Source organism: Citrus clementina, unplaced genomic scaffold (genome assembly GCF_000493195.1).
Source record: "Citrus clementina cultivar Clemenules unplaced genomic scaffold, Citrus_clementina_v1.0 scaffold_1, whole genome shotgun sequence".
NCBI lineage: Eukaryota > Viridiplantae > Streptophyta > Magnoliopsida > Sapindales > Rutaceae > Citrus > Citrus x clementina.
In genome coordinates, this window is record NW_006263303.1 from 23,116,684 (window position 1) to 23,178,354 (window position 61,671).

Below are 61,671 nucleotides of genomic sequence, written 5' to 3' on the forward strand. Positions count from 1 at the left end.
AAACAAAATCATAAAAGGTAATCATGTAATAAAATAAATTACATATTTAAAATCATTTATAATATTTTGTTAAAAATAAAAATAAAAATAACATAATTTTTCAGATTTGAAAACATTTACATAAACTAATTTTGTTATGAAAATCAATTAATCTTTTAAGTAGTATAAAACCCTTATAATAATATCAAAAGAATCATATATATATAGTATATTAGGAATGCAGTTTCTTACCTCAATAAAAGAATTTGATCTAACACACCTCTAAGAGGCTCAAACACCTCCAACACCTTAAACAAATACAAGATATAATTATTAAGAACTTATTGTAAGAACCTGATTTTCTAATTCATACTTGTATAAGTCTGATTCTCATAATTTTAACTCTTAATTTAAAAATTAAAATAGCACAATATTTTGTAAAACTATTATGGACATCCATGGGCATCTCATGTAGAATTTCCAAGAAGATCTTATGCCAAAAACATTTTCAAATGTTTTAAAATTGAGAATAGCTTACCAAATTTTTATAAAATTATATATTAATCAGAAAATTATGAAATTAAAATTGAGAATACTAGACGCATATATTAATCTCTATGTAAAATTTCAGAATTTTTTGAATTTGTTTGGTACTACAAATAATTTTGTGAAATATGTCATTCTGTTGAAGTTTCAGTTTTATAGTGCAACAATGTATGTTTCGAAAATACATACAGTAGAACCTCCAAATAGAAATACTCTATATAGGAATAACTTGTTCGTGGTAATAAAAAATTGTAGTCCCAACTTGGGACCAGTTATAATTAGAAATAAACTTCACATTGTAATAAGTTATATTTTTTGTAGGTTCCGTCTTAATAAACTTACCGCCACATAGTAATAATATTTCAAAAATATATGCAATGTTACATTAAATAATTAAGATGGAACAAAATATATTTTTAAAGTTGCATGTGACAATGATTTGTTCTTTAAATTTGCAACCACATTTTTCAACTTGCGAGTATGTATTAATTGGTTAGTATAGACACTTAATAATTGGTCAACAAAATAATTAATTTATTAATGTCTATACATTGAATTTGACTCACTTATTAATTTATTAACACATGACATAATTTACCTCTATATCACTTGCATTAGGGATAATTAAGCAAAGACAATAATTTTTATACTATACCTCTATTGAGTTATAATATTTTTATAAAAATAAATTTCTCCAATCCCAACAATATGACTATACAAAGGTTTTACTGTATAAAATTGAAAACGAAGTCAAATCTCATGAAACAAAATTTAAAAAATAAACACTACATGTCTAGTTTTTAGAAAGATGAGGTTGTTAAGAAGAATCATTCAGAAATATATATATATACATATATATATATTCGAGATACTTATGCTGTCAATAATTGTCTAGTGTACTTAATGTATCAATGATTGATTGACAAGACTCAACAATAAATCAAGCCCTAAATAAAGTTAAAAACATCCTAGATCATGCATTATGATATGTAACAATCTAAAATTATGCCAATTAAAACCCTAAATAGAGTAATAGGAAAACTTGTGGAGAATAAAGAGAGTAAACTTATCGACCGTTATGATTTTTCCCTAAACAAAGGTTTGAATCCTAAGGTATGAATAAAGGCATAATGAGCAATAGAGATAAAAAGAAAATGTCGTGGACTTAGGGTCATGGAAAGAAAAAAAAAGAATTTATAAGGAGTTTAAAAAAAATCTTATTAAATTTTAAAAAAAAAAAGCTTTTTTCAAAATTACTTCATGAATAACTCTTTTTATAATTTTAATATTGTTTGAGAGAAAAATAGGAAAGGCAATAGAGCGCCACGAATAGAGGTCAGCCAATGGAATGATTTCAGCACAATCGGAGGTACCCTGCATAATCCGAGGTGCCCGGCATGACTTGAGGTACCCCGTATAAATAGAAGTACCCTGTACAATTTGAGGTATCCCACACAAATAGAGATACCCCATATAATATGAGGTACCCCATACAAATAGGGGTACCCCACGTAACTCGAGGTACCCGGCAAAGCGGATGTAAGAGAATCCACCGAAAATATCCGCCATGAAAAACGTCTTCGCCTCCTAAAAGATATTATTTGATTTTGTCAGAATTAGGAATCAAGAACGTCGTATCAAAAGGGGGGGACAGCCGCCTGCTACCTCTGCCAAAAGTGAAGGACACTGTCCCAAGGACAGTGGTCCCCAGCCGCCTACCCGACAGCTACTGCAGAGGTACCCCGGACCACTCTCCAGTACGCGCCACGTTTCCAAAAGATGAGATACACCGCGAACATGCAGATAACGGCCCAAAAAATTATAAAGAGGTAAAAGGACGTTAGCCAAAAAGGGGTACGCCACGTGGCAGCTAAGGTACTCCATATATAAAGGCGCCTAGGTTTCACTCTCCACCATGCTCTGATTGACCTAAAAATACTCACACTCCAAAAAAAAGGTTTTCTTCAACCTTAAACCCTAATTTACAGAGGGCTAGCCAGCTCTCTTTGCCATAAAAGCTTGAGTTTGCTAACTTGAGCATCGGAGTGTGAACGCCGGGGTACCCCGACTTCACCTTTAACCTCTATTTCATTGTTTTGCAGGCGTGGAGCCCATTTCGAATGACACCTCTCTTAGTTCTAAACCTTTCACCATTGTTACCACTCTCTCTCCTTTTCTCACCTCCCCCAAATCTTAGATACACCGCACCGCACACAATAAACTAGTGAGGTATCCCATCTCCCCCAAAAATATAAATTTATTGTTCTAGACTGGTTTGACTTTTCCTACCCCAAAATCAGTTGAAAACAATTGGCGCCGTCTGTAGGGAGACGCACAAAAAGTCTCCTCCACGGTTACCAAACTAGTTATTGTGTGTACTCCATTACATGGCACCCGACGTACCTCCCGAAGGTTTAATGGGGGATCCTACAAGGATGAGAGATGACAGCAGCAGTGAAGGTAGTGATCCCGCGAGAAGGGTAGCCCGCATCAGTAAGGGCAAGGGTGTCAAGCAATCGACGGGTGTTCGCCAAGAAGAAGAACCTATTTCGCACAAGCGTTTTGAGGATCTTGCCCACGCAATATTTAGGGCGGTCGGATCTTGGGCACCCGAAAGTTCACTTCCACCAGTGACGCCAGAAGCTCCACCACCTCAAACGGACGACCAATCTATGGCCAGAAGAGGGTACCCGAGGCCAGTAAGCCAAAGCCTAGGCCATCGGGTACCCGTTCTAAGTTTCAAACCGTGGGCTCCCACGACGAGCGTTCCACCGCCTCTTGCAATTCCCGCAGCAGCCAGGGTACGAGGCGTGCAAAGCGTACCCACGAGGATCTCCGTGAGAAGTTAAACGCCAAGAGGGCTTCTCAAATGGCGACGACATCATCGGGTACACCGAGGGTACCCCTCGAACTTGTGGAAAAGATGGAGAACCTGGAAGCCCAAGTGAAGCTCCTCTCCGAGAAGCAAAACATCACAGCTGCACCAACGCCAATGACCTACCAATCGCCATTCACTATGGAGATTAGGACAGCAGCTCTCCCCGAGGCGTTCGCCATGCCTCATATATCCCAATACTCGGGTACCACTGATCCCTCGGAGCATGCTGAGCTATACCGTGACCAAATACTTATTAAGGGTGCAGATGAGAGCGTCATGTGTAGGATGTTTACACACACACTCACGGGCCCCACGAAGTCATGGTTTCGCTATTTGAAAGCGGGTAGCATATCTTCCTTACACCAATTGTTATCCGAATTTACTAAAGAGTTTTCCTATGCTTCCACTCAAGATAGGGTAGCCTCCAAACTTGCCTTTATCAAGCAAGGGGAAGCCGAGCCTTTGGCGGAGTATGTAAGTCGTTTACACCAAGAGGTGCTGCGAACCGAAGCATTTGAAAACCAATACACATTGACCCATTTTGAGAAAAATTTACGGTTGGACAAGTTATGGCGTTCTTTTCAAAAGAAGCGTCCACTTTCATATGGGGAAGCCCGCTCTTGGGCGTTGCAACAAGTGGAGATGGATGAAAAATACCAACTGAAGCGCCAAGAAGATAAGGCCGATGTTACAAAGAACAAGGAGAAGCCTAAGAGGGTGGAGGCCCCAATACCACGGGTACCCCGAGCACGGAGCCCTCCACGGGCTGCCCTGCGGGGACGAGGGTATAACCCTCAGGGTACCTCAAGGGTACCCCAACCTCCAATATCGCCACCACCGGATCAGCAAGAGCCACCACCGAGGCCTCGGTACGAATCTTACAACCCACTGAATCGATCCCCAGAGCAGATCTTCTACCATATTCGGGATAGTGGCCTCCTCCGTCCACCTAAGCCAATGAAGAAGTACCCCAACATGAAGCGTAGTCTGAAGTATTGCGAGTTCCATGAGGACTTTGGTCATAGCACAGCCGAGTGCTTTACCTTGCGAGAGGAAATTGAATCTTTGATTCTCAGCGGGTACCTCAAAGAATTTATTGCTGGCATGGGAGAAGCTCGAAAATCTGCGGAACAGGATAAAGGCAAGCGGGTAGCTGATGGTAGTCCCGAACGAGAGGTACCCCCTGGACACAAGAAAGGCGTGTGTGTCCGAATGATCATGGGCGGACCGACTTTAGTGGGCCAATCTAGGAGGGCTATCAAAGGCTATGGTAGATCGTTGTCGATAACCACCAATATGGGCAAAGAAGTCAACCTTAATGAATGGGATACACCGAAGGTACCCCGCCATCCCCCGCCTATCCTTTTTACAGAAAAAGATGCGGAGGGCATTTCGTACCCCCACAACGATGCCTTTGTAATTACGTTGAAGGTTGTCACTGGTAAGGTAGCAAGAACTCTCGTAGATACCGGCAGCTCCGTTGACATCATTTTCAAAAGCGCTTTGGATCAACTATTGATTGAGTCGCCAAAGATCACCCCATATGCTACGCCTCTTATTGGGTTTGCCGGAGATATGGTTATACCAAAAGGCATCATTACGCTCCCCGTTACACTTGGTAAGGTACCTCACCGTGTTGTTTATATGATTGATTTTCTTATTGTAGATTGCCTGGGTGCCTACAATATTATATTGGGCAGGCCGTTTTTAGTAGCAACTAAAGCGGTGGTATCCATGCACTACCTCGCCATGAAAGTCCCGGCCGCCCAAGAAGTGATCACCATTAAAGGGGACCAGCAATCGGCTCGTGGATGTTACTCCGTGGCCTCCAAAGTCACTTACCAAATAACTTCTGATTCGCCAACGAATGGGTACCCCAGTGGCAGCCAGCCTACACCTTATCCCTCAAGGAGAGCGCTCGCTAGACGACGGAGAGCGGTACTAAAAAAATCTCCCCAGGTAGCCCACCCACGAGAGCAGTTGGAATCCTCACCAATGGGTGTAGAAGCAGTTACGGGGGATAACTCGAGGGTACCCCATGGGGACCAAGTGAAGCCCAGGTGTGAAGTCGAGGCACCATTGGATCCCCGAATATTGAAGGATGAAAAAAGGGGTACCCCAGTTGAAGATCTTATTTCAGTCTCGATTTGCACCACCGACCCAACAAAGACAGTGAAAGTAGGTTCCAACCTCTCGGAGGAACAAAGAGAGAAGCTCATCACCTTCCTACGTGCGCACCACGATGTATTCGCTTGGTCCCACTCGGATATGTTGGGTATCCCACCATCTCTCTCTTGTCACAAACTCAATGTCAGCTCGCATAATAAACCGGTCAAACAGAAGCGTCGCGCCTTCAACCAAGAGAGGTACGATGCAATTGAACAAGAGGTAGACCTCCTATTAGCAGCAAAGTTTATTCGGGAAGCAGTGTACCCCGATTGGGTGTCCAACGTTGTTCTTGTCAAGAAATCAAATGGAAAGTGGCGCATGTGCGTGGACTTCACCGACTTGAACAAGTCTTGCCCCAAGGATAGCTTCCCGCTTCCCCGGGTGGACCAGCTGGTTGATGCAACGGCGGGGCATGAGATGCTTAGTTTTATGGACGCCTTCTCCGGTTACAACCAAATTCCGATGTATGAACCCGATCAAGAGAAAACGGCGTTCATCACCAACCGTGGGTTGTACTGTTATAAGGTTATGTCGTTCGGTTTGAAGAATGCCGGGGCTACCTATCAGCGGCTGGTGAATAAAATTTTCAAGGAACAAATCGGGCGCACCATGGAGGTGTACATAGACGATATGATCACCAAATCGGTGCATGCGGGGGAACACTTGGGGCACCTCAGAGATACCTTTACCGTTCTGAGAAAACACCATATGCGGCTTAACCCTGAAAAATGTGTGTTCGGGGTCACCTTGGGAAAATTTCTTGGGTTCATGGTACAACAGCGGGGGATTGAAGCCAACCCCGATAAAATTCGTGCGGTTCTTGACATGAAATCGCCAAGCACCATCAAGGAGGTTCAAAGCTTGGCGGGCCGGGTAGCTGTTCTAAGCCGCTTTATCTCCAAGGCTACTGACCGGTGTAAGTCTTTTTTTCAAAGCTTTGAAGACCGGCAAGAAGCTCCAATGGACACCCGATTGCGAAGAGGCTTTCCAAGAGCTGAAGGGGTACCTTGTGAACGCTCCACTACTTGCCAAACCTGAGCCGAGAGAGGTGCTTTTGTTGTATTTCGCTGTATCTGAGCATGCCACCAGCTCTGTGTTACTCCGAGAGGATGATAATGGGGTACAACGACCTATTTACTACACTAGTAAGGCTATGGTTGATGCCGAAAAGAGGTACCCCACCTCTGAGAAGATCATTTTGGCATTGGTGGTCTCCGCACGGAAGCTCAGACCATATTTTCAGGCTCACACCATTGCGGTCGTCATCAACTTTCCCCTCTGACAAATCCTCCAAAAGTTAGACATGTCCGGAAGGCTTCTCCGATGGTCCCTCGAATTAAGTGAGTTCGACATCATCTTCAAGCCTCGTTTGGCGATTAAAGCACAGGCCATCGCTGATTTTATTGCGGAATTCGCCAATGACTCAAGTGGTGAAGGTGATTTGAGATACCTGTTAGATACCCCACCCACCGATGAAGGGGGCAGGTCTGGGAAATATATGTAGACGGTTCCTCTAACTCACACGGAAGTGGCGCGGGAGTTATTATAATCGACCCGAACAAGGTAAAAATATGCTACGCCCTGCAATTCAGATTCAAGGCTTCAAACAACGAAGCCGAGTACGAGGCAATTATAGCGGGGTTGAGGATGTCGAAGGCTTTGGGAGCAAAAATAATACACGTCAAGAGTGACTCACAGTTGGTGGTAAGCCAGATTACCGCACAATATCAAGCGAAAGAGGAAAACATGAAGGGGTACCTCGGAAAAACCAGAGAGTTGATGTCCCAATTTTGTGAGGTTAAGGTGGAAAGGGTACCCCGACTGGAGAACAGCGAAGCCGACACCCTGGCAAAAATGGCATCCCTTGGGGTAGTCCAATCATCTAGCCCCATCACAACAGAACACATACCCGCACCCAGTGTTGATCTCCCAGAGCCATTGGAAGTAGAATCGTTGTCCAACGAGATGCTTTGGATGGAGCCTATCATAAGGTACCTCAAGGACAGAGACCTCCCCTCAGATAAAAGTGAAGCAAGGAGATTAAAGTATAAAGCCACCCGGTACTGCCTGATCCAGGATACCCTATACAGAAGAGGGTTCAGTCTTCCTTATCATAGATGCTTAGGAAGCGACAAGGCCGAGTATGTCATGAGGGAAATACATGAAGGGATTTGTGGCAATCACTATGGAGCACAATCATTGGCACAAAATGTTAACATATATGTTTCCATAATATTGATTTTGATGATAACAAACAAGTTTAAGAATGATTAATCTTTTAAGCTCAAATTATTTAATATTCTTTTTAAATAAATCATTATTTTCACATTATAAATGTTTTATATTTAATGGAAAAATGATTTTATGAAATTGATTGTTTTTATTCTTTTTAAATAAATCATTATTTTCACATTATAAATGTTTTATATTTAATGGAAAAATGATTTTATGAAATTGATAGTTTTTATTCTTTTTAAACAAATCATTATTTTCACATTATAAATGTTTCATATTTAATGGAAAAATGATTTTATGAAATTGGTTGTTTTTCAAAGTTTATGGTTTAATTGAAAGAATTTTGAAAACTTTGAAATAAACAAGTATTGCTTGAAATCTTGGTAAAGGACTTATTTGAAAAGTGTAATAGCATTTTGGGGTATACCATAATTTCAGAAAGTTTTGGGATTAACAAAGCATTACTTAGAAATTCTGAAATTGGACCTATGTGCAAAGTTTCATAACGTTTTGGGCCGTAATACAGTTTTATAAAGTTTTGTGGTCAAACTGTAAATTTGGAAAATATTTTCACTGTAGCAATCACTGTAGCAAACGGCTAACCGTTTATTTAAAACGGCTAACCGATAATTTCCAGAAAGCATGTTCTGCAAAGTATTGTTAAAATGATGATTCTGGAAACTAACGGTGAACCGTTTACTGAAAACGGTTAACCGATTATTTCCAGATTGCTAACCTTGAACCGTTTAGTAAGAACGGTTAAACCAAATTTGTTTTGCAGGTCCCTGGAAATTAACGGCGAAAGGGTAAGCCTAAACGGCTAACCGTTTATTTGAAAATTGGCCCAACGGTAACTTTGACCGGCCTAAACGGTTAACCGTTAATGGTTAACGGCGAACCGTTTTCGAGCAGACAGTCTGTAACGGCTAGTTTTTCAGCTCCAACTATAAATAAGCTCAATCTAATTCAAACAAGTAGTATTCCAACGATCATCATTGAGCAAAATATTGAGAATACAACTTTCATTGAGCTTTAAATCTTTGTATTCATCTCATTCATTCACACATTGAGCTTTCACTTGTGATCAAATACATTGTGTGAGAGAGATTCATTTGTAATCCTTTTTGTAAAATCAAGTTAAAAGATTGTAAGTGTTGGGATACACTTGGGTTAAGAGATTGGGGATAATCTCTTGTTGTAAAGGTCCATTGACACCTTGGAAGTCAATTGTAAGCGTTTGAAGCCTTGGGAGGCTAGCTTAGTGAAATCCTCAAGCCCGGTGTGCTTGGAGGCGTGGACGTAGGCGGGGATTGCCGAACCACGTAAAAATCCTTGAGTTTGCTTTCTCTTCCCTTACTCATTTATTATTGTGCTTTTATTGAATTTATTGTTTTCAATTTGATTAAGGCAATAGATTAAATTGTTGAGCGAATTGCTTAGCTTAAATTTTAAAATTCCAATTCACCCCCCCTCTTGGGTTGCCTAGTTAGTATTTGACAAAAAGCTCTCCGTCAGGGGTACTACTGGCCAAGCATGCGGCAAGATGCCAAGAATATGGTACGAAATTATGACAAATGCCAAAGGTTTGCTGGGGTACCCCACCTATCCCCAGAGAAGCTAACAGTTATATCTTCCCCTTGGCCCTTCGCTATGTGGGGCGTGGACCTCATCGGCCCGTTACCTACTAGAATGGGGCAAGCAAAACATGCAATCGTGGCGGTAGATTATTTTACAAAATAGGCGGAAGCGGAGCCACTAACAAGCATCACAGAAAGGAAAACCACCGAATTCATTTGGAAGAACCTCATTTGCGGATTTGGAATCCCCTATGTAATTGTCAGTGATAACGGCAAGCAATTCGATAATGAAAAATTTCGAAGCTTTTGTTCAGAGTTGGGGATAGCCAACCGATTTGCTACACCTGCCCACCCTCAATCTAATGGGCAAGTCGAAGCCGTTAACAAGATTATCAAAGCTATCCTGAAGAAGAAGCTAGAAGAAAGAAATGGAGCATGGGTAGACGAGCTACCTGGGGTATTGTGGGCGTACCAGACTACTCAAAACACCTCCACCAAGGAGACCCCATTTTCCCTCGCATTCGGTGTTGATGCAGTGATTCCAGCAGAAATTGGGGTACCCTTTCACAGGGTTGAATACTTTGATGAGGCCAAGAACACCTCCTTGGTTGCTTCAAACCTTGATTTAGTGGCTGAAAAAAGAGCTAGAGCAGAACTGAGGACAGCCATATATCAGCATCGCATTTTGGGTCTATACGAAAAAAGGGTACGCCCTCGATCCTTCAAGAAAGGAGACTTGGTCTTGAGAAGGGTAACTCAAAACACTAGGGTACCCTGCGAATGCACTTTCGGGGCAAATTGGGAAGGACCTTACCGCATCAACAAACCCATTGGGACAGGTGCATACAGGCTATTCCACATGGATGGCACAATTGTGAGGCACCCCTAGAACGCTGCAATGCTACGGAAGTATTACTAAAGGACAGTGTCTTAACCTTTAGCCTTTTGCTTTCTTTAATGTTTTTATGTGGTAGGCCAAATGAGGTACCCTAAATGCCCTATGTTGGTCAGTTGCAACTTTAGAGTTTCTTTAATTTTCAAATGAAAAGGATGTGAGGTCTTACGGTCTCTCATTCTCCTCAGGGTAACAAAGCTAAGTCATGTATTGATCAACGCTTTCATTATCTATAAATGCATTTTCTTTCTCAACAAATATGATGTGGGTTCTTTCTTTATTATTCGCTACTTCGATCTTAGATTGTAAATTATATTCATTTATCGCCATTAATATACCCTTGCATCTGTTTATATGCAATTCTCGTCATATGCTTGTCAATTATGACTAACCAAACACATGACCAGTCAGGGTACCTGATATGCCAAGATTGTGATGATCTATGTAAAGCCAAGATGGGCAACAGAGGGAACAGCCCAGGGGTAGCCTTTCTGCGGAAGCATGACCGAGCTACCTAGACAAAGAGAAGGAGGGTCAGAGAGGACCCGAGGGTGAAGGAAAACCGTCATACCCTAGCGGCACGAGGTTCGGCTTAGGTATGAGAACACCCACACCTCCATCCTCGTACTTGAGCAAAGTAGGGGGTAAGCTATTCAAAAAAAGTCGGAGAGAACTTCGAAAGAATAAGAAAGTGATTAGTTGGACCAATTACGCTTTCAACTTTTGATCGAGATGTCGCGATGATATTTTGATTACCTATTTGTGGGGAATTCGCCATAGTTTCCGAAGAAGAACATGCACCAAATTTGTGGGGAATCCGCCTGATGTTGGATATTTGTTAAGGTACCAGGGGTACCCCATTTCAAAAAAAAAATCAGAGGTACCCTAGATGTTTACAAGGTAACAGCTTAGCCAAACATTCATTTGCAGAATAACAAGCATGCAAAGTACAAGAGGACTCGATGACATGGTATCATAACAAAAGAGAAGTCCCAATAATATAAAATATCCCGAGAAACCAAAAAGAAAGAAATAAGGTCCAAACAACAAAATATGGATAGATCCAAAAAAAAAAAAAACAAGAGCACAGTGAGAAGGCTACACCGAGGGGGGAATGCCATTCCCAACATCCGTCTCCAGAGGGCGATCAGCAAAGGACTCCAAGGTACCCGGAATATGAGCAGTCGAAGTAGGGGCATCCGAGGCAGGCAACGACTGAAGCTGATGGGGTACCCTAGGCGATCCGGAAGGGGTACCCGACCGTGCCTGGGAAGACTTCTTCCTTTCTCCAATCGCCTTCAGAATCGTAGCCTTGTTGATAAATTTCTACACCCAGGGTACCTCTAATTTCATATCCACGCTCCACACCTCCGTCATAATGAGTGAGAATGCATCCTCCGCCATCGTCTTTTGTCGGGATAGCAGATCCCCGTTGGTGGCCCTCAACTCCTCACAGTCCTTCTCCACCTTAGCTTTCTCTCCCGACAGGCCAGCAATGCGTTCTTGCAGAGTTTTAACTTCTCGAGCGAGCTGATCCTCACGAGATTAATGGCTTTGAAGCTCACTCCTTAACTTGTCGACCTCTGACTGTGAGAAAGGATGCCTGCGGGTCATGAAAGACATGTTAAATATATGTGTATGACAAAAGGATTAAATAAGTAAAAAGAAAATGATGAAGGGTACACCTGGGGTACCCCAGGAAAGCTTACCTCTTGGGTAGCCCTAAGTGCTTGACCATAACGTTGGCTCAAACTCATCTTGTCAGCCTCTTCAGCAACCTCGAAGTTAACATTTTCAGCAGAGTAGTAAAAACAGCGAGCCAAGTGCGAAACCTTCTTGTTGGAAGCCGGGTCTAGGTCACCCTCACGTAACTCATCGGGGAAAGCGGAAACCAGCCTGAATTTTCTCTTCTTCGAGCGAGGGGTACCCTTCGACCCTCTGTGGGAGGTACCCTGAGACTTCCCCTTTGGTCCAGGAATTCGAGGTGGCCGGGAGCCTTTCTGGGGTACCGCCGAATCCTGAAATCCGGAAGCACCGCCCACTACCACTTGGAAAAAGGCGTCAAAGGCATCACCCGTCGATTCCATAACTGCACCCAATGCACAAAAGTTATGTTAGTCGGACGAGTACTAAATACTACAAAAGCAAAATAGGAAATGGAAAAAAAAGAAAGCAAAATAAAGATGCGGTGATAATGGGGTATCCCAGTCCCATGGATAATAATAGGGTACCCCTCGGCACCCAAATCATATATGAGTCACCCCGGGAGCAGGTGGAGGACTTCGGTCAATCAGCCCCGCTCTCCATAATCGGCTCTCCTCCAGCACATCACTACCCCTCTGTGCACCTCGAAGCCTATCCACAAACTTCTTCACCTCTCTCCCCACCTCCTGAACTGGGCATGACCCTTTAGCCCATATCACACTTGCGAAAGAATGAAAAACCCAAGGTTAGCGAGACATTCATGTAAAAGATTACGATAAATAATTGTAAGTAAGAGAGATACTTACAGTCTACATTGAAGGAATGGAGAACCTCCACGGGGTTGCCCTTTTCACTCAGAGTCTCTGTCCCCCACCTACTCTCAGCGACGAACCATCCCTTTCGGTAACTCTTCTTCAAGGCGGGGTTTCCCTCAACGATGTAGCCATGATCATCCCAGGGGGAGAAGTAAGCAATGCCGGGACCCTTAGGCTTCTTGAATTGGTAAAGGCCTCTCAACTCCCGAACAGAAATGTCGCGCTTCACGACCTCCAACCATAACACATGTAAGCCCGACAGTGTCCTCCACCCTGGAAGGGACAGCTGCCCAGGAGCTACCCCCAAATAACTAAACATTTTCATAAAGAATGGTTGGAGGGGCAGGCAGAGTCCTAGATCGAAGATGTCGATATGGAGAGCAATCTCATCAGACTTTGGACACTCGGGTCGCTCATCCACATGGGGTACCCTAAGCTGGACAGACGGAGGAATATTGTATTTGGCTCTAATTTGTTCTAAGTCCCCCAAAGTAGCCCTCCTAATGCCTAGGGAAAAAGGGTTGCTAGATTTTGAAGGTGTGGCAGGGGGAGATTTAGGAGGCTGGTCCGAGGAACGAGCTGGAACCTTAGACTTGGTTGACTTACCCTTCTTTCGAGGATGGGGGGTAGGCCGTTTACTAGGAAAGCGCGGGCTGACTCGAGGGGTACTCCTAGGGGGAAAGGGTTTAGAACGAGAATTGCAACTCCTAGAGGAACTAGGGGGGACCGATCCCCTTCGCTGATGGAGATGTGCGAAGGGGAACCCGCAGGAGGGCTGTCAACCCTACTAGCCTCAACTTTACGTCGCTTCCTCGGGGGTACCGTGTGTTTCTTGCCCATCTACTTTCCCCCAACAACACATCCACAAGCCCCCAACAACACATCCAGCAAGCCACACGTTTCCCAAACAGCAACATATTCATACCAAGCACCACCCACCACACATCAACCAACAAAAAAAAAAAAAAAACAAACAAACACAACAAAAACCAAAAATAAATTTTTCTCAGAGTATGCAAAATAGCGCCACTGTAAATGCGCCAAAGGAGGAGAAACGAGGAGGGATACCTATGATTCACCAACTCAGTAGATCGGGATTGAAAATCGTGGCAAGACAAAGCTACAGGCAACCAAAAACAGTGAGTAAAAATATACAAATATAAAAATAAAAATAAACTTAAATATATGTACTTATTTATAAATAAGTAAATAAATAAAATGAAGAACGAAGGGCTGCAACCAAGAACCAACGCCGGCTGCCATGGCGGCAACCACCGAGAACCGACGACGGAGATCGCAAAAAGAACGCCGGAAACCACCAAGGGAGAGCGCCGGCCAAAAGAAAAAAAAAGAGAAGCAAATAAAAGAAAATGGAGAAGCTGCAGCAAACCGACGCGGGAGGGAACAGCAGCCACCAAACCGATGCTAACCACTGCAGTTGCGGCCACCAAAACGCCGGAAAACTCTAAGAAGAATGCCGGCCAAAAAAAAAAAAGAGAAAACCGAGAAGCTGCAGCCACCAAGAAGAACCAACTGCCATGGCCGCAACCATCAAATCCGACGTTGGAAATCGCAAAAAGGAGAGAAAGAAGAGAGAGAGAAGGAGAAAGATGAGAGAGGAAGTAAGAGAAAAATGAGGAAACAAGGAAGGGAGAGGATTACCGCGCTACCGCCGGTTTGGATCTCGCCGTGAGCCGCTGAAAAACCGCGTTGAGCCAATCAGATCTGGAACCGAAACCACCACTGCAGCAGCTGAGAAAACACCCCGGAAAACACTCGAAAAGAACGCTGGCTGAGAGAAGAAAGAAGAAAGAAAGAAAAGGAAGAAGAAACATGAGGAAGAAAATGGAGAAAGAAAACGGGAAAGAAAGAAAACGGAAGAGGAATGAGATAAAAGAAAAAGAGTAAAGAGAAAATAAAGTCTAGGGAAGATGAACGAGACTAAAAAAAAAAAGTAAAGAAATTTTTTTTTTACCTGTAATAAAGTTGATGTAGTTAGAAGAGGAGACAAAATTATAAAAGAAAAAGGCTATTGGAAATAATCAAATTTTTGGAGATCGTTTGGGGATTTTCAAAGTAAACGAGAGAAGATTGACACACGTCAGGAGTTTTAATTCAACCTGACAAAACACGCTGCCCAAGAAAGGAATTCGGGGATGTTTATGTGAGATTGGTATTTTTAAAATTCAAACTACATGTCAGACGGCTGCCACTTCCCAAGAAAAAGGAGAGAGACATGAAGACAACTGTTCGTTCTCATCGTCAAAAAAAAAAGCGGAAAAAGGAAAAGACAAAGAGAAGATTTTTAGTTCGAAGCACTCAAAGTTTAGTCTAGCGAAGAAGCTAAGCAAGGTATCCTCCGGTCCAGCCGTGTCGCCACGTGTCGCCCATACAATGAGTTTCTTTTGCCTCCAATACTTCTCGTCAAAAAGAAACTAGGGGAATGTTGTTTGAGAGAAAAATAAGATAGGCAATAGAGCGCCACGTGTCAACCAATGGAATGATTTCAGCACAATCGGAGGTACCCTGCACAACCCGAGGTGCCTGGCATGACTTGAGGTACCCCGTATAAATAGAGGTACCCTGCACAATTAGAGGTATCCCACACAAATAGAGGTACCCCATATAATATGAGGTACCCCATACGAATAGAGGTACCCCATGCAAATAGGGGTACCCCGCGTAATAGGGGGTACCCCACGTAACTCGAGGTACCCGGCAAAGCGGATGCAAGAGAATTCACCAAAAATATCCGCCATGAGAAACGTCTCCGCCTCCTAAAAGATATTATTTAATTTTGTCAGAATTAGGAATCAAGAACGTCGTATCAAAAGGGGGGGACAGTCGCCTGCTACCTCTGCCAAAAGTGAAGGACATTGTCCCAAGCACAGTGGTCCCCAGCCGCCTACCCGACAGCTACTGCAGAGGTACCCTGGACCACTCGCCAGCGCGCCCCACGTTTCCAAAAGATGAGATACGCCGCGAACTTGCAAATAATGGCCCAAAAAAAAATCATAAAGAGGTAAAAGGACGTTAGCCAAAAAGGGTACGCCACGTGGCAGCTGAGGTACTCCATATATAAAGGTGTCTAGGTTTCATTCTCCATCATGCTCTCACTCACCATTAACACTCACACTCCGAAAAATAGGTTTTCTTCAACCTTAAACCCTAATTTACAGAGGGCTAGCCAGTTCTCTTTACCATAAAAGCTTGAGTTTGCTAACTTGAGTGTCGGAGTGTGAACGCCAAGGTACCCCGGCTTCACCTTTAACCTCTATTTCATTGTTTTGCAGGCGTGGAGCCCATTTCGAAGGACACATCTCTTAGTTCTAAACCTTTCACCATTGTTACCACTCTCTCTCCCTTTCTCACCTCTCCCAAATATTAGATACACCGCACTGCACACAATAAACTAGTGAGGTACCCCATCTCCCCCACAAATATAAATTTATTGTTTTAGACTGGTTTGACTTTTCCTACCCCAAACTCAGTTGAAAACAAATATCCTTATTAATAAGGATTATGGAGTTGTATATGATTTCTAATAAAAGCCGAATTTCTATAATTTAAATACTACGGAATTTGGCGTTACAAAAAGCACTAGAAAGATTCTCAATTGCTTCATCATTGGTTCATTACTTGCACGACGCACCCCTATCCAGATTGCTTCAGGTGCTTTTGGCTTCAGTTTCAAGTTCCTTGGAATCTGCCAATCGAAAAAGGCAGTTGAGTTGGATTCTCAGCAGAAATGCTAAAAGTTGTCTCCTGTGAAGATCTCTTTTATCCTACTCATTAAATCCTAATACATCACCAATAATTGGTGTGATTCATTATAATGGATTGTTTACTCGACAAAACTGATAATAGAAAATTTCAACTTCGGTTTAAATAATGATTGATGTAATCTGGGAATGAGCTGATAAACAGTCACTAGGTTCTCTATGGAAACAGGGCTTGTGGCACACTTTCAAGTTGTGCCCTTGACTTGGTCATAAATGTATGTTGTTCATTCATGTTGTTTATTGATCATCTCTTTTCTATCTGTTTGTTTATGGTGATGAAGTGCATTGTGAAGCTTGAAACATGAAACCTTTGCATAAAGAGTAGAATAATAATATTATATTATTATAATATAAGGCTGATTTATCATTGTTCTTTCCCTTGTTGTAAGTGGATGTTATTATCATATTTAAGTTACTTCTCTCTTTACGTGCCCAAAAGACAGGTCTGAATTGGTAATTTACTGTCATATTCTCTTTATCTTTTCGGAAAACAAATCTTTCTAGTCCTGTCTTTTTATTGTTCTGCACTATCTGGATCACATTTCCTTTTTTTCCAAATATGTTTACGAGACACGCCTTGAAGAAACCTTTATAGTTTAGTTGATGCGTTGGTTGCCAGGTCTCTCTCAGCTGCTCTTTTAACAGTCCATTATTATCTGAAAATCGTGATTTTACTGGTTGATGTTGTCAAATCAGCCAACAAGTTGAAGTTTTGGCAAGGTGGTGTCAATTTTACGGTCCGCTTATAAATGTGTAATCCAACAGGAAGGGATAATGAAAGAGACAAAGTTCAACGATGCGGGTCGTTTTTTTCCCCATGATGTTGATTTGATTACAAGTTCAAAACTTACTACGATGGTGACCTTTATATTTTTGTCACTTGTGGAAACACAATTGCACTTTGCTCGTGTCTTGTAACAAGTTTGATTTTGATGAGATATTGACCTGATGTCAGTACCATGCATTTGTTGATTGCCCCAACAAGCATCAGAACCACAAAAAATGAGGGTACAAGCTTGAGTCATCATTAGTCTTCAATCTCTCTATATATTCACATTCTGTCTGCGGATTAGGATCTTCATCTAAATTTTTTTGAGTTTCTAAAAAAATTATTTCATGTGCTTGTCCTGTGTATGGATAGAATCAACTTTCCTATTTTTTATTTCTTAACCACCAAGCACCATTAGAATTTTTCTTAGTATAAAATCAGATCACGAGAAAACCATAATCTCTTCAGATCCAAAGTTTCATGTCTTGGTTCTGATGCTCAACAAATGCATAAAACTCAATGTCCCCATTGTCCCCATATCACAGAAGATCGAAACTTCAATCTCACTGTTCTCTTTAATCTCAGCACTGTCATGTGTAAAAGCATTAACTGCTAAAACAAAAAGACAAAAACGAATATGCAATTTTAACTTAATATGAAAGCCAACGATGCCTCTATAAGAGAGTGAAAATTTACAGAAACTAGCAACAATTTATAAACAGAATAAACTGCTATCTACCCTTTTGTTAAAAGTTACTAGCATCTATTATTCAATGTTAACAGAGATTGTAAACATTTGAACTCATCCCAACACTACTCATACCCTAGTTCTTTCGTTCTACTAAAGACTATATTATCAAATCCTCTCTTCTAAACATTCCATAGCCTTCTTTCTGTGATTAATTTAAAAAAGGAAAAAAAAACCTGTAGAAAGACCTTCATGTAATCTAAGTATCATGTTCTTCTTTGCTACATCTTTCAACGTCCGAGGCTTCAAGTGTTATCTTCTAGAGCCTGTATGTACTTTGGAGAACTTTCCAGTGACAAACAAAGGGAAAAAAAAAAGAAGCTGTTTATGTATCAAACCGTAAGATGTTGCATTTGAGCCATAACTCTAACTCTATAGTTCTTCTGTGTTGCTGAACCTATGTGACAGTAGAAATGCCGCTAGCTATTGGATTAGCAAATGGGCTATCAGGGAGATTAAGACCTTCACTGCTAGGAAAAATTGAAAACGTCAGAATGCAAGGAAAAATTTGGAAGGAAAATTATTTGGAATGAGGATTGCAATGCAAACACTATTAAGTAAATCTTTACAAGAGGAAGTAGTCTTCAAGTTTGAAAGAAAGTGGGATGGGGAAAATATTTCGCTAATCATAAAAACGGAAATGTTAATTACTACCATACCTTTCCTGGTCAGTGTAATTGGTCTCCACATGCTTTACTCTATCACCAGTGGTTGAGCCGTTGTTCAAAACTCCAATCAGATAATCGATACGCTCTGCTGATGGAAAATTGAGACGGTCTGCATTGAGAACTAAAAACATATTAAAGGAGAAAAATGGATAAAGAAAAAGAAAACAAGAAAAATGTATACAGACTATTCAAATAAGCATTCAGAACAGTTGTAGACCTTCTGAGATTTTCAAGCCATCCATGTAGCCGCCAAAATATGGTGGATTGGGCATAGGTTTTCGGACTAATTGAAGCTCTGCAAGACGCCTCCTCTCAAGTTCAAAGGCCTGTTCCTGCTCTTCCAAAAGCTGCTTCCTGATAAACCTAGAAGTTTCGCATCCTCGTGAAACTGAGAGAAGAGATAGATGGCATAAGTGTGATTTCTGTAAAAACACGATTCATTCAAGAAACCAGTTGAATGAACAAAGAAGGCAACACCAAATGACTTAATCCACTTTTTTTAAATCACAAAAGTGGGGCAGAAATAATATTTAGATTAGTCATAAAAAATAAATTATTTTGTCCATGCCATTCAGAATGATAAAAATCCAGTCCTAAAATGAAAATTCAAATGAGATATGAAGAGAAGTGAGGTGCTTCGGTTCAATTTCAATACAAGACCGCCAAATAGTAGAAATCTGCTAAAGTTCCATTTCCAATCATCAAATTCTAAAAGAACCTACTTACATGAGTGAAGATCAGAATCCATATCAACATACTGCGGAGAAAAATACATTGGCGACTCCATTCTCTCTTGGTACTTCCTGCATTAACATAAAATTCCATATGAAGAAACAGGAGTTGTAGTAATCAATATTATTGAACAGTGAGCTACAACAACAAAATCTATGAAGCTGTCATTGGTAATGGCACACATGTAATGGTTGTAGCTTGTAAAGCCAGACGCACCAGTGGTTCAAAAATGCAGGAAATGAGAGATAAAAAGATAAAAAGCTGAGCTAAACAGTTTAAGTATGGGAGAAATATTTCTGCTGAATGATCAATAAATAATTATACCTATTGCACCACCAGTGCATAACTTGAGAAATATATAAATTTCACTTGGTTCTAAACTTTTTTTTCCCTGCATTTTATAAATTGCTAAAAGTTAAGATCAGAAATTATATTTACCTATCAACAAGCTTGGATTTCTCCCGGTAAGGTTTCACGAGAACCCGAGCCCCACAAACAAAATGAGGATTTCCCTTTGCCAAAATCATTTTCACAGTATCTGCACTGGCAAAGGTTACAAATCCAAACATCCGTTTCTGTTGGCATGGAATTCTTACATCGTCAACAGGTCCATAGGTGCTGCAGAGCAACCGCATCACAATAAGAGAAGAAAAAGTTTTAAGAGTGAAAATTAGATGTAACGAATTGCAAGAAAATTACTTGAAGTAGTTGGAGACATCATCTTCTGTAAAAGTGCTCTCAGCTGGAAAGGTTAGATATATCTGCCGGGATCCAGTAACAATTGGACCAGGATCACTTCGCTCATTCCGATTCTCCAAGTATTTTGGTGCATCTTCAGCCAAAATCACTGCATGTTGCCCATGAGGTCTGAAATTCATTGATGAAAAATGCATTTTAGACTCTGATACATAAAATTTTCATCGGACACAAATCACTGGATAGAATACAACACAGTACGCACCTGTCGATCAACCGGACACTGTTCTTCAGTCTAGCTAGAAGCTTGGTCAAACTGTAACCAGCTTTACCATGCCTCTGGCTCTCGGTAAGATAACCGCCTGCTTGAAGAACTTTCCCATACTTCTCATAATACAACATTGGCAGAGAAGCAATTGAAATAGGATTTCCTCTTCTTGCTTTCAGAAGCTCAATGATTTCCAACTCTAACTTCTCAAGTGACCCAGGTGAGAAAAGATGGTCATCATTAAAACCATCTGGTGAAGTTTGACCAAACATTTGAGTGAAGCTCTCAGAGACTAGTCCATGATAGTACCTACAGTTGCTTCCATGCTTACAGAAACCCTTATTGAAGTAGTGACATGTCTTCACAGGAAGTTCAGCATTAAGGCTTTGATATCGACGACCAGCTCTTGCACCTAAATTACTCAAAGCAGCATCAGAGTAGTAACAATCACTTGAAAATCCTGTATTCCCCAAATTGACATGCTCCATCTGATCCTCTAAACTCAAGAATTGAGTTTGACTTTGAAGTTCATTGATAGAATCCGAATATCCTAATGCCACGAAATCTGAGTTGTTCTTGTTAGTGACTTGGTGATCCCAGTAAGATGGGACTCTACAGCCTGCTGGTGACACTGGAGGCCTAGATGAAAAGGGATTGAACTGAAAGGAGACCTCATTCACAGGCGAGTTCATGGAAGGAGAAATTGGAGATGAAGCTGATTTCATAGCCAATTGCTGAAGCTCAGCTTTGGCCTTGTAAACAACTTCCTGAATTACCACATCAGGACTCATAGCCAGATGAATCATTTCTTGCTCTTGCAAGAGAAGGTACCCAATAATCTTTGTAACATTCTCTGGGTCCAATTTCTTGATTCTATTGAACACAATTCTTGTTGACTCTGAAAAATCCATGTTGCATTTACAGTATATGTCTAATCAACCAAAATAAAATTATTAGATTATTATACTACCATCAACAAGCAAAGTTTTTACAGAAGTGCTATATAACAATATAAAAATCTTAGAAATCACAACCAAAAAGTCGCAGAATCTAAGGCCTCATAAGTAAGAAAGAGTTGCAGATCTTCATACATAACTGAACCAAACAAAAGGGAAAAAAAAAAGTCATGTTTCTTAAGGATGAAGAAACTACCCTAGGAATCTACAATATATGAGACCAATAAAAGGGGAAAAATACCCACAAAATTTTCTCTTATATTTATTTCCATTTTCTTCTTTTCTATAAAAGGATATGTGTAAAGAAAAAGCTGCAATCATTGCAATAGAAGACCGCCAGTCTGGCAGAGCCTGAAATGAACCTTTTTCCTAAATCTGGAAAAATAATTGCAAATACATATTGAACTTTTGTTTCCAACCAAACACACAACAAAAATAATTGCAAATACACTTGCTGCAGAAATAAAAAAGAAATCTTTTGTTTCCAAACAAACACATAACTAAAAAAAAAAAACACAATACTTTATTTTTCCTCCTATGGTGGGATACAGTTTATACAGAGAAGAACAAAAAGCAAGCAACAAACAGAACAAAAAAGCACTTCCGAAGAAACTCTATAAAGACAAGAAAAAGCATTTATGCTAGAGAACGAAACCCCTTTGAAGTTTTTGAACTGCGACTCAAGCGTTGAAGAGTTGTAATTTCTCACAAACTTAACAACCCTTTTCCTCTCATAGTTAAAGGCCTGCAAATAGTTGTCAAAGACTGAAAAAAAAAATTCATATCTTGAGTCTTATTTGCAGAAACCTGCATGAAAAACACATCTTTTTGAACAAAAAGAAGTGCCTCTGAACAAGTCTCATCATACACGAAGAATATAAACACCTCACTCTCCGAAAAGAAAAGATAAACCATCATTAACTGACAAGAAAACTGAAGAGAGATCCAACATACCCACCAAATCTTTCTGTCTCAAGTTGCAGTTGCAAAAGCACTTAAGTCAGAAGTACTTTGTAACAAGGAAACACCATGTTTATTAAAAATCTATATCTATGTAGGTGTTTGCTTTTTTTCTCCCATGCTTTCAATTATCTGAAGAGGAAACATCATGTTAATTTCAGAAAGCAAACTGACAAGATCATGTTGCTTTTTAAAAGCAGACACTGCCCTTCACTTCGTTTGTAGAATAACCATTCAGTTTTTTATATAATCATTGAACGAAGAAACCCATTCTAATTTTAAATTTAAAAAAAAAAGGTAAAATATTTTGAAGGGGTTTAAATAATTGTATTTACTGCTCCTGTCAGTAAACACACCTATAGAGTTCATATTTTTGCTATTTTCTTTTTACTATTTTTAAAATATTACAGCTAGATTTTCCAATAATAAGAGATAATTAATTAAGGCAATATATTTTGCTTAATTTTGGAGTTTAGTGATAACTGTTTAAAACTGAAATGACATCATTAACCTTTTAAATTCAAGTACAAAAGTAACCAACAACCCGCTTTTTTTATTTTAAAAAAATTAATATAATTCGGAAAAAAACAATGTTCTAAATTTGAAACTTCGCACTACGCATTTGAGTAGATTTTTTCTTCTTTTTTTTTTGGGTTATTTGAGGAGATAATCCTGCTAAAATGTGCGCCGTTTGATCATCCTCGATTTTGACAATGAACAAGATCTCAAGGGGTGAGGAGGACAGACACATTGAAAGCATGCAAAAGCTCTGTCGAAGTATGCAACTTATTTTGTTTTGTGCACAAAGCTCAAATAAAGACAACAAAAAAAGACACTAATTTCATTGTATTTTTATTGGAAGAACGCCAATTTGATTAATATGATGGATTAAGCACCGTTAGATGACAAGCCCACTGGCATCATGCGGCCCCATTTTCTTTTATTTTTTTTCCTATTTGTTAGTGGGACCATATTTTTTTTTAAAGTTCATTTTTGTTCCCTTTTAAAATACAAGCATTTCTAAAAATAATTATAACTTATCAAATAATAAAATATTATATTCTACACATTATAATATTTAATTTAACTCAAATAGCAATGACATATTATTTAATTGAGGCGAATGATTTATTTATAAATTGTGCGTAAAATTTGTATCTCAATTTTGTAAGCTTATCAATCATTACTCATAATTGAGGTATCATCAATATTAAATATTCAAAAAAGAATTGTATTACTGGCTCGTAATGTTATTTATTTAATTTTTTAACTCGTTATTGTTATTTAAAAAAAAATTGAATGGTTAGATTCACAATCTAGTGATTTAGTTAAACGGCTTTAAATCAAATAAAAAATATTTGAAATATTATGAGATATTTTAATATTCCAACATTTCCCAGAAATAAAGTAATTTGTGAATGATTTTTATAATTATCCATACTTAAAAATGGGGAAAGTGAGAGGAGGATAAATTGGTAATTGGATAAGGTGTGTGGTCAACTATGGTAAATGAGAAGCTTACGTGGGAAGGAGGTGACCGGATCAACCGGCTCAATGGCTGGAGTTCTACCGGTCAAAGGATCTAAGGAGGGAGAGATTAAAGGGTAAGTGATGATATTTAAATTAATCAGATTTATAGATATGATTAGAGATGATTAAGCGGGGGATTCCGTTATGATTATCATTATCTCCGCCTCTTTATTAGGGCTTTTCTCTTTTAATTGTTTAGCTCTTCTCTAGTAAAATTTAGTTTTACTTAAAATACTAATCCCTTTAATTTTTTTATTATATAAAATATCATAGCTAATTATAAACATAGCTGTGTTCATGATTATTTTACTTAATTTGCACATGTTATATATAGTCCTATGAGTGTAGAATTTGATGTACTATAATTGAAACTCAATTTTAAAATATCTACTCAATAAAAAAAAAATTATTCTCGACACACATCGAAAATAAATTTAAATCCTAAATTATCCCCTCAGGAATGTTAAGTAGTTGGTATAGAGAATACCTCGATTAATTAAATTTAAATTAGTATTTTCGCTTATTCTAAGGTGGGTCTTTCTCAACTTTCTTCCAACTTCATAATGATTATCCCACCATAACTTTTGTCCATCAAGCTATGAAAACTATGACCATCATTGCATGAGGCAAAGGTAGATTCAATTAATTTAATTGAAGTTTTGTGAATAGTACAAATTATTAATTTCAAAATTGCTAGCATTTTAATGCTTTGTCTAGCAAACTTTATTGAAAGTAAAGCTTACTTACCATGGCAATGTCATGATTAATGTGATCGGTATCGTCTAAAATTCAAAATAAGAAGCTTATAATTAAATAATTTTTCACTATAGAGATAAGAGTGTAATGTAGTTATAATTGTCATGTCATTATCTTCATAATTTGAAGAAATAAGAAAAAAAGAATTTTTTTTTTATGGTGGGTCATAATGCAATCCATAGCCACCAAATTAAACTAATCCATGTTTCTTTCTTTCTTGTCTCTTTCATTATAATATCTCATTTGTTTTAAAGTAGGTCCGTTTTTTTCTTCATGCATGTAAAGCAATTATTAATTATAAAATTGAGTATATGTTTTTTATTTATTTATTTTTCTTTTTTTGAAAGATATCATATTGTATTAAATCAAAAGAGAATGGTACATGTGAGAGTGATTAAAAATATCGGAAATCAAAAGTTTTGTACTTTTGAATCGGTCTCATGCATAATCAATGAGGCTAGTCTTAAGTCTTATTTAGTCATAAGTCTTAAGTCTTTTTAAATTATAATTATAGTAATACACACACATATATACACAGATGAAGTAAAAGTTATTATGTAGTGAGTATGGTTTTTAAATAATAATTTTGATAAAGATAGTAAAGATATAAATGTTTTCATCTACAAGTGATGTATAAAAACAACTTAGGACTTGTTAAATGTTTGAAGTCTGAAACTTTATTAATTTCATGTTTTTTTAAAAAAATTTGTTTGTTTGTTTTTTGTAATTTATGTATGATTTTTAGATATTTACATCTGAATAAAAAAAAAAAGTAAACTTTGTGACTTTTATCTTAATAAAGAAAGATCTGAATAAGAAGTAAATATTATATTCTAAATTTTTTTTATTAAATATATTTATTTCCTAAAGTATAAAATCTTTTTTTATTTACAAATATATAAATGTCCAATAACTATGTTTAAGATTATATATATATGAATGATAATATGAAGAGTTGAAGACAAACAAGATGTCATTTATTCATATATTAAAAAAACAAAAGTAAACATGTCATTCAAACATTTATATTTAGACCCATTTAAACTTAAGAAAAATTCAGTCCCATTTTGATTTCAAACAAAAAACAAATAGTACTCTAAGTTTCCAAACTATAGTGGTCAATGTTAATTACAACTACCCAACCTTAATACTAAACCAGATCTTAGTTAATTCTAATTGAGAATTCATCACGTTAAAGAATTAAAATTAAGTTATTGCTTTGTTGTCTTAAATATTTTATAATTTCATTATTTGGTAGGTAAAACTTATGAGGAAACGTTAAATTGCATATTTTAGCATTATTCGGCCTCCATCAATCTTATTTAAAAGAGTGTGAATATTTTGAATTCGAAAAAAGAACAATTTAAATGAATGAAGATGTTTTGAATATTAAATAACGTGATTGCGCCTACCCTTGTTGTTTTTCATCCAAAATAATTAATAATTAAAAAAAAAAAAAGAGCCATCAGCAATTAAAAATGCTTTAATGGCTGTCATTGTTGTAGATTATATACTATATTTGCATAATCAGTCCCTTTCAGTGGATAGTATAAAATCCATCCAAGACAGCGAAGTAGCTATTCATTCTAACTTTAAGAAGCTTACCGTCTCAATCAAGTTAATGAGCGGCTATTTTTCATCTCTCGACACACATACTTTACTTATTGTTTATTCGCATGTTCATAAACCCTAATTTGTTGTCATTATATTTGATTCATTGCTCCCCTCCATACGAGGGGAAATGTGTTTGAGTTTGTCTTTATAAATAGAAGGTTAACTTCGTATGTATTTAGTTTAATTTTCAAAGATATGTTCGGTAGACAAATGTATGAATTCAGATTGTCGAAACATATATCATAATAGTATTTACATGAATTTAGACTCTTCATAAATTCAAGTTATGTTATAATCATATGGTTTTAGATTTTCAACAGTTATCCTTCTATAATCATAGTTGTATGAAGTTAGACTTCGGATAGATTCTTGATTGTAATATATTTGTTAGTAAATTGTAATATAATAATTTAAGAATATTAAACTCAAAAAAAAAAAGTACTTGTCTCTTTGTATGGGCAAATAGTACGTGTTCTATATTATTGTAGTTGTATTTATTTTATTTTGGTAATGTCACACTTCCTTAATTTAAAGTAACGAGATATTCATTTATTGAGTGGAATGATGAAATAGTTTAATAATTATTTACATAGGTTATAAAATTTCACCATCTAGCCAATCAAACCGGGATTACAAGATACAATAACAAATCTATAGAATATATTAAGATCAATTTTGAATCAATTTATTAATTAATCCGAGCACAACGGAGCATGTATGCAAGCATGGTCCTATTTTCGAAAATTGTCAAGATCAATCCTTTTTGTGCTTAGCTAATGAATGGCTAGCATTTGCGTCACATTTTTCACCTCATCATTGTTGGCTTTCCGGGCAACATATGGTGCATGCCATGTCGAAGATATAACCCAAAAAGTTAGCCCCCCAAGAAAAAAAAAATAAAATTGGTTGATACCAAATTAATCTTTCACATCTTTGATGTCACAGAATTTTTCAATAATAATAGTTTTTCATGTCTCAATTAACCCACGTAAGAATTTCTTCAACACTTGCACAATAAAATTTATTGATAATATATTTGTTATTTTTAAACACTCAATCGTTTTTTCTTTGATGTCTATATGATTATTGGACGAAGGTAAGAGTGGACTAACCCGGGCTACAGCCCGGGTAAGCTTTTTTTTTTTTTTAAAGAAAAAGTTAAGTATAATTTATAAATTTAACTTTATTAATACTTATAAAAAAATAAAAATAAATCTAATAGCCCACCCCATAAAACAATGCTAGCCTCGCCACTATTTTCTTTCGCACAACGAAAAATCATTATCTCATAAATCATAGTATACGAAACTCATCCTTAAATCATCGCATTTATATTGTATAACATCCATATTTATTATTTCTTATAAATGTCACTTTTGATATTAAATACTTCTAAAACTATCAATAAAATTCAATAACTACTTTACGTAGACTTTTAATTAGTTATAGTATCCGGTTGGGTTGGCACCCAATAACATATCCCATTTGGTAAATGGTTGATACCAAGTTGTACACCATGTTAAGTTGAGTGAATTAAATGAACAGCTATGCTTAAGTCCACAAATTGATATCAAATGAATTGTCATTTAAATAATAATAATAATAATAATAATAATAAAAAGAAAGAAAAGAACTTGTATTTGGCTAAACATGAACCTAATCTTATGATAAGACCTCAATGTTGTGCCGGCGTGCATATTTGCTATTGCAATTACGATTGAAACTACTTTGTATCATAACGTCGAGTCAAAAATCTCGTCATGCCTAATACTTTGAGAAGAGTTGTGAAGATTTTATTTTCCTGTTTGTTAAAGGAGATCTATTCTATCTTAATGACATTTAAATTTATGTTTTCTTGTTTTAAGTAGATTACATTAATATGTGCTCTAGAGATCGTATAGTGTGCCATAAATATAAACAACGACATACATTTTTTTTATTTTCAAGTCAATATTTTGACGGCATTAATTGCGTTGGGCTAATTAAAGTTGATTCATTTAGACTTCTAATTGTAATATTAACAAAATTGTATATAATATTCAAAAAGATAAAAAAAAAAAAAAGACATAAGAGTATTATTCAAAAGATGTAATCTACGAACACAGATTAAAATCACTCTTAGAATATATATATTCTTGTTTTTTTTTTTAAATACTAAATTCATTTCGTTTAGATAAACTCATTTTATCGACAATTTTAACTTTTATCAATCGTTTGAGTGTCCAATGGGCGAAAAATCTTTTTGGGCTAGGCCCGATAAAATATTTACAGCAACTCTATTCTTTATGGAGGTAGCTTTCAACCCCACTCAAATTTATTCTTCCAAAAATGCCTCATTTTAAAATATTAAGATAATTCTAATAACACCCATCTAATTCCAAAAATGCCATCTGTAAGGAAGTAGAATGTTGAGGGGGAGCAATGAATCATGTATCAAACCCCCCCACACATACATGCGCGCACACGCACACGCAAACGTGTGCGCACACACACGCACACGCACGCGCACGCGCGTACACACACACACACAAGTATGATCACAAAATCTGGGGTTTCACAAGTATTTTAGAAGGAGGTCAAAAGCACTATTCTATTTATAATCAAGGTTAAAAATGTAATAACAATCAAGGGGCTTTCTCTGATTTGGAAGAGGGATTTTATAAGGAAATTTAAGGGGCATTAAAAGTTCAGCTTATCTTGATGATTCCCATCGGGCTTGAGTTCTTATTCAGGCCCACCTTATCAGTTATTAACATTTATAATTTTTTCGAGGGGGGTTGAAGTTTAGGAGGTTATGGTTTTTTAAAATAACGTTTAGCAGCTTAAATCAAATGAAAAGTTGGATTTAGCTTTAAAATAATAATAATAATAATAAATTTATGGATTCCCAAATGCTGATTTCTAAATATATGAAAAATATTTCTTATAAGTTTATAAATCGTCAAATTGCTCCCACCTTAACTCAAAATTAATACATTGAATATTATCACAATTAATATTATTCTTTATGGGAGAGACTATTTTAACTCAAATCTTTTACTTAAAATTTTAACATAAATTTTAAACCATTGACTTTAAGCAATTCAACGATAAATATTAAAAGTCAAAATAGTGGTTCATGGTGATTATTCATCCACAATTAGATTTTTTAAAATCAATGATTTAAGATTTGCCTAAAGAATTTAATCTAGAATAATCTAACCCACTTTCTACAACCAAAATGTTTTAAGAATATTATTATAGATTCAAGCTCGTTCTACAAACTATTTTGTTCTACAATTATCCACAATCATAATACTTCTATGCAATCACGAGAGAAATTATATGCTTTTTTCCCCTAAGCATAGGGATTAATATTTACCTCCTATTTAAACTTCAATTGTGTAAAAATGATTTGACACAATTCAGGCAAACTCTTTTAAGGCAATAATAATAATAACACTCTCCATACAAGAAATATTATTTTTCAGTAACACTTTCCCAACACATTGTGGTATTTGGTTTTTGACAAAAATATTAACATTAAAAAAAGTATGTGACAAAATTATATTATTGTACAATGGTAACCGATATCAATTGAAGCTAGTAGAAAGAAGAAATAATAAAAATAATTAAAAAAAGGGTTACAAAAACTAAATGGGCCGGATCCAGTACGAATCCGAACCGTGCTTCATGCCTTCATCATTGTTTGTCGCTTATTATTTAATTTAATTTTTTAATTTTTCTAAATTCATCTTCTACTTTGTTTCTGTGTCCTTGTTTTGGATCTAAAGTTCTCAAACAAAGACTAGGAATCCTTGCAATAACAGTACTCCTTCGATCCAATCACCAGCCTTCTCTCTTAATCAACGCTTAATTTGGAGATTTTTCGCCCATTCTTCATCTGGGTCCTCTGTCTAATTTTCGTTGCGTGAAATAATTTTTGATCAGGTAAATGTTGAAATATTTAGCGCTTCTTCTATGCTTCAGCTTGTTTGATCGATGTGTATGGTGATTTTTGTGATTGTTTGTTATTAATTTGTCTTTTTTAATGTTAAATTTGCTTTGTTGAATTTAATCGACTGTGGGGTATCTATAAATTTATGTGAGATTGTGTTACTAAGAGAAGCTGGCATCTGGGTATTTCTTGTCATTACTATTGTGATTGAATTTGTGTTGGTGAGAGGAACTGGTGACTGGGATCCGTTGGTTTGTGTTGAGTGAACTGTGTATTTGAGAGAATTTAGGCAACTGGGTGCCGATGATTAGGCACTGGGCAAGTAGGTTTTATGTTACGTTCATTCAAATAAGTTTGCATTGAGGTGCTGGTTTCGAATCAGTTGGTGTAGTTTAGCTGCTATCGAATTCTTGAAACATTACCCTCTCATTGTTTCTGAACATATAATATCCTCTGTTTCTAGGGTTGGATATTAGGACTTTTGCCACAAGCTTTTGCTGGATGTTTTCTTTGTAAAGTTGTCATTATGGCACAAGTTTCATTGTTAATGTGCAGCTATGCTTATCCCTTTTTCTGTTGACTATTTAATAAATATATTGTTCAAGCTTTTCATCTTTTACTTTCTTGGTTAATAACTGTGATGCATGAGTCGTATGCAGTATTTAGTATCTGATTAGGGATCAGATTTACTTGTACTCCCTCATTATTCCATTTTCTTTGTGTTATGTTTTAATACTATTATTTTAGCGTGGATGCAATTGTTGTATTGCTTATTTTGGCAGGTTTAGATCATGGAAGCTTAATTTCGTGGCAATTAGGTCAAGTTATTTCAATCAACGATGGGGACAGAAAATCCGGGTCGTTCAAGTTTTCCTGCTAGACCTTCTGCTTCGCCTTTTGCCTCTGCTCCTCCAACTGTGACACCATTCTCATCAGCTGGTCCTGTGGTTGGATCTGAAGCCTCTAGTTTTAGACCTGCTCCACCAGCTTCTCCGCAGACTGCTGCACCTTTTATGTCAGCTGCAGCTGGGGTTGGGTCAGATAGCTCTGGTTTTAGACCTTCTACACCACAAACAAGGTTTAATGATCCATCTGTCTCTTCTTCACCTATTACGTATGTCCCACCTACTAGTGGACCTTTTCAACGATTTCCAACACCGCAATTTCCCCCAGTGGCCCAAGCTCCTCCAGTACGTGGTCCACCTGTGGGACTGCCACCAGTTTCCCATCCTATAGGTCAAGTTCCAAACCCTCCAGTTCCACTTCGTGCGCAGCCACCTCCAGTGCCGATGGGATCTCCAGTCCAAAGAGCCAATTTTGCACCATCCGGCGTGAATGTTCCTCAACCTTTGTCAGATTCCTCATTCTCAGCTTCCAGGCCTAATTCTCCCCCAGATTCATCTTATCCTTTTGCAAGACCCACTCCACAGCAACCTTTGCCTGGATATGTGACTACTCAGCCAAATGCGGTTTCCCAAGGGCCAACTATGCCGTCTTCTTTTCCTTCTCATCCAAGAAGCTATGTACCTCCCCCACCAACATCAGCTTCCTCTTTTCCTGCTCATCAGGGAGGTTATGTTCCACCAGGTGTTCAGTCGCAACATTCAGGGCCTCCTGTTGGTGTCATCCAAGGTTTGGCAGAAGATTTCAGTTCTCTCTCTTTTGGGTCTATTCCCGGATCAATTGAGCCTGGGATTGATTTGAAATCACTGCCAAGGCCATTGGATGGTGATGTGGAACCAAATTCTTTAGCTGAGACATACCCCTTGAATTGCCATTCCAGATATCTACGTCTTACTACTTCAGCAATACCAAACTCTCAGTCTTTGGTTTCAAGGTGGCATTTGCCTCTTGGAGCAGTTGTTTGTCCTCTTGCTGAACCTCCTGGGGGGGTTAGTGTCTCTTCAATTGAACTAGTTGAATTGGTAGTAGCTAAACATTTATTACAGAATTTATTCATGTTTCATTAATTGTGACTCTTCTTCTCTTCAGGAGGAAGTTCCAATAGTTAATTTTGCTTCAACTGGGATTATTCGCTGCAGAAGATGTCGCACATATGTGAACCCATATGTGACGTTTACAGATGCTGGGCGAAAGTGGCGCTGCAACATCTGTGCTTTGCTTAATGATGGTAAGCCTCAAAATTTTATAGAATCAAAGATCTGATCTGAAATGAAAAAAGTGGCTTTGTTAATTCTGTTAGCCACTATTTTGATTTTTAGTTTGATTACAAAACTTTCTTTGATGTGTATGGCCTTCATATACTCAATGCTTTCTAGTTAAATATAATTGATGATTCTATCTAATATTTTTGGTTGAATATTGTAAGATGAGTAAGCTCCTAATGATGAATTATGGGATAGAGTTTTGTTATTGACTTGGATTTGTTTGTGAAACCTATTTTGTAATCTTTTCATTTGCTCTGTAGAGGATGCAACCCAATTTGTAGCAACTAATTGAGATTCTCTTTTGCTATGTCATAGTGTGATGCATTTTATTTGATGTTTGATAGTCACTCTCCTTTGTAGAACATGATTTTACTGTCTTTGCTGGTTACCTTTTTGTTGTATGCTTTATCTTTATAATGGAACACAGTTGACTTGCGGCTTTTATCTTTATTAATTGTTTTCAGTTGCAAGTTTACTCAATTTGGCAGAAAATGATTGTTCTTTGGTATATTTTTTTACCATATCTTTTTTGGTCCAGGTAGATGCTAATTGACTTCATATTTTTGTGTTCAGTTCCTGGTGACTACTTTGCTCATTTGGATGCCACTGGCAGAAGAATTGATATAGATCAGCGACCTGAGCTTACAAAGGGTAGTGTGGAGTTTGTTGCTCCAACGGAGTATATGGTGCGGCCTCCAATGCCGCCCTTATACTTTTTTCTCATTGATGTATCCATTTCTGCAATTAGAAGTGGAATGCTTGAGGTAAGGACTTGGAGCTTCGGATGCCCAAATATTACCATAAGATTTTGGGTTCTTTTTTTCTGATATATGGTTGTCGTGAATCTTATCTTGCAATGTTTGTATGACATTAGCACAGGTTATTTCTCCATCAGTTTTATGCATTCAAATATGACAGCCATAGATCGACTTAGAAATTAGGTTCTTAAAGTGCTCATCCATTTGCATAATATCTAATAGATTCCTTGGCTTTGACCAAAGATTATTTTATAGTTGCGCCCTCTGCAAGGTGTACAATGGTACAATGGATAAGATTGCGTCAATTGGGTTGCTTTGACCACTTCCTTCACTGAAAATGTAAGACTTGCAAGTATGTCTCTGTGCCTTGTCTGAGGTGGTAAGTAGGTGGGTGAGGTTTTGGTCAACTTTTGGGTCCATTACTGCCTTGTGGTGGTGGTGTTTCTGGTAGGAGGAGTGGGGATTTTTTTTTTTGTGTGGGGGGGGTGTTGTGGTGATAAAGTGGTGGTCTAATTGAGTTCTTCATTTTTTTGAGTGAAATTTATTGGACTTTTGTAATAGTCGATTGAACATGAATTGACGTTGACTCTTGGAACTGTTATCAGGTTGTTGCTCAAACTATCAAGTCATGTTTGGATGAGCTGCCTGGCTTCCCCAGAACTCAGATTGGGTTTATAACTTTTGACAGCACAATACATTTTTATAATATGAAGGCAAGCAACTTGTTACAATGAATTTTTTTTATTATCCTTTTTTGGGTAATACTTCAATCTTTCTCCTAATTACATGCTAAAATTACTTGTGATTTTTCCTTTGCAGTCGTCTTTGACACAACCTCAAATGATGGTCATTTCTGATCTAGATGATATATTTGTTCCATTGCCAGATGATCTCCTTGTCAACTTGTCTGAATCTAGAAGTGTGGTGGACACTTTATTAGATAGCTTACCCTCCATGTTTCAAGACAATATGAATGTAGAATCCGCTTTTGGTCCAGCTCTTAAAGCAGCATTCATGGTCATGGTTTGTATATTTCTCCCTATCTTGTCTCTTTGAATTTTTACAATTGATGAAGTAGTTTGTTTTGGTTTTCCTCTAAGATTTTACCAGTAATTTCCTTTCCACCAAAATGTGGTAGTTGATCCATTTCTTTTGTCATTTTAATCTTGTTGGGTGACTTGGTTATCCATTTCCTTTGTATTATTTCTCTCTTTGCCCCCCGCAGAGTCGACTAGGAGGAAAGCTACTTATTTTCCAGAACTCACTGCCTTCTCTTGGTGTCGGTTGTTTAAAGTTACGGGGTGATGATCTTCGTGTATATGGAACTGACAAAGAACATTCATTAAGAATACCTGAAGATCCATTCTATAAGCAAATGGCTGCTGATTTGACCAAGTTCCAGATAGCTGTGAATGTGTATGCATTCAGTGATAAATACACTGATATAGCCTCCCTAGGTATGTGGCTGTTGTTCCAAGTAATATGGCTTCAAGTATAAAATATGATGTTAGTTTTTTAGTTTTTATCTTGGTAATTCTTGATGTTTGTCTTTGTTGTGCTGTGTGTTTCTCCATCTTGTACTTCTGTTTCGAAGCACCGAATTGTGCTATGATGGCCTATTTTTTCAATTGATTGTATGGAATGAGATAAAAAGAAGAACCTTGACGAGTTTATAGTGGAGACTTCTTTCACATCTATGGTCAAAGTGAAAGTTTGTGCTTCTCTGTAGGCATGATAACTATGGATTCCAGTGATGTGCCGTTCATTTTTATCCTTCACGACTGGGAAGCAGAAAATTGTATCTGTTGTTTAACTGTTTTTCTGTGCATCCGTATAATTCGTTGCGGTTTCTGTCCTTATGCTTGGGGGAATCTGTTGGGTGACCATATATAGCTGCACATTTAATCGTTTTCTGCCTACATACTTAGTTTGGGCAGATATTAATAAGTTTCTTTTGGCTTCTATTCGCAACTTGTCAGCAATTTGTAAATATTTTCCGACCAATACTAGGACACTTTTTTCCCTATTCCCTGCCTTCCAAAACAAAATTTGTTCATGATGGGCCGGTATTATTTTAGCTTTTCTCTTGTGATGTTTCAAAAACTTTTGGAGATAATTCTGATTAGTCCCTATTAAGGATTTTCCATGTGGTATCTATATCTACTACCAGAATAATGGGGCATAATGGTTTTTGGATCCTGCTAAAGAGATCTGCTTTGCATATGTATATGTATTTCTTTTATCTTGAGCCTTTGAGTGTCGATTTTAATCCAATTGTCTAAATGTTTGTGAGATTTTTGTAATGCAGATTATTTTCTGTTTTCTCTTGACTAATTTCCTTTAAACCAATTTTAGTGAAAAGCATACAAACATGAATGTCTTCTGACGCGAATGATTGATTTTGTAGATTAGAAGTTAGATGAAAATGCAAAATTCTTATCATTGGATTATGTTGTCATTTGCTTTCTGGAAAAGAAATCCCTTTAGCAATGCTTTCTAAAACCTCTTTCAACTTCCTATTTCATTTGGATGCAGAAAAGTGTGACCTATTAAAAAACAAGAGATTTTGAGAATTTGACATGTTTCAGTAATCTCATTTTTATACAGGTACTTTAGCAAAATATACTGGAGGTCAGGTTTATTATTATCCAAGCTTCCAGTCCACCACTCATGGAGAGAGGCTGAGGCATGAGTTATCACGAGATCTTACAAGAGAAACTGCTTGGGAAGCGGTCATGCGTATAAGATGTGGAAAAGGTGTGCACAGTTTTGCTCAAAGATAGCCTGTACTATTTAATTGAAGATGCATGTATACATGATGATTTCTGGTTACTAGGCAAAGCTGATTCTTTTTGTTGTGCTTCTAGGGGTTCGCTTTACGAATTATCATGGCAACTTTATGCTAAGATCCACCGATTTGTTGGCACTCCCAGCTGTAGATTGTGACAAAGCATTTGCAATGCAGTTATCTCTGGAAGAGACATTGCTGACAACTCAGACTGTATATTTCCAAGTTGCTTTGCTGTATCCTTTACAAGACATTACTGACAATTATGAGTTTGCTTGTTTAATATCTTTTCATTGCATACTTTTTAAAGCCTGAAAAGCATATTATGTTCCACACACAAAAATCTGCTGGTTAATTTCCGTGTCATTTGTTTGCATAACTGTAGTTTTTGAGGGAAGTGAGAAATTAGTGTCCAACTGTTGAGATTCTTCTGCACAAATCATTGCTGGTTTCTCCTTTATGGTTATATTCTGTTTTATACAATCCATTCCTGAAACTCTTATACCAGGGCTAGTTCTGCTAAGGTGAATAAAAACTCAATTCTCCTTTTGTTTGAACAGTCAGGAGACTACGATTTTATTATTTCATGCTCTTGCTATTTGGCATATTGATTTATCTATTTTTTGTTAGGCATCGGTTCTCTTGTTTTTTTCTTCTATATTCTTTAAGACATTTATTCTTTCCTGTGGCCATCCCTCTCATTCTCCTGCCTTCACTTCATCTAGTCAGTGATGTCAGTTTTGCTCAATATATTTATCTTGTCTATCAATATTCGTAAGGTAATAATATTTTTGGTGATAAAATTGTGCAAGTCCTTGTGTTCTTTAACAATAAAAAGATACACTGCATCTTGTGGAGAGAGGCGTATCCGGGTACATACCTTAGCGGCTCCAGTTGTTTCAAACCTTAGTGACATGTACCAGCAAGCTGACACTGGTGCTATTGTTTCAGTGTTTAGTAGGTTAGGTATGTGATCTACACCTTTATGCTGGAATTTCTTGTTTAATCAATTTTATTTTGTGATTAGTTCTTGATTTTTTTTTCTGTTGATAAAATGAAATAATTTACAGCAATTGAGAAAACCTTGTCACATAAGCTGGAAGATGCACGAAATGCTGTGCAGCTAAGGCTCGTCAAAGCTCTGAAGGAATACCGAAATCTTTATGCTGTGCAGCATCGCTTGGGGTCCAGGATGATATATCCAGAATCTCTGAAGTTTTTGCCATTGTATTGTTTAGCTATTTGTAAATCAACACCCATCCGAGGAGGGTATGCTGATGTTACACTGGATGAACGCTGTGCAGCAGGTTACACGATGATGGCATTGCCTGTTAAGAAGTTATTGAAGCTTTTATACCCCTGCTTGATTCGAGTTGATGAACATCTCTTGAAGGTAAAAATTCTTTGCAGTTTGCACATTTGAAGATTTTATAGTAGTCATGAACATTGTTCAAAGCTTTAATTGTTTGTCTGCATTTGATACATGCAGCCATCTGCTCAACTTGATGAGTATAAAAACATCATGAAGAGATTACCACTAGTAGCAGAAAGCTTAGATTCTAGAGGACTTTATATATTTGATGACGGTTTCCGTTTTGTTTTGTGGTTCGGTAGAATGCTCTCTCCTGATATAGCTATGAATTTGCTTGGCTCAGAGTTTGCAGCTGAGTTATCAAAGGTATGTTATGTCTTTGGTGTCCACAGATTGTTTCCAAGAATTTCTGACTATTACATGTTCAAATTTCATTTGCTAGAATTATCTTCTGTTTGGAAAGGATACCAACATTGATGTTGGTCTTCATCACAGATGGTCTGTTGTGGAGGAGGGTCTTATTATTGAAAAAAACTTGACTTTGAGTGTCAATGTGAAAAATAACTGAAAATTGGGGGTTTTTTTTTTTTTTTTAATGTTGGTTATGGTTATTTTTAAAAATAAGATATGATGATATCAAAGTCAGAGAAAAGTGGAACTGTACTTGTTTCTAATTCATTTATTGTGATGGTTTTTTGTTTTCTTTGTATTACCTTTTGAGGGCTCAATGTTTTTTGAATGTTTATCTTGAGAATACTCACTTTTTCCAGTTTCTCCTAGATGCTACACGATGTGGCTGTAATGAACTCACCTGGTATTGTTTCTTTGTTAATGAGAATCAGGTTATGCTTAGAGAGCAAGATAATGAAATGTCAAGGAAGCTATTGGGGATCCTGAAGAAGCTTAGAGAGCAAGATCCTTCCTATTATCAGCTGTGTCAACTTGTAAGACAAGGTGAACAGCCCAGAGAAGGTTTCCTTCTTCTTGCAAACCTTGTTGAGGACCAGATCGGGGGCTCCAATGGTTATGCAGATTGGATTATGCAGATTCATCGCCAAGTACTGCAAAACCCATAATATACAGGTAAAAACTTCTAATTTTGGTTTATTAATTTAGCCGAATTGGCTGATGCTTTAAAAGTTGTTGCCCTTTGGTACATGCTATGTGATATTTTTCTATTGGATGAGTTAGATATACAGGCTAGTATAGTTGTTACAGACAAGTTCTTATGTGAAGTTGAGGCTTTTCACTTGTATTGTTTAAGGTATTGGTTCTACAATAGCCGTATACAATGATTACTTTTGATAAAGTTAAAGTTTACGTGGAATATCAATTTTTTTTTAATTCAATCAACTTAAGGCTTTGAAGTGACCAAGCATGCAAATATTAGTATATCTTGTACTAGAATGAATGTGTTTTTGGAGATTCATTTTGATGGCATTATTCACTTAGTCTCAAGTTTTAAGTTTTCTTTTTTGGTCATCATGTAGGTGAAAAATGAGGCTATGAAGTGCTTCGTTTGCTTTATCCTGCTAAATTTGAAAAATTATTTGGCAACATTTATGTTGTAAAAGAATTCCCACAGATCTTGCTTAAATGCCGCGGAGGATTATCAGTAGATTGTTCTGTGCTCTTCATCGACGAGTGATCAGATGTTATGTTCAACGGCATAAATAAAAATTTGATTTCAGATACTCATTCCCTACAAAATGTGGATGGTTGAGTTAATGATATTGATCACCAGACAGATTTTCAGAGAACATTATGCTGGTTTACTATGAGCTTCAATAACTAGGGGAGATGTACTTTTTAGTGATACATTGTTTTGAAAGCAGTTTTCATTTGGAAACCCAACAGATTACAATTTTATGTGATAGCTTAAATTATTGTCAGCAATTTTTTTATCTGTCATACTTGGAGAACGTTTTAGGCATTTGTTTGTTTAGTGAGGAGGTGTGTCCAACTTGCTTGGCATTGTTAATTAATACTCAATTTTGGTCTAATATTTGAAGCAAGTTTTGTTTCTGCTTTTCTGGGTTTCGAATGGGGTTTACTTTTGATAAAGAGTGAGTCCTTTTTACTATCTTGTGTCTGCAATAATAAGAAGAAAGTTGGTAACTGTTTATATGGCCGGCGGTTAAAAAGTGTTTGGATATAGTAGCAGCACTTTCCATAATCGCAGTCTTGCTTTAAATAGACCACGTTTCTACCTGTTGGAGCCATTTCAAATTTTAAAGCAAGTTCAGAACATGAGAGAAAAGAACCATTTATAAAGTGATTAATACTAAATTTTTCGAATTAAAAAGATTCTTATTTAGAAACTAAAAGATAACTCAAAATTGAGAAATCTATTGGCGTCAACTTGGCGGCAACAAGTTTTTTATTTTATTTTATTTTATTAAAATAAGAGTTTAAATTTTTAAAAAATATAAATTTCAATGCATTAAAATACATTGGAGTGTATATTTTTTCTTTTATTTTATTAAAATAAAATAAAGGTTCTTTTATTAAAAATTACTTTGGTGGTTGCAATGTACAATTATTGTACAAACAACAATATGTAACTAACTCACCATGAACCTCATCTCAACCCTCTAATCCCAAAGTAAATTTATGGGGTAAGTTTGTCATTAATTTAAAATTTGAGTCAACTTTATAAATAGTTTAATTTTTATTTACTCTTGTGTAAGTGATTGAGGCAGAGTTACTAAATTAAAGTGAACTCTCTATCATTCCTTTTATTTTTATTTCTTTTACGTTAATCTCTATCATTTCTCTTGTTGTATTGTATGTAAACTGATGGTATTTTTTTTTTTTGGGGGGGGGGGTGATTAGGAATAAACTGATGCTTGTCTAATACAAAGGTAACCATACCATTTTCTTTCTTGTTTACCATGGCCCTTAGGAATTACTTTTTATTGTTTCATCTTTCTAATATTCTAAAAACTTAAAGGGGCTCAGCGAAAGTTTCCAGAAATAACTTGAGTAAAATAAAATAAGAAAAATAGAGTAACTACTCTGCGGTTCGGTGCTCTGCTTCAAACCTTAAATCAAAGGAAATTCTTTCGTCCCATCTCATCAAAGAGCATCACTTACCAAATTCCTTTTTCGTTACGAATCTTGTTTGTCATCCAAAAAATCAAATTTTTCTTTCTAAAAGTCTTTCCTTTACGTTTATTACTGTCTATATTTTCCTCTTCTCGTTGTGGAATTTTTAAGTTTCATAATTGGGATTGAGAATCTTGTATCTTCGACGAACGATGGGTAACCCAGATACAAACTGGGAAGAGGCGTTTAATCGTTTTGAGCAAGCCGTAGTTTCTGGGAGTGAAGCTTTGCAGGTAAAGGCTATCACGAAGCTTGCCCGTGTCTCTAAATTTGCCCCACAAGATATATTAGCAGCCACTATTCCAATCCTTGCGAGGCTTCTTGGTGAAAATAACTTTTCAGGTAATTTGACTCGTTCCATCCAACAAGCAGCTGCTTATTGCTTAAAACAAATTGCTTCTCAAGCTGATGGCGCGTTGGCTACTGAGATAGGCCAATCTGGTGTTATAAATTCTGTATTGAGGTTGTTTCCACAATCTGATGATAGTTTGAGAACTATTTTAGTAAAATGTTTAAGGGTTTTTGTCACATTTGGAAATGAAAATAGGGTGATTGTAGCTAGGAATGGCGGGTTGGAGATTGTTATTGATTTGTTGAATTCATGTAATGATGGTACTAGGAGGTATTTGTTAGAAATTTTGAGTGCATTGGCATTGTTGAGAGAGGTTAGGAGGATTCTTATTTGTTTAGGCGGTTTAAGATATCTTGTAGAGGCGGTTAGTTTTGGTAGTATGGTTTCTAGAGAAAGAGCTTGTCAGGCTATAGGGTTACTTGCGGTTACTGGGCGTGCTAGACGTTTGCTTGTTGAGTTGGGTGTGATTCCGGGTCTTGTGGAGTTGTTTCATATTGGAGATTGGACGACAAAGTTGGTTGCTGGTAACACTCTTGGCGTGGTAGCGGCTCATGTTGAGTATATTACGCCAGTTGCTGAAGCGGGGGCGATTCCTTTATATGCTGAGCTACTTCAAGGACCTGATTCTACTGGTAAAGAAATTTCTGAAGATGTGTTTTGTATATTAGCTGTTTCTGAAGCGAATGCAAATGCAATTGCTGAACACTTGGTGAGGATTCTTAGAGAAGGTGACAATGAAGCAAATGCTGCTGCTGCTGATGTTTTGTGGGATCTTGCAGGTTACAAGCATTCAGTACCTGTTATTAGAAACTCGGGTGCAATCCCGATCCTAGTTAATCTTTTGAGAGGTGAAAATGATGAGGTTAGGGAAAAGGTATCTGGAGCTATTGCCCAATTAAGTTATAATGAGGCAGACCGAGTAGCACTTGCTGATGCAGGGGCAGTGCCAATTATGATAGAGTTGTTGCATGATGAGTCAGAAGAGCTGAGGGATAATGCTGCAGAGTCACTTATAAATTTTTCTGAAGATCCACTACAGCACGAGAGAATATCTGAAGCAATTGGCATTCCGTCATTTCAGAGTATGCAAAGTAGGCTTACTAGAATTCGTGCTTCTGATGACCTGATGGCTAGGTCCATGAGAAGGATGAGCATCGAGCAACTCACTTGGGACCCAGATCTTGTGTGATTGTTTTCTTGGTACCTCTTGAGTCTTGAATCTCTGCACTTTTTGAAATGTGTGCAGATGAAATTCTTTATCCCTTTGGGCCATTTTGTATCTGTGTTTGATAGTTTGGACTGAGTAATTCATCTGCATATTGCTATTTGAGTTGCTGAAGGGATTGCCGTTTGCATCATTTGTCAATTAAAAGGTAGCATGTGAGATGGATTTAATTCTTTTGTATATGTCTTCCATAATGCTATATATTGATAAGAAAACTATTTGTATTAAAAAATAATTGATTTCATATTACCAATTGACTTTCTTTTTATTCAAACAGACATCTTGTAGTAAGTAATTTCTCCTTGTCACTTTGCTGAACTTGGTTATAGGTACTGTATGAGGCATTACTATGTAAGGTATTCTTAGGTAATGAATTAACTCATAATGTCTAGTCTGGATCATTTAGTGCGGGTCGTACTGGGGTGGAATGCACACGCGCTCTCACGTGGCTGCCTCACTTCCTCTTTCTTCTTTGTGATAAAATGGAAATATAAAATGCGCTCATGACAGCGTGTTGAGAGTATGAAGATTATGAAAATCCTTAGAAAAGCAGAACAGGGTGAACAAGCACATCAAAAGTTCCATTATTTTATTTCACATGGTCGAATTATCTTTGTTTGAGAAGCCTTGAACTTTCTGCTTCATTGATACGGCACATGTTTCACGATTAGGTCCTATTTATTCATCCACATTTGATACAACAAGTCAACCAAATCACTGATGCATGGAAATTAATTAAACACAGAAAGACAATGTTGCAAGTAGCACAAGACATTTTGAATTTACCAGAAATTGGGATTAAAATGAAAAAGCTAGAGAAGGAGAAAGAAGATGAAAAAAAAAATGCTAAAGATTATTTCCGTCCCTCTTCACATGAGGATACAAGTTCTTGGTGAAGGGTCATAAACCACTGCACATAATCCACACGGACTTTGTTGACAGCTTGATGCACAATGTGTAATCGGGCTCGGACTTGGACTTGACGGTTTTTAACCTTTGGTTTCATCATTATCAACTCCTGGTTTCTCCTTCATTTCTTCCACGGTTTCTAAGCTTGCATGGCCAAGTTTCTTGCCCAAGCGTTTGGCCAAGCTGGCTGAATCAACTCCATCTCCAGTCACCACAACTGTGTCTTTGTATTTTCCTTGTAGTGAAACTGAGATTACACCTGCACCACCGCCACAACAGTACTTTAAAATGCTAACTGATGGCGTTCATATGTTTTCATGTTTGAGTTTGGTTACAACATGGCTGCATCTAGTTAATGCTGGAGATTTTAAGTAAGAGAGAATATTACAAACCGTCTGTATCAGCAGCTGTTTCCATGGCCTTGGACCGGCATTTGTCGCATCTCACTTGCACCTTTATAACTATCTTTTGCTGCACCATTACAACACACAAGCATGAAATTTACGTATTCAACAAGCTATTTAATTGTACAAGGAAAAGGAGGCACATTGGTTGTTATCTTAATGTTATAGTTTTACCTTCATCTTCACAAGCCGAAAATGGAAAACCAGCACTATTGTTTAGAGAATGTGGAAGACTGGAATTATGTGTTACACTATGCATGAAGAAGAAAAAGAAGAAGAAGAAGCCTATTTGTATTATGTCAAACTGATTGTTCAAGAGTATGCAATTTAATTAATTAAGTTGGTGATCCGCTTTTCATGGCTTCAATGTATTTTCTTTTAGTAAACGTGTACTGAATCTTGCTTGACTCACTAAACTTGGTACTCTCTTTTGAGTTTTATTTTTAATTAAGTCAATTGTTTTTGTATTAAGTCAACTATAGATTTAGTTATAAAACTATTAGTTTATCAGCCACGCGGTTCTTCTAGAACTTCAATAGTTGCATGTTATGTTTTTACCATTTTGGAGGGGTTTGTTAAGTGTAAATTTGTTGGATGAGAGCCTTCTTGAACTAATTGAACACTAAGTTAATGATTAGGATTTATTTATTTACCTTTTCCCTTTTTCTTTTTCTTTTTTAAATCTTGGACTTTGATTTATGCTCAACTGAGTATGGATTCGAATTCTTCTTGAACGGTACATTTTCAGAATCCTTTCATTGAGTTTCATCAATATTGATCGGAAGAAAAATTTTCAGCATTCGAATTGCTTAGAACTAAAGTCATAATAAATATTGCCAAGAGAGAAGGGATAGCAAAAAAGTCATGCCCCCGAGGAACAGTGAAAGTTGTGAAACAGACAAAGGAACGGACTAAAATCAACCTACCTATGACATTACGTATACGTACACCCATTTCACATTGTATTATGTTCCCTGAAGTTTCCAATCTAATTCTAAAATTTTTCAATATATCTAACTTTTTTACGAAACCGTCTACCAAAATCAAACCCTTGTTCTTTGGAATTTCTTTGGAGTTTCAAGAATAGATGAGTGAATTGTAAGATATGTTTACCACCATGACTTTTGCGTTACTAGCTATCATATTTTTTGGAAAATAAAGCTGCTGTTGATTGCCCTAATTAACAATTTGAAGAGCTTTTTCGATGGAATATTTTCTATAGAAATTCAATATTTCTTGTCTCAAGATGTTTTTGGCTTTTAAAATATCTTTTTCTTTTGATATGTATGTTCTTATTTTATTTATCTTTTTATCTAAGATATTCTCTCCTGATTGTTCTTACTGCTATGATTTATCTCTTTGGGATAAGACTTTAATGTTATTCTTAATTTAGTGTTTCCACTTCACTTTTTTCATTAAGAAAATCCCTTATTAAATTGGGGTTCATCCAAAAAATAAAAAATAAAAATAAAAGAAAAAACTAACGAAAGAAAGATTGTCTCGTGTGATATATAATTATTTATGTACAAGAATTTAGTTTGTGCAGAAAATAGAAAATTATCATGGCATTGGAATACACTTGGCCACCAGGCCAGTGGGCAGAGTCATGACGGCTATGCCAATGCAGACGCACCAATCCTTTAGATCCATTCTTGTCCCATGAGTAACGACCGTGACCATCTCAATAACTGCGATGTCTAAAATGAAAATGAACCCCACAATTACAAGAAACCAAGGATTTTGATGCAATCCCTTGCCCTCGAATATATTTAGTGCCTCAATCTCTCTAGCATTGATCAGAACAAATACCTGGCAGAGAACAAAGCTGTTAAAGACAATGGCCTTTAAATCAGTCTTATTTGCTTGAACTTGGAGAAGTTCGTTTCCCTTCAATTGAGTGGCCGACAGAACAAAGACTTGGTACAAAACTTGAAGAATGATGTTTCTCCACACGGTTTTGTTTGCTAAGGGAGAAGCAGATGCTGCTGCTGTCGCATGTGCCGGTAGCTGCACCCGGAGGCTTACTGGAGCAGCAAGAGCTAAGGCACCCAGCACATCCATAATTAGGTTGACCCACAAGAGCTGAAATGGTTCGAGTGGAATTTCACCACAGAAAATTGCGGCAACTAGGTTTACGGCAAATGCAGCTGCATTGACAGTAAGATGCAATTGGATGAACTTTCGAATGTTGTTACAAACACATCGACCCCACTTCAGATTGGCTGCAATTGTCGTAAAATTTTCGTCCAGGATGACAATGTCCGAGCAGTCTCTAGCAAATTGTGCGCTTCTTTCACCTATTGAAACACCAACATCTGCTTCCTTCAGTGATGGAGCATCCCTAGTGGACATTCCGGTGACCGCCACTACTTCCCCTTTCTGTTTTAAGCACTGTACCATTAGAAGCTTGTCTAATGGAGAGGCATTGGCCATTACCCTAACGTTATCGACCATAAGTGACCGAGTCTCTTCTGAACTGCTTCGAAATACAGATGCTTCAATCACTGCAGCGTCGTAACCGTTTGAGTGATCTTCTGCTCCAGGCTTGAGGATTAACCCCGAATTGATTGCTATTAGCCTTGCTATGTTAATGTCGTCTTCTAATATCAGCTTGATCTTAATTCCGGCTGATTCTCTGCAATCTTCAATGGCCTGTTTCACCTCAGACGCATAAGCGCTCTTCAAGCGCACAAGACCTAACCAAGTTAACCCACACTCAGTGAGTTCGATTATTTCTTCTTCGTTTTGTTGTTCCACTCGTTTGCATGCAAAAGAGATGCACCGGAGGCTATGATGATTAGCTTCAATATCTCTAATAAAATTATTGAAAGCATCTCTTTTATGCTCATCTAGGGTTTGCAAAGTTCCATGTCTATCCAAATAATGCGTGCACATGGAGAGTATTATCTCCGGAGAACCTCTCCAGTGTATGTGAACAGAATTATCGCCATCTGATTCTGATCCATTCCATTTTAATAATAAACCAGCTCGATTTTTACTGATATTAAAAGCTTCAACGGTGCAATTTTGCTTCATTTTGTCTCCATCAACATCCAGAAACTCCTTGGCCCACAAAAGAAGTGCATCATCATCATCAACTGCAGCCTCATCATATGACGTGGTTGCAATGGCTTCACGCAATGCATCAAGAACATCTGCAGACGTTGATTTTATGAAGCTATTATCAGTAGCGATCCATAGCTCGGCCATGTTTGCATGATCCAAGGAAAGATCACTTGTTTTGCCGGTGCAGATAGCGGTGACCAAGCCCAGTGAACTACAAACAGGAAGATTTCGAGCTGTGGCTCGAAAACATGGCAACTTCTTGGATGCATATGCTAAACATATGAATAACCCTATAGGCAATAAGCCATCCCTTGAAACAAACACCAATATGGAAAGCATTTCAACGTACCTATTATGGCTTGTTGCACCTTGTCGTCTGATAAATTTTGTGACCACCTCACCTATAATTTCTTTCACCGTGCTCCTTACACCACCTTTAGGTTCCGGATCATGATCATCATCGCCCCATGCGAAACATCCTAGCACTTGCACCACAATAACAAGCAAAGAGAGGCTCAACCAAATCTTTTCCATTCGAGAGCCCATCCTGTCAACCGAAATCTGCAGCTTTGATTCCTTGTAATCTTGACGATTTATACGGTCGTCTTTGGACAGCAATTTCATTAGCATGCTAGTTTCCGTGTTCTCGCCAACAGATGTCACGAGCATGGAACACTCTCCACCAACCACCTTTGCACCAGTGAATATACAAGGAAGCTTATCATCTCCATCGTCAAGCTTGAGGTTTTTGCCGTGAACAAATAGCCCATCAGCTGGAACTTGATCGCCAGTCTGTAAACAAACAACATCGCCAACCACAACCTCAGATACCGCTATCTGTCGCACTCTCCCATCTCTCATGACCTTCACTGCAGCTCTTCTGCTTGTCCTTTTAGAAACAAGCAGTTCATTTATCCAGTTCTTTATGAACCTGAATAACGAACTGATGCATACAACACTGGATATTACAACAAATACCATTGCCCCATCAAGAATTCCTTGTTCAAAACCATTCCTCTTGATGCCTAGCAAAAGAGAAAGTGTTGCGCAGCACAGAAGAAGGATAACAGTGGAGTCCTTAATGGAATCAGAGATTAGTCTTCTAAAGTGCAATGAAGCTGGGTGCTTACAATTATTTTCTAATGATAAAGTTAGGCCGTTTGAGCCAAACACTTGACGACGACGACGAAGTTCCATCTCTTGACCACTTATTCCTATATCAAGATTGGTCTCTAAAGAGGCTGCAATGGCTCGAATCCTGCCTGATTGATGAAAGGTTGTATAGCTGTCATTCTCTGCTAGTTTTTTCACTGTTTCTTGCTCGATTGAAAAGCGCCTGAACTCACGATCACAGGTTTCTTCCATAAGTACTATTGACACTCTGAGAAATGAACTAAAACATGAAGTAAGTCAACAAGAAGAGGGAAACATGGGACAAGGAGAAGATGAATAGATGATATTGGATTAGCTTTACATTTTTCAATTTAATAAATATAAGTGACCAAATGTTTAGCAGTAATGATATCTTCACCCCACATTTTTTTGTAAGTCCACCCCATTTTTAAAAGATAATTATAAATATTACACATTATTTTTAAAATTTTCAAATCAAGAAGAACTTTGGAGAATTAATTAATTAAATATATCTTAATTCACTTTTTTTTTGTAATTTAGATTTTTTTTTTAGCATGTTTGATTACAAAGATTGTTTTAACTGTTTGGGGGATGTGCTTCGACGAAGACCAGCAGTGATGAGCAGACCTTTGGTAGCAGGGTCCCGCGAGCATGTATATCTTGTAAGAGTCTCATAGCAGGGGAGAAAGAGCAAGAATATTCTGCTTGTCCACGAATACGTTATCTGTGAGGCCAATCTCCTGCTAGAAGCATAAAGCCATTCCTGCTAAGGGTTGAGTTGAGGAGACCCGGTCAATGACAGTTGGCGAGACGTGCTCTCCAACCCGAGAATCAACGCACGAAGGCTATGCAACCACCCACGATTGTAGAAATGGAGCATCCACTTTCAAGAGGTGGGAGGATAACGGGCGTGAATGGATGGAGGGTCTGAATTCAGGAGAAGCCTATAAAAAGGTAGCCAACGAAGGTAAAATGGTTAGAATTTTTGATATTGAAACTAAGATAAAGAGAGCACTCAATACTCGATACCATAAATAAGCCATAAGATTTGTGGCTAACGTTCCCAGGAACACAAAACCTTCATTTCTAACTTGAGCGTCAGAGGGTTTACGCTAGAAAAACAACTGGCGTGCTCTGACCTGTTTCTGTGTACGCAGGAACTTCTGGAGAAGAATCCTTACGAGGAGAGATCCTGATCGTGGTAGAGTTGGTTGAGGAGAGATCCTGGTCGTGGTCGAGAGGGTAACCAGAATCTCGCATCAACATTTTGGCGCCGTCTGTAGGGAGCTGATAAAAAAACTTCTGTTGACAAAATGAGGAGGAGTAGAACAAGTGAAGAAACAATGGATGTAGGAGGAAGTAATACACAAGGAGGTGATATGAGACATAACGAATCCGTCACGTTGAGGGAGATAACCATTGAAGCACAGGAAAAAGCCATGCATGATCGAATGGAACGGATGGAAAAGCAGATGGAGACCCTGACAACCATCCTGCATGAACTGAGGAGTGAACGAAGGGGAACCCCTGAGGAAAGGGTGAGAGGTAGCGGAGCGGCACCAGGGCACGATAGTATGAGGAGAGGTCAGACCACCGGGAGATTTGGTGGTGAGAGAGGTAACTTATCTCTACGGGGAGAAATCCATAGAGAAGAAGAACAATCCTCAGGAAGGCAGATTTTTGATGATGATGACGGGGTGGCAAATGCAGAGGAAACAGAGCTGAGACAACACTTACATGATGTAGAGCAAGAGCGGGATCAAGTTGTAGCACGTGATCCTGGTCGTGCAGTGCAGCTGGAGGAGGAAGTGCTCAAACTAGCGCAGGTAATTGATGACATGCAAGGAAGGAGTAGAGCACCCGGTTGGAGGATAATGCTAGACAGAAAATCCCCGCTCTCGGCAGAGATCATGAGGGCAATCATTCCAAGGGATTTTCGCCTCCCAGACCTCAGATATTCGGGGCGAACCGATCCGTTGGTGCACATAGAGCGTTTCAACTATATGACCGGGGTGCAAGGATTATCCCAAACCCAAAGATGCAGAGTGTTCCCACTATCTCTAGAGGGACGAGCACGCGAGTGGTGTAGGAAACTTCCTCGGGAAAGTATTAAAACTTTCGAACAGATGTGCCAGGAGTTTGCAGAACAGTTCTGTGGGGCAATGGCACCGGAAGATGATATGATGGAGTTGACAAGCATGAAACAGAGAAATGAGGAAACCCTTCGGGAATTCATCAAAAGGTTCCACCGTGTTGTCCTCGACTTGGGAGCCTTCAACCATCCTCAGGCATTAAGGGGATTGAAAGAATGAGTGAAGATAGGACGACTGTGGTACAACTTGAGAAGCCTAGTTATTCAGACATATTCGGCTGCTTACGAGCAGGCTAAGAGAGACATAGAAATCGAGGAGGAAAATGCAGCACGGATTAAGACAGACCAGCTTGAAGGATTAAAGAAGAAAGAGAAGAGAGCCGTACCAGGAAATGAGCCGATCAAGAGGAAGGACCACCATGCCTCAGGTAGTGATACAAGAGATCGGGTAACCGCTTACCAGTCTCATCAGAGGCCACCAAAGTATCAGTGCAGCAGGGCGCAACCTCTTCGCTCACCAGATAGGGAGCCTTGGAGAAGGCATGATGCGACATATGGTCATCTTCACCCACACCCCCATGGTAGTAGATGGAGCAGACCAGAAGCGCTGCCACCACCTCCAACTCAGAATGGCACAAACTGAGAAAGGGCAGTATACATGATCGACCAGAACCAGGACTATAGGCGGTATACTTCCTTGAAGATCCCCTTGGACGAGGTGTACGAGGTCATAAAAGACCGGGGATTACTGTACTTCCCGGCCCTAATAACAAAGCTACCCAGCAAGAGGGATATGGGACGTTATTGCAAGTTCTACGGTACTCATGGCCATACCACAACAGAATGCAGAGACCTTAAGACTCAGGTTAAAGATTTGGTGAGAAATCGATACCTGGACGAGTTTATAGATGAGACTTTTTCGATGGTGGTCTCGACATGTGAAGGGGAACAAGGTAACAAGAACTTGAGCCACGAGCAACCTATAATAAGAGTGATTGCTGGGGGTCCAACGTTGGCCGGAGATTCTAACAGATCGAGGAAGAACTATGCTAGATATGCCATGACTAGTAAAAATGTATTCTTCAACACCCCAGTAGCCAAACGAGCAAGAGTCAGTCAAGTGCCAATCATGTGGACAGATGAGGATGAAGAAGTGATTCTATACCTACATGAGGATGCCTTAGTCATCAAGGCCACCGTTGCTAGCAAGAAGTTTGACCGGATACAGGTTGACACAGGGAGCTCAGTTGATGTGTTGTTTAAGTCAACTCTGGAGGAGATGGGAATAGCAGACATGAGGTTGGAGCACACCAATACCTCCTTGAAGGGATTTGGAGGAGGAAAGCTGGTCCTTCTAGGCATGGTCGAGCTACCTATCACGATTAGAAGCTCTCCGACAGAAAAGACTATGATACTGGACTTTGTAGTGGTCGATGAAGATGGTTTTTACCAGATGATCCTAGGTCGGCCATTTCCGAGGATGAGCAAAGCGGTACTGTCCAACCATTATCTAGCTCTCAAGTACCAGGTGAATGGGGTAGTTGGAGTAGTACAAGGAGACTAGAGAATCGCACGAAGCAGTTACTCCTCGGCAGTAAGGGAAACAATGCAGATAACATCCCTTGGTACCCGAGTGGGCAGTGGCGGATCCAGCTTGGGACCAGTGGGGACTTAAGTCCCCACTGAAAAAAAAAATCCTTTATTAACTAATTTAATTTATCAAAAATTTCTAATAAATTTTTTCCTAAGCCCCCACTAATTTATATTCAAACCCCTAACACATAAACATAATTACATACTTTAAGTTTTTAAAACAAATAAAAAAATATGAGCTTTACAAACTAAAATTAAGCCCACAAATATTAATATTAATCAAATTTTTAAATAACCCACAAACCCATTAATAATACTTTATTATTCTTTACCTTTCTCCAATTCCACTGCCTGCACCAATACGCAAATCTGAAACCCCTAAATCATCTTCTTGTTTCGGCATCTCCAAAAGCAAAACAGCAGTGACAGACAGTGGAATTTGCCTAAATCATCTTCTTCTTGTTTCGGCAAAAGCAAAGTAGAAAGTGATTTCTCCTCCAAATTTCAAACAACCCCTCGTTTCTTCATTCAATATAATTAAGGTACAAATTAATATTTTATTTGCTTTTTATTTTATTGTTTATAAATCATATATAATTATTTGTTGAATTGATGTAGTTATTTTTCTTCCCCATTAGTTAGTGTATCATCGGGCTATTGGTGTATTTGAAAAATATAATGTGAATTATGTGATTGAGTGTAGATTTCATAAAAAAGAACACATATTATTAATTAAGAAAATAACAATTGCAATTAAGCATTTGCTTGTTTAGCTTTATTGTCTTGCGATGTTTGTTAATTAATTTATAGCATTAATATAATTATATAATAGGGGAATATGCTAAAAGTGCTACTAGCCTAAGTAAACTACTCAATATTCATAATCTTTATTTATAATTTGAAATATGTATGGAAAGGTTTTACAAAAGAAAGGAGCCACAATTTTTAGAAAAAAATGATGATGCTTCAACAAGCAGAAGCATCCAAATGAGTTCTCTACAATTGATATCATGGCACTTGAGATTCAACTTGATACATATATTTTGGATATGGGCACTAGTGGTGAGTTTTCACAATTAAAGGATATTGGTGATCTTGCAAAGCGGATGGTCGAGACTATGAGACATAATGTATATCCATTAGTTTGCTTGTTAATAACATTGGCATTGACTTTACTTGTTGCCACTGCGAGTGTAGAGAGAACATTTTCAGCCATGAACATTTTGAAGAATTGGTTATGAAACCGAATGCGAGAGCAATGGATGAATGATAGTTTAGTTGTTTACATAGAAAAAGACTTATTTAATAATATTGATAATGAAGTTGTAATGCAACGTTATCAATGTATGAAAACTCGTAAAGGACAATTATAAACATATATTGAAGTATGATAAATCTTTTAAATTTATATATTTATTACTCTTTAAATTTTTTTATCGTCGTTGGGTAAGCCCCCAGTCAATCAACATGCTGTCTCCGCCCCTGCGAGTGGGAGCAAAGAATAGAAGACAAGAACCTGTAGAGGAGCTGGAGACAGTAAGCCTGGGACCAGAAGATCCGGGAAAAACGATCCGAATTGGGTCGAGGTTTAAAGAAGAGCAGAAGCAGGAGTTGGTGCAATGTTTGCGGGCTCGTGCAGATGTGTTTGCTTGGACACATGAAGACATGCTAGGGATCGACCCTGAGGTCGCATGTCATAAGCTGGCAATAAAGAAAGGTGCTCGGGCAGTAAGGCAGAAAAGGAGGTGCTTCAACCAGGAGAGGTATGAGGTTATAAACGGCGAGGTGGAGAAGCTCTTGAAAGTAAGGTTCATTCGGGAAGTGAATTATCCTGATGGATATCGAATATGGTGTTAGTAAAAAAGGCCAATGGCAAGTGGAGGATGTGTGTGGATTTCACGGACCTCAACAAGGCGTGGCCGAAAGACAGCTTTCCCTTACCAAAGATCGACTAGCTTGTAGACTCAATAATTGGACATGGCTTGCTCAGTTTCATGGACGCATTCTCAGGATACAACCAAATCCCCATGTTCGAGCAGGATGAGGAGAGCACGACATTTATTATTAAGCAGGGTCTGTTCTGCTACAGGATAATACCGTTCAGTCTTAAAAATACAGGAGCCACGTACCAGAGGCTGGTGAACAAAATCTTTAAGCCACTGATTGGGAGAATGATGGAGGTGTATATTGATGATATGATAACCAAGTCAAAAATCCTGAAGGAACATGTTGAGCACCTCAAGGAGACATTCAGACTTTTGAGGAAGTACAAGATGAAGCTCAAGCTGGAAAAGTGTGCTTTTGGGGTCGAGTCAGGAAAATTCCTCGGGTTCATGGTGAGCCATAGAGGGATCGAGACAAATCCCGAGAAGATCCAGTCGATCGTGCAGATGAGGCCTCCTCGTAACCTGAAGGAGACACAGAGCCTTACGGGGAGGTTGGCGGTGTTAAGCCGATTCATATCCAAGGCTACAGATAAGTGTCAGCCATTCTTTCAAGTGATAAGGAGAGGAAAGAAAACAGAATGGACCCCAGAATGCGAAGAAGCCTTCCAGAGCTTGAAGCAATACTTGCAGCAAGCACCTCTACTATCCACACCGAGGGACGTGGATAGGTTGCTCTTATATTTGGCAGTATCAGATCATGCCACAAGTTCTGTTCTAGTGAGAGAGGAAGAAGGGGTTTAGTATCCGATATACTACACCAGCAAGGCCCTGCTCGATGCCGAGACCAGATACCCACCGTTGGAGAAATGGGCACTCGCCCTTATGGTTGCTGCTCGAAAGCTGAGGCCGTACTTTTAAGCATTCCCCGTCTCGGTAATAACAAACCAGCCACTGCGACAAACTCTACACAAGCCGGATGCTTCTGGTTGGCTCGTGAAGTGGCCTATAGAGTTGAGTGAGTTCGATATAGACTACAAATCCCAAGCAACAATAAAGGCCCAAGCAGTGGCCGATTTTGTAGCAGAATTCATAGAGTCCGAAGTTGGTTTTGACCCACCGGATGCTGTAACGGTCAACAACGAAGATCGGGTATGACAAATGTCAGTGGATGGATCCTCAGGAGAGCAGGGGTCTGGAGCAGGGATTGTCTTGGAAAGCTCAGAAGGGGATGAGATCTCTTATGCTATAAAGTTAGAGTTCACAGCCACGAATAACCAGGTAGAATACGAAGCCTTGATAGCAGGTTTGGAATTGGCTAAGGCAGTGAAAGCAGATAGGGTGAAGATCAGAACTGATTCCCAGCTGGTTACAAATCATGTTAGTGAAAGATTTCAACCGAGAGATGAGAAGATGGAGCAGTACCTGAAGAAAGTCAGGCAGATGATGGGGAAGTTCAAAGCGGTTGAAGTGATACAAATCCCGAGGGAGCAGAATAATCGAGCAGATATTCTGGCCAGGATGGCAGCTGTAGCAGACTCGAAAATGCCTAAGTTGATCCATTTGGAAGTAAAAACCAACCCTAGCATCAAGCAGAATTTGGAGGTGATGCAGATAGAACAAAAAGGCTCGTGGATGGATCCGATAACTTCATACATTAGAGACGGGGTATTACCACCAGATAAGGTACGAGCTTGGAAGATCAGAGCCCAGGCCTCAAGGTACACAATGATTGATGGGGTGCTATATCGGCGTGGATATATGCTACCGTTCCTTCGGTGCTTGGATGAGGATGATGCAGACTACGTACTGAGAGTAGTACATGAAGGAATTTGTGAAAACCACTCTGGTGGGAGGTCCTTTGCCCACAAGATTCTAAGGCATGGATATTTATGGCCGACAATGCACCAGGATGCGCAGGAGAAGACCATGAGCTGTGTAAGTTGCCAGAGTTTTGCAAGTTTCTCCAACCAACCACCAGAGAAGCTCACCTCTATGGCCTTCCCTTGGCTATTCGCTCAATGGGGGAATTGATCTGATCGGGCCATTGCCAATGGGACGAGGAGCAGCAACGCATGCAATAATAGCAATAGACTATTTCACGAAGTGGATAGAGGTAGAAGCCCTCAGCAGGATTACAGAGAAGAAGACAACAGACTTGGTATGGAGAAACCTGGTTTGTCAGTACGGGATCCCTTATGCTTTGATAACAGATAATGGCCGGCAGTTCGATAATCACAGCTTTAGGGATTTCTACCAGAACCTCGAGATAGAGTTGAAGTATTGCTTGCTTGCTCACCTTCAGTCTAATGGACAAGTAGAAGTAGCCAACAAGACGATTAAGAGACTTTTGAAAACCAGGCTTGGAGCAAAAAATGGTGCACGGGTTGATGAGCTATCAGGTGTTTTATGGGCATACAAGACAACCCACAAAACAGCAACTGTGGAAACACCGTTCGCCTTGGCCTTTGGACATAAAGCGGTTGTACCAGCCGAGATAGGAACGACCACGCACCAGATAGATCATTTGAATGACCAGGAGAACAACGAGCAGATGTGCTTGAATCTGGATTTGCTAATTGAAAAGAGGGAGTAAGCATCAAAACGATCAGCCATTTACCAGCAGAGGGTTGCTCGGTATTATAACCAGAAGGTGAATGTACGGCAGTTCAAGGCCAGAGATTGGGTGCCAAGGAGAGTGAATCAGAACACCAAAGACTCGACTCAAGGAGTGCTTGGACCAAATTGGGAGGGGCTATACAGGGTCAAGCAGATAGTGGGACTCGGAGCTTACAAGCTTGTTCGCACGGATGGCCACGAGGTAAAACGCCCATAGAACGTAGCGCACCTCAGGAAATATTTCCAGTAAGACTTGCTCATGTTTTAAAATTAATTCAATTTGTTCTCGTTGCTATGCATTCTTATGTAAGTTGAATTCTACAATTAATGAAACGTCGAGAAATTTCATTCACTTGTAATTGTGCAAAAAATATCTAAGGCATGCAAAGGCTCACCAAGTCTTAAAGCCTGTTTATGGCGAGACCAGAAGCCAAGCATGCCAGGATCTGTTCGACCAAGTGAAGGCGAGCAGAATCCCAAGCATTGAAAAAGTTTCTAAGGCATGCAAAGGCTCACCAAGTCTCAAAGTCTGTTTATGGCGAGACCAGAAGCCAAGCATGCCAGGATCTACTCGACCAAGCGAAGGCAAGCAGAATCCCAAGCATTGAAAAAGTTTCTAAGGCATGCAAAGGCTCACCAAGTCTCAAAGTCTGTTTATGGCGAGACCAGAAGCCAAGCATGCCAGGATCTGCTCGACCAAGCGAAGGCGAGCAGAATCCCAAGCATTGAAAATTTTCCTAAGGCATAAAAAGACTAAGTCTCAAAGCTTGTCTTATGGCAAGACCAGAAGCTAAGCATGCCAGGATCTGCCGGACCAAACGAAGGCGAGTAGACTCTCAAACGAAAAATAACTTGCAACTAGAACACAAGAAAGCAATTAAAAACATTTTTATTAATCTGTCAATAACTTGCAAGGCTGATAACCTTCACATACAACGTTCATTACAACACAAGATACATTCAAGAGGACGGCGGGTCAGTAAGCCGAGCAGCCTCGGTTGGCTGGTCCACCTCGGGTGCAGGGGGGTATCACCAGTTGCGTCCGGGGGGGGTACTAGCCTCACCAACATCAGTAGGGATTGCACGAGGAGGAGAGTTTTCCTCTTCAACCGCAATTGGCTCCACCTCTTCGGCATCCTCTTTTGCTGTCTCCTCGTCCATGTGTTGAGCAACACCAGCTGCAAGGTCATCCATCTTTAGATCAGGGTGCTGCTTCCCAAGGACAGCCATGATGCAACGATAGAAATGTCGAAGTCCCTCGTCATATTGGTTCTCAGCTTCCTTCTCCAAGTTCTCGATCTGAACTTGGTGGGAATTGCGAAGAGATTTGAGCTGAGCCTCGTACATAACCTTCTGCCTTTGCAGATCCTCCTTAACCTTAGTCAGCTCTTCCTCGTAAGTAATGACCTTTGCTTGAGCAAGTGATTCTCTCTCTATCAACTTTAGATTCTCAAGATTCAAGTCTCCTGCTTTCTTCTCGACAGCGACAGCTCTGGTCATCGCCGATTCAATGTCCTCCTTCATCTTCCGATCGTAACGGCCAACCTTGGCCTTATAGTAAGTGGCCATGCAGCCGAGATGGAAAGCGCTATACTGCATGGCCCCTACTAGCTCACCTAAGGTGCTGCCATCAAAATCCTCCAGGCCTCTCTTACTCATGAGTTTAGAGAACTCGTTAATATAGGGGACCAAGTGTGCTGCTCGACTGTCAGATGAACGAGATCTCGGCCCGACTAGAGGAGAAGAGGAAGCGAGATCAGTGGCTGCTCTGCTAGTTTCTCCGACTTTAGCAGGATGAAGTAGTAGGGTCTTTAAGGGAGGAACCTGCTGCACAATGTTCACCCGCTTTGCAGTGGGAGTGTCCTTATTCTGGTCTGCTTAGCAGTGTGAGGATGAGAACGTTTCCGATTCAGAGCCCCGATCACAGCGTCCTCCATCCCAGAGTCAGTGGACACCAAGCGAGATTCGAGTAAGTTGTAGGTGGTTAGCAACTCTCTGTGCCAATAAGAATTGGCCAATACAGCCTCAACCCGCTTGAGTGGCCCGAGTTGAAGCGAGTAGTGCACACCCAAGAACTTGAAATTCGAGCAGATATTGGATTAAAGACAAATCAGCAAAATAAGAATGACTATGGAGACAAAACATCTGAAGCGAGCAGGCAACCTGGGACCACGAAACGGGGTGGGACGCGGTAATCCTTCCCGTCAATCTGTGAAAGTTGACCCAAGAGACCCTCAGCAAAAAAGAATTTTTTCTTCTAAGTCCCACCACCACCAGTTGGAAGATTAGTAATGGGTTTCCTAGTCTTGGTACTAGATTGGAAGTAGTACCAGCCGGCGTCTTTGGGGTTGCTCTTTAGTTGGTACATGTGCTTCACCTTGTTAACTGTGGGCTCGCTTTGGCAACATCTATCCTACAATATGAACAGACCAGAAAGTACCCGCCACCTATTGGGGTTTAATTGACCAGGAGATAAATTCAATCCATTAAGTATCTGGGCAAAGTAGGGCTGAATGGGACACCTCAGCCCAAGTTTGAAACTTTCTAGAAACAGAGTAACATACCCCCTAGGAGGTCGGCTAGGAGTATCCTTTTTTCCTGAGATCCTGAGGGGAATTTCATCAGGAATGCCGTATCTAGCCCGGAGATTAACTAGCTCATCTACTGTGGTCGTGCACGTTATAAAATCAATAGCATAATGTTGTGATAGAGCTCTACCCCCTACTGTGCTCTTCCTATCTAGTCGCGATGTTCCTGGTGGGGACATTTCACCAGAATCATCCTCCTGGCCTTCACTCAAGGTATCTTCCGAACCAGAAGAACCCTCGTCATCGCTATTACCGGTTGAGGAGATTATTTGGGGGGACATCCTCCTAGTACTAGTTCCAACACTAGGTCTAATGGGTTCTAAGGGGATCCCGAGGTCAAAAGCAGAATCAGCGAGCAGACTAGGCAAGAAGTCTAACTCGTCATCATCAATCTCAACAACCTTCTCTTTACCTTTTGACATTCCCTAAACTATAACCAGAACTGCATCACCAAACACTACCCAAGCAAAACGTAAAAGAAATTGTCTACAACTATTCGCGACCGAGGAAAAAAGAAATAATACCTGAAGTTGTGACTTAATCGGAGAGAGACAAGGAATGAAGCTTTTACGCCGAGGGTGAGGAAGGACTCATTCGCCGGAGAGACAGAAATGGAGTAAATGATGAGTTTCTCTTTTGGGAGCTTTGGGTTTTCCTAATGAGGAACAAACTCTTAGGTTGCCAACATTTAATGGCACAAATCCCAAGAGCCTTGTAACCGTCGGTTTGAAATTCAAATAGAGGGGTAGATTTCTGCCACATCACCTCGCCCGCAATTTAATGCGACACGACTCTTGGCAGCCTTTTCCTATCCCGCGCAAGCAAGAACTGTCGAGTTTCTACTGTCGGCTCACTATGTTACCCAACACTAGAAATTGGGGGACCGGTGTTTGGGGGATGTGCTTCGACGAAGACCAGCAGTGATGAACAGACCTCTGGTAGCAGGGTCTCGCGAGCAGGTATATCTTGTAAGAGTCTGATAGCGGGGGATTAAGAGCAGGAATATTCTGCTTGTCCACGAATATGCCATCCGCGAGGCCAATCTCCTGCTAGAAGCATAAAGCCATTCCTGCTAAGGGTTGAGTCGAGGAGACCCGGTCAACGACAGTTGGCGAGACGTGCTCTCCAACCCGAGAATCAAGGCACGAAGGCCATGCAACCACCCACGATTGCAGAAATGGAGCATTCACTTTCGAGAGGTGGGAGGATAACGGGCATGAATTGAGGGAAGGTTTGAATTCATGAGAAGCCTATAAAAAGGTAGCCAGGGAAGGTAAAAAGGTTAGAATTTTTTATATTGAAACTAAGATAAAGAGAGCACTCAATACTCGATACCAGAAATAAGCCATAAGATTTGTGGCTAATGTTCCCAGGAACACAAAACCTTTATTTCTGACATGAGCGTCGGAGGGTTTACACTGGGAAAACAACCAGCGTGCTCTAACCTGTTTCTGAGTACGCAAGAACTTCTAGAGAAGAATCCTTACGAGGAGAGATCCCGGTCATGGTCGAGAGGGTAACCAGAATCTTGCATCAACATTAACATAAGTTTAAATTGACTATTTTACAATTATAAAATAAAATTATCAAGAATTTACTTTAACTTCAATATTTTTTTAATTTGTACCAAACTCATTGTTTCTAATATTACTTTATTAGTACGATTATTATTTTTTAATTGAATTAACATAGTGTCCTTATGGCACAATTCTCATATAAATTATTAGATTGTCAAATTTATGTCATTTACACGTAAGTGTAGTGAAATAATAATTAGGTTTCATTTAAAAATATTAGATTATAAGCCGCAAAATTAAATACCAAAATTATTAGATATAATAACTCATGTTTTATGAGGGTAATTTTGTCTTTTTATATCATAATAATAAAATAGTAAAATAAAATTTATATTGAAATTTATAATAAAAGATGGTAAAAGAACTTAAGAAAAAAATTAAGAGAAGGATTTAATTGATAAACTATAAAAAACTTTTATTAGTTTATATTTTTTAAGAATATTGTGAACTTATTGTAATTACTTTTTAGAAGTGAAGTGAATTTACAAAAATTGTGGGATGAAAATATCCCTATCCAATGTTTAGACATTGATGAAAAAATCCCACCTTGCCCTAAGATGTTTCAATATTTTCCACCACGCTCTCAATTGTTTCAACAATTTCCACTCCACACCCAAATCTGTTAATTTAACCGTTTATTCTAACAGTCAAAGGGTAAATTTAGAAGTTCATGCCCTAAATATTATTTGATGATGATAAATTGAATTTATTTGACAAGTTAATTGATGAAATTATTGTGTAATTATCTTTAATTAAGAATTTTTAATGTAAATATCGATTATTGGATTAGAATTTTATGCCATTTAATTCTTCTCCAATTCAAGATAAGGGACATTTTTTACATTTACTTAAATTTCAAACAGCTCCATTAAAAATAACGGTCAAATTAACGAAAATGGATGGGAGTGAAAATTGTTGAAACATTTAGAGGGCCAGTGGAAAATATCAAAACATTTGGGGGCTGGGTCGAAATAACCCTAAGAATGTTAAAAGCACATTTTGAGTTTTTTTTTTCAAGTTTTTATTTAAAATATTGTCATTGGAGAAAAGAAATAGTATAATTATAAATATACTTGGGGTCTAGCTATATTACAGTTGTGCTATCATAGAACTTCTTTTGTCTTCTATGACAAATTTTCATATAACCTCCACTCACTTTTATTTAACATTTGTTTCATGAGTATTAAGCTTATTTCTACCAGCATCCATAGGTATAATTCAGTTAACACCTTATACTATATCATATTTATGTATCTTTTTATCCAATATTGCATTTGTATCATAATACCCCTCTTTATTAATTTATTTATTTTTTATAGACCTCTTTACTATTTTGAAATTGAATCATTGGCAGATTTAATTTAAAATCTTACACTCCTTTTTAATTACAATTTTTTTTTCAAATATCGGGTTTTGTTTTCATACATTCATTATCAAATTTCATTTAACACTTTTACATTCTTTTTATTCCAATTTTTTTATATAAATATTGTGGTATTTTTTTCTTACATTCACAATAAATTATGTAAACCCAATAGCTCTATTACAAAAAACTTATAAATTTTCATTTTTTTACTTTTATCATATTATTTAATCCTTTAATTTGCCTTGTAAATGATAATTCATCATCCCCAAAGGGGTGCTGAATTAATTTTATGTAGTATGAACTGACATTATATTACTAAAAAAAATTTATTACTATATATGAAGCATAATTTTTTTTCAAAATTATAGTTTGATGCAATCTAATTTGATAAAAAAATAATAATATAATGCAACCTAACACATCAACTAATAATGAACCAAATGCACCCATAAAAATAATAATACTTGAAATAAGTAAGGCGTCAGTTTAGCCTCCGAGAAAGGGGATATGTCAGC

The 61,671-nt window shown here is 38.5% G+C and overlaps 5 protein-coding genes across 8 annotated transcripts; 3 read left to right on the plus strand and 2 right to left on the minus strand.

The window, feature by feature from the left end:
- Positions 1-18,094: 18,094 nt before the first annotated feature.
- LOC18055286 (zinc finger CCCH domain-containing protein 18) lies at positions 18,095-22,571 on the minus strand. 2 transcript variants are annotated; one of them, XM_006452469.2, is made up of 8 exons: positions 22,376-22,571; positions 20,459-21,392; positions 20,197-20,364; positions 19,936-20,115; positions 19,492-19,568; positions 18,983-19,153; positions 18,757-18,874; positions 18,095-18,564 (listed from the first exon to the last, which is right to left on the minus strand). In XM_006452469.2, the coding sequence occupies exons 2-8, from the start codon at positions 21,370-21,372 to the stop codon at positions 18,495-18,497; spliced, it is 1,698 nt and encodes a 565-aa protein (XP_006452532.1). In that variant the 5' UTR covers positions 21,373-21,392; positions 22,376-22,571; the 3' UTR covers positions 18,095-18,494. The 2 variants fall into 2 exon arrangements, with proteins under 2 accessions (XP_006452532.1, XP_006452535.1); XM_006452472.2 differs by having other exon boundaries at positions 22,372-22,571.
- A 7,411-nt stretch (positions 22,572-29,982) lies between these two features.
- Positions 29,983-39,132, plus strand: LOC18054874 (protein transport protein Sec24-like At3g07100). 3 transcript variants are annotated; one of them, XM_024192442.1, is made up of 14 exons: positions 29,983-30,207; positions 30,962-32,106; positions 32,207-32,345; positions 32,956-33,146; positions 33,746-33,853; positions 33,960-34,163; positions 34,366-34,597; positions 35,748-35,897; positions 36,008-36,164; positions 36,767-36,894; positions 36,999-37,321; positions 37,418-37,606; positions 38,083-38,323; positions 38,846-39,132. In XM_024192442.1, exons 2-13 carry the CDS (start codon positions 31,054-31,056, stop codon positions 38,314-38,316), a joined length of 3,108 nt encoding a protein of 1,035 aa, XP_024048210.1. In that variant the 5' UTR covers positions 29,983-30,207; positions 30,962-31,053; the 3' UTR covers positions 38,317-38,323; positions 38,846-39,132. The 3 variants fall into 3 exon arrangements, with proteins under 3 accessions (XP_024048210.1, XP_006452538.1, XP_006452540.1); XM_006452475.2 differs by having other exon boundaries at positions 29,984-30,207; positions 38,731-39,132; XM_006452477.2 differs by having other exon boundaries at positions 29,984-30,207; positions 30,997-32,106; positions 38,731-39,132.
- A 1,142-nt stretch (positions 39,133-40,274) lies between these two features.
- LOC18054875 (vacuolar protein 8) lies at positions 40,275-42,067 on the plus strand. Its single transcript, XM_006452478.2, has one exon. It carries the CDS (start codon positions 40,501-40,503, stop codon positions 41,887-41,889), a length of 1,389 nt encoding a protein of 462 aa, XP_006452541.1. The 5' UTR covers positions 40,275-40,500; the 3' UTR covers positions 41,890-42,067.
- Positions 42,068-44,798: 2,731 nt separating this feature from the next.
- Positions 44,799-47,669, minus strand: LOC18054877 (calcium-transporting ATPase 12, plasma membrane-type). Its single transcript, XM_006452480.1, has one exon. It carries the CDS (start codon positions 47,667-47,669, stop codon positions 44,799-44,801), a length of 2,871 nt encoding a protein of 956 aa, XP_006452543.1.
- Positions 47,670-50,188: 2,519 nt separating this feature from the next.
- Positions 50,189-51,094, plus strand: LOC112095761. Its single transcript, XM_024177891.1, has one exon. The coding sequence runs from the start codon at positions 50,189-50,191 to the stop codon at positions 51,092-51,094; it is 906 nt and encodes a 301-aa protein (XP_024033659.1).
- The last annotated feature ends 10,577 nt before the right edge of the window (positions 51,095-61,671 follow it).

Excerpts from the sequence above, each read along its gene's own strand:
- LOC18054877 (XM_006452480.1), bottom strand. The coding sequence starts at position 47,669 with ATGGAAGAAACCTGTGATCGTGAGTTCAGGCGCTTTTCAATCGAGCAA.
- LOC18054875 (XM_006452478.2), top strand. The coding sequence starts at position 40,501 with ATGGGTAACCCAGATACAAACTGGGAAGAGGCGTTTAATCGTTTTGAG.
- LOC18054874 (XM_024192442.1), top strand. The coding sequence starts at position 31,054 with ATGGGGACAGAAAATCCGGGTCGTTCAAGTTTTCCTGCTAGACCTTCT. Across the intron at positions 34,598-35,747 it reads CACTGATATAGCCTCCCTAG|GTACTTTAGCAAAATATACT; the intron begins GTATGTGGCTGT and ends ATTTTTATACAG. Across the intron at positions 36,165-36,766 it reads TATTTCCAAGTTGCTTTGCT|ATACACTGCATCTTGTGGAG; the intron begins GTATCCTTTACA and ends AACAATAAAAAG.
- LOC18055286 (XM_006452469.2), bottom strand. The coding sequence starts at position 21,372 with ATGGATTTTTCAGAGTCAACAAGAATTGTGTTCAATAGAATCAAGAAA. Across the intron at positions 19,569-19,935 it reads AAATCCAAGCTTGTTGATAG|GAAGTACCAAGAGAGAATGG; the intron begins GTAAATATAATT and ends ATGTTAATGCAG. Across the intron at positions 18,565-18,756 it reads AATTACACTGACCAGGAAAG|TGAAGGTCTTAATCTCCCTG; the intron begins GTATGGTAGTAA and ends TTTTCCTAGCAG.
- LOC112095761 (XM_024177891.1), top strand. The coding sequence starts at position 50,189 with ATGATCGACCAGAACCAGGACTATAGGCGGTATACTTCCTTGAAGATC.